The 58,741-nt window shown below is 47.0% G+C and overlaps 2 protein-coding genes across 2 annotated transcripts; one reads left to right on the forward strand and one right to left on the reverse strand.

Moving 5' to 3' along the window:
- Positions 1-853: 853 nt before the first annotated feature.
- LOC146009514 (uncharacterized) lies at positions 854-58,214 on the reverse strand. The gene is made up of 10 exons (XM_083149957.1): positions 58,041-58,214; positions 56,037-56,105; positions 55,871-55,964; positions 50,829-53,252; positions 40,554-40,730; positions 33,716-34,602; positions 23,557-23,826; positions 5,953-6,135; positions 5,460-5,529; positions 854-3,295 (listed from the first exon to the last, which is right to left on the reverse strand). Exons 3-10 carry the CDS (start codon positions 55,926-55,928, stop codon positions 1,452-1,454), a joined length of 5,913 nt encoding a protein of 1,970 aa, XP_083006083.1. The 5' UTR covers positions 55,929-55,964; positions 56,037-56,105; positions 58,041-58,214; the 3' UTR covers positions 854-1,451.
- Positions 9,405-25,087, forward strand: LOC146009952 (uncharacterized). The gene is made up of 5 exons (XM_083150628.1): positions 9,405-9,537; positions 18,195-18,283; positions 21,679-21,834; positions 21,921-22,044; positions 22,844-25,087. The coding sequence occupies exons 2-5, from the start codon at positions 18,206-18,208 to the stop codon at positions 24,103-24,105; spliced, it is 1,620 nt and encodes a 539-aa protein (XP_083006754.1). The 5' UTR covers positions 9,405-9,537; positions 18,195-18,205; the 3' UTR covers positions 24,106-25,087.
- Positions 58,215-58,741: the final 527 nt, after the last annotated feature.

Genomic DNA, 58,741 nt, shown 5'->3' on the forward strand with positions numbered 1-58,741 from the left:
TCCTGGTATACCAATTGCCTTTGTGCAGATGACAATGGGTAGTTAGCTAGTTCATCTACAGCAGGCATGTCCAAACTGCGGCCCGCCAGCTGTTGTGAAACTACACATCCCAGCATGCCTTGCCATAGTTTCAGCATTCCCGAATAGCAAAACTGTGGCAAGGCATGATGGGACTTGTAGTCTCATTAAAGCTGGAGGGCCATCGTTTGTACATGCCTGATGTACGGTGAATGGGATCATGGAGAGATGCTATTTCTCTGTGTGGTGAAGTTCAGTTATCCTACAACACAGATTCTCAAACTCTCTGCTCCTAAATAGTTAATATTTCCCAGGGCTCCTCACAGAACCACAAGGAATAATTAGCTCCATCTGTGGATCCTTTCTACCGGTGTCGGTGAGTAATGAGCGCACCAGTGCGCCAGCTGGGTCACCTGGAAAGTGTCAACGTAATTAACGAGCTCTCCTTTGCATCTGGCCGGGTGACTTGGGAAATGTGTCAGTGAGTAATGAGCAGACGTTTGCAGTTGCTAGGTGACCTGGAAACCGTCACAGTGACTAATGAGGGCACCTGTGCTCCTGCTGGGCGACCTAGAAAATGTAAACTACAGCTATACTCAGCCTCATCGTACGTTCAAACAGGACCCGTCTGCGTGATCAGTGCGATTCTGAGGGAGCAGAGTAGCACCAGTGGTCAATATAAGATCAAAAAGCCAGTAGGGTAAACTCTCCTGAGCAGGACACAGCCATGGTACAAAAGTTACTACTTGGTTAAGGCAATATATAAAATTGTTAAAAAAAATAACAAAAAAAGACATACAGTAACGGTAGATTTTAAAAGCATTAAAACGCAAGCATTTATAAAAACTTACTGTATTGAAATAATGACAATAATAATACAGATTAACATAAGATAAAGCAATAATCATTTTTGTGATGTCATCAAACGCCTAGAAGATGCGGCTCCCCCCACCCCACGTCTACATTTTCCACTAAGCAAAGACTATTCTACTAAACAACCAGAGTAGATTAAAAGGTGAACTTGGACGTCACAGAATTATACCTTCTAGAAGTCTCTAGGAAAACCATTATATTTATTTATGTGCAGAGCAAATACAGTCTGCTTTTGCATGTAGCCCAAAAGCCCTATTTTTACATTGCAACTTAAATTGGACACCCCCCCCCAATTCTACAATAAAGGCATGTTAACAAGGCTCGTTTTTTTTTTTTTTTTTTTAAGAAAAAAAAAGGCAAAAAAATTAAATTAAAAGAGTTCTTTTTTCAGTCAGCCATTTTGTTCAGGCTCCCGCCTGTAGGATCCAAATACTCGGTGGTCCTAACTCTACGCATTTCTGGCCAACAAGAAGATTATTATGGTATGAAGGTGAACAGGAAAATGCTATTTGAGAACCCTTCTGTGGAGATTAGCCTGACAAGAGGGCACCAACCCAAGATCATCTGTGAATTTTCTGATGCTTACGAACATCTCCCTTGAAGACAAAACACTTTCCGCACTCGGGGCACGGGTATGGTTTATCCCCCGAGTGTCTCCTTTCATGGATCACCAGCTTTGACTTGAAACTGAAACCTTTCCCGCACTGTAGACAAGAAAATGGCTTATCCCCGCTGTGAGTCTTCTCATGGATGACCAGATCCCATTTGACCGCAAAGCTTTTCCCGCAACTGGAGCACACGTGTGGCTTCTCTCCCGTGTGCCTCATCTGGTGCTCCAACATTTTCGTCCGGTCAACGAAGCCCTTCCCGCAATCGGGGCAGCAATGTTGCTTCTTGACGTTGTGACTCTTCTCGTGCCTCAGAAGGTACTGCCTGCTGTGGAAACACTTACCGCATTCCGAGCAACAAAATGGCTTCACTCCCGTGTGACTCATCTCGTGCGCGGCAAGGGAGGATTTCCGTTTGAAATCCTTCCCGCATTCAGAGCAGGTAAACGGCTTATCCATCACATGGACCTTCATGTGTAAATTAAGGTTGGACTTTGTGCTGAAACACTTGGCGCACTCAATGCAGGTATAAGGCTTCTCTCCCGTGTGCGTACGGTGGTGAATACGAAGCTCAGACTTACTGATAAAGGTCTTCCCACACTCGCCGCACACATTTGGGAATTCCTTCAGGTGGTACCTTTGGTGCTTGGTGAGCTTTGCTTTCATATTAAAACATTTGCCGCATTCGGAACAACAGAATGGCTTCTCGCCTGTGTGGAAAGTCATGTGCAGGTCCAGGCTGGTTTTGTGGGTGAAGCATTTCCCGCATTTGCCGCACACGTGAGGTTTCTCCCCCGTGTGGATTTTCTCATGTCGGGCTAAGTTGGATTTAATTGCGAAGCGCTGGCCGCATTGATTGCAGCAATATGGCCTCTCTCCCGTGTGCGTCCTCTGGTGTTCCGTGAGATACGTCTTGAAGGTGAAGGACTTCCCGCACTCGGTACAAGAAAACGGTTTCACCACTGCGTGAATTTTGCTATGTTGGCTAAGTGTGTATTGACTTTTGAAACATTTTCCACATTCTGGACATATATTGGAGCTCTCTCCCGCAGGACGGTCTTGAGGCGAGGCAAGATTTGTGGTGGCAGATAAATCATTCCTACTTTCAGAGCTCGTCGATTTAATTATTGTATTGTCACATGAGGCTGGGTCCTCCATAATATCAGTAGATGTAGACCATGAATGACCTGTAAGTGTATAATTGTCAGTGTGTGTGAGGTCTCCTCCATCATAGGAGACTGGTTCCTCCTTACTATGAGTAGATGTATACTGTGTAGGACCTCTGGGTGCATATGTGTCAGTGTCTTCTTCGTCACTCGAGACTGATACCTCCTTAATTTGAATAGATGAATACAGGTCAGTGTCTGTGAGGTCTTCTTCATCATATGAGACCGGTTCCTCCTTAATTTGAGTAGCTGTATACGGTGTATGACCTGTGGGTTTATACATGTCAGTGTCTGTGAGGTCTTCTTCATCACATGAGGCCTGTTCCTCCTTTGTATAAGTAGATGTATACGGTGTATGACCTGTGGTTGGATAGTTATCAGTGTGTGTGAGGTCTCCTCCATCACAAAATGCAGATTCCTCCTTAATATGAGTAGATGTATACTGTGTATGACCTGTGGGTGGATAATTATCAGTGTCTGTGAAGTCTCCCTCATCACATAAGGCTGATTCCTCTTTAATACGAGTAGATGTATACTTTGAATGATATGTGGGTACATATAGGTCAGTGTCTGTGAGGTCTCCTTTTGTACTGGATGCCTCCTTTATGCTTTTACTGGTGTTGGAGAAACCTGTTGAGGAGAAAAGGACAATTATATTTTTAGAGAGAAAAAAAATCCTTAAGTTATTTGACATTCTACACTACACCTCTCTGGCACTACCCAGCCATAACATCAAAACTGCCTACTTAATATTGTGTAGGTCCCCTCGTGTCGCTGAAACAGCTCTGACCTATGGACTCCACAAGACCTCCAATGGTGTCCTGTGGTACCTGGCATCAAAACTTTAGCAGCAGATCCTAAGTCCTAAGCTATGAAGTGGGGCCTCCAAGATCTGGACTTGGTTTCCAGCTCATACCACCACAGGTGCTTGATTAATATCTGGAGATCTTGGAGGCCAAGTCAAAACCTTGAACTCTAGCTCATGTTCCTCAAACCATTCCTGTTCAGTTTAAGCAGTGCAACAGGGTACGTTATCCTTCTGAGATAGGCTACTGCTATAAGAAAATACCAAAACCATGAAGGCCTGCAACAATGCTTAGGTAGGTGGTACATGTCAAACTAACCTGCCATAGTGCTTCCTGGTGCCACCTCTTCCCCGGGTAAATAACGTTACATAAACCCAACCGTCAACATTATCTTCACTCTCCCTACACATCATTGTGCCTTGGGTGTCCATGATCTGGTTTCTGGGTCACTGGTTGCCTATCTATGGACCAGTTTAGGTAGGTACTAACCACTATATACCGGGCACATCCCACAAGATCTGCCATTATGGAGATGCCCAATATATCCTGGCCCTTGACAAGCGGCATTGTAAAAAGATCACGGTCATTCATTTCACCTGTCCATAGTCTTAATGTTATAGCTGATCAATCTTCCATAAAAGTTTGGAACTCTCGAAACTCCCAACCGATATTGCAAATTTTGCATACTGTTCAAAAGCATCAATTTCCTTTTTTTTTTTTTTAAATAGGGTAACTTGCTATAACTTATGTCCAACTGAAATAAAAAGTAAGGGCTCATCCACATTTTTTCCCACAGCAGCACGGCAGTCATCCCACAGCAACTATCCCAAAGCAACACGGCAGTTGTCCCGCAGCAACTATCCCACAGCAAAGCGGCAGTCATCCCACAGCAAAGCGGCAGTCATCCCACAGCAACTATCCCCCAGCAATACTGCAGTTATCCCGCAGCAACATGGCAGTCATCCCACAGCAACTATCCCACAGCAACATGGCAGTCATCCCACAGCAAAGTGGCAGTTGTCCCACAGCAAAACGGCAGTCGTTCCACAGCAACTATCCCACAGCAATACTGCAGTTATCCCACAGCAACATGGCAGTCATCCCGCAGCAACTATCCCACAGCAACATGGCAGTTGTCCCACCGCAGCTATCCCACAGCAACACAGCAGTCTACCTGTAGCAACACGGCAGTCGTCCCGCGGCAACTATCCCGCAGCAACACGGCAGTCATCACACAGCAGCAATAATCATACAGCAACACACAGGTAGATTTATTAAAGGTTGATTTTAATACATTTCAAATTGATGGTAAACAATCTAAATTGATGTTGTGTTTCCAGGGCTAAATCTAATATTCTGCCACTTAAACCCAACATCGATTGAAATAATAAAACACACACACAAAAAAAAAATCATTTTTAGTAAGCAAACCGCTAGCATACAACGGGGCCGGTGTATTAAGCCTGGTGAAGAGATAAACTGGAAGGAGATACAAGGTGCGGGCTGCTGCATTATCCCCTTCCACCTTACCAGGCTAAATACATCGGCCCCAACACCCCATACACAAAAGTGACAATTGTCAGCAAGCTGGGTAGGGAAAGACCTGCTGATTCCAATGAAGAGGTTGGGGCAGGTGTGTCAGCAGTACGAGCGAGTCCCCTGATCATCTCACCCAACGCTGAATACTGCACTACAACTACAGAGACTTCTCCACAGAGGAGAGGACCTTTGGCCAAAATGTCTACCAAACATCACTGGCGCGTCGACATTACACTGCACTTCTGGGAGGAATGAAAGACTTCACCTGGTCTTGATCTCTGGTATTGTCACCGACTGCACTAATGTCTCATCCCTTATATGTTACAGTTTGTTATTTATCAAACTAGTGAACAAAAAAGCAAGGATGACACACCAGGTAGGTAATAACACGTAATAACAGCTAGAACCATATACAGCTAGATAGTTACAGTGGTTATCCTGCCTCTTACCTGATGTCTGGTGATCTTCAGTCATCACGTCCTTATACAGACCCTTGTGCTCATCTATATACTTCCTCTCCTGCATGGAGACATAGACAGTAACATCGGACACACACAATGATACAGTCATCACCCAGACACATCCCCGGTGTTACTGTATAACGTCCCATTCCCAGCAGTCACCCCTCCTGTCACATCCCCCGGTGTTACTGTACAACGTCCCATTCCCAGCAGTCACCTCTCCGCTCACATCCCCCGGTGTTACTGTATAACGTCCCATTCCCAGCAGTCACCTCCCCCCGGTGTTACTGTATAATGTCCCATTCCCAGCAGTCACCTCTCCGGTCACATCCCCCGGTGTTACTGTATAACGTCCCATTCCCAGCAGTCACCTCTCCGGTCACATCCCCCCGTGTTACTGTATAATGTCCCATTCCCAGCAGTCACCTCTCCGGTCACATCCCCCCGTGTTACTGTATAACCTCCCATTCCCAGCAGTCACCTCTGCAGTCAGCAGCTGCATGATCTTAAGGGTGAGTTCCCGGATCTTCTGCTCATTGTCTCTCTCGTGTCTCAGGGAGTGAGGTGAAGGCTCCATGATCTGGCTCTGGGCACTGCCCACTGTTCTTGAAACACAGTTGCTGGACATCACCCGCTCACCAGATTTCTTGAAAACAACACATTCCTACACAATGAGAGAAACCAATATGAGTGTACAGAATAACAGATCTCTTCCTGGACATAAAACCACACTGTCCCTCTATGATGCTCCCAGACCCCCTCCCCTCCCCAGTCAGGTCCCTGTGTCAGTAATAGAGATAAGAGTGACGTCACTGTGACGCTCCCAGACCCCCTCACCTCTCCAGTCAGGTCCCTGTGTCAGTAATAGAGATAAGAGTGATGTCACTGTGACGTTCCCAGACCCCCTCACCTCCCCGGTCAGGTCCCTGTGTCAGTAATAGCGATAAGAGTGATGTCACTGTGACGCTCCCAGACCCCCTCACCTCCCCAGTCAGGTCCCTGTGTTAGTAATAGCGATAAGAGTGATGTCACTGTGACGTTCCCAGACCCCCTCACCTCCCCGGTCAGGTCCCTGTGTCAGTAATAGCGATAAGAGTGATGTCACTGTGACGCTCCCAGACCCCCTCACCTCCCCGGTCAGGTCCCTGTGTCAGTAATAGCGATAAGAGTGATGTCACTGTGACGCTCCCAGACCCCCTCACCTCCCCAGTCAGGTCCCTGTGTCAGTAATAGACGTAAGAGTGATGTCACTGTGACGCTCCCAGACCCCCTCACCTCCCCGGTCAGGTCCCTGTGTCAGTAATAGCGATAAGAGTGATGTCACTGTGACGCTCCCAGACCCCCTCACCTCCCCAGTCAGGTCCCTGTGTTAGTAATAGAGATAAGAGTGATGTCACTGTGACGCTCCCAGACCCCCTCACCTCCACAGTCAGGTCCCTGTGTCAGTAATAGAGATAAGAGTGATGTCACTGACGCTCCCAGACCCCCTCACCTCCCCGGTCAGGTCCCTGTGTCAGTAATAGAGATAAGAGTGATGTCACTGTGACGCTCCCAGACCCCCTCACCTCCCCCGTCAGGTCCCTGTGTCAGTAATAGAGATAAGAGTGATGTCCCTGTGACGCTCCCAGATCCCCTCACCTCCCCAGTCAGGTCCCTGTGTAAGTAATAGAGATAAGAGTGATGTCACTGTGACGCTCACAGACCCCCTCACCTCCCCAGTCAGGTCCCTGTGTCAGTAATAGAGATAAGAGTGATGTCACTGTGACGCCCCCAGACCCCCTCACCTCCCCGGTCAGGTCCCTGTGTCAGTAATAGAGATAAGAGTGATGTCACTGTGACGCCCCCAGACCCCCTCACCTCCCCGGTCAGGTCCCTGTGTCAGTAATAGACGTAAGAGTAGACTGTGTACAATGCATGCCGGAGACCTCTTCTGATTTGTATTTTATTATTATTTGTTTTGTTTTCTCTATTTTCAAAAAAAACTACAATAAAACGTTTATAATAGACGTAAGAGTGATGTCACTGTGACGCTCCCAGACCCCCTCACCTCCCCGGTCAGGTCCCTGTGTCAGTAATAGCGATAAGAGTGATGTCACTGTGATGCTCCCAGACCCCCTCACCTCCCCAGTCAGGTCCCTGTGTTAGTAACAGAGATAAGAGAGATGTCACTGTGATGCTTCCAGACCCCCTCACCTCCCGGTCAGGTCCCTGTGTTAGTAATAGAGATAAGAGTGATGTCACTGTGACGCTCCCAGACCCCCTCACCTCCCCGGTCAGGTTCCTGTGTCAGTAATAGAGATAAGAGTGATGTCACTGGGGCGCTCCCAGACCCCCTCACCTCCCCAGTCAGGACGGTGATGATCTCCAGGGTGAGATTAAAAATATTCTCAAACATCCTGTCTTTTTCCATAATTATGATCAGTGTTAGTCCACAAAATATCCAGCTTCACCCACTGCAGATCTGTCAAAAAATAAATAAAAAAAATCAAGAACAGTTACTATATAGTACATAAGTAAATACCTAGTGCAAAACGCAAACACATACAGGCCATAGCGGTGCACTGCAGAGGCAACAATAATACAAGGCAATGGAGATCTGCAGACCAATCAAATCAGTGCATTAATACGCTGGAGCATGGAAGAGTCGTCTACATTAAATTGAACATCACGATTATAATCTCCCACCAGTGGATGGTAGGGCATGAAATACCGCCTGTCGGCTAAAAAAACAAAAACAAATGGAAAATGTCATGTATTGAGCTAAATAGGGACCACTTGGGGTATTTGGCTCTAACCAAGCTGCCCACACAGCAAGCCAATGGTTGGTGCGGTGGTAAGCGTGGAGCTACATTTCCATGGCTGAACACCAGAGTCTGTGCCTAGCTGCACCAGGTCCTATAGCAGCAGGGTACAACTAGGTTCTGCCTAGGACTCAATGTCCCCAGTGTGGAAGTACAGTATAATCTCAGCATGAGAGGGGGGAAGGGAGACCTCACTGATCTCAGTATGACCGTACCAACCATTATTTTCCAAGTCAGTCTAAATAATATCATCTATGGGTGGTTATGCGAGGTGCAAGGGTTGCTGACCAGCAAATTATATTTTTCACAATGATGATGATGATGATTTAGTGACGACCACTGGTACCAAGGAGAAGCCGCTTCTCCTACACGGTAATCCCTGGATGGGTCAGACTGGGAGGGTGGAGCTTGCCCGTGATGTCACAGTCCCAGAATTCCACTTCCATAAAGTAAGAATGCAGCCAGAGAGGAACATTTACTAAGGTTTCTTAATAAAAAAATTAAGAGTAGACGTTGCCCATGGCAACCAATCAGATTGTGATGTCTATTATTTCTCTATGGCATACTAGACAGTGTCTGATTGGTTGCTGTGGGCAACATCACCTCTATTTTCAGCCACTCACCCCAAATACACACACACATAATGAATCTAACCCATAAAGAAGGAATATTGTGCCTGGGACTCCCACTATAAAGGCCAGCATATATGCAGCTGCTACCCCTGCACCGAATGGGACAGAAGCAGTGCTAGAGCCCCCCCTTCCCCTTTAAAGACCACCATGAAGCCCTGATAGGGCACCCCAGCCTCATACACAGGCTGGGCACAAAGGCACCCCAGGGGATAATGGAGATCTCCATACATAGAGATCTGCCCGGCGTGGGGACCATGCGGATCACTCACCTCCAGCCCGGCTCGCCAGTAACTCACACAGCAGCCAGCAGCAGCAGCAGCATACGGTAACGGTGGGGGCGGAGTTGGGGGTTGTTGGTACCACACAGCAGGACATCCAGGATACAATTACACTTCCGGGTGGGGCGGGTGGAACGCAGGTGGGACGCAAAACCCGGAAGTTCAGGAGGAAACTGCTGCGCATTGGAAGATACGGCGGGACCCGGAAGTCAGGTGGAACGCATGTTGCGCAACCAGGAAGGCTGGTGGACCGCACAACCCGGAAGTGTTAGTAAATTTATGTTCAGCCTGTTTTTAGGTGATGATCATCAGTTTGCGTTGTTTACCTCTACTGGAAGCAAAGTGTGAAGCATAGGTGAGTGTTTAGTTATGTACTGATTTTTTAATGTGGTAGTAATCAGCCATAGAACCTCATGTGGTGGTAATCAGTCATGGAACCTGTGTACTTGGTGAGTGTACCTGATTATATATATTATATTGCATTAACGCGGCAGCACTTTAACTGCAATTAAGATTTTTAACGCTGTTAACGTGGGAAGGCGCGCAGGGGGAGGTGTGTGACATCTCGGAGGTGTATAGTCTCTTACAGCATTACAGAGACCTTGCGCCCAGGGTAGCAGGGCGTCATGCCACACAATCGCTGCCCGCCTGCCACCTGTCCCCTCTCCTACCTCATACGCTGCACCAGGAAACGAGAAATGGGGCTAGCAAGGGAAAATGCACCACAGTGGTGCAGAGTCTCCCTTCACATGCAGACGGAGACCCTGCGTCCCTCCAAAAATGGCCGCCGTAAAGGTGTTACTTTACCTCTAACGTCTTTCATAGACAAAGCCACCATGGTTGGACAAAGAAGTAAGGTCAGCTATCAACAATAAAACAAGAGCATTTAAATTCTATAAAAATAAGTTAAATGAAGAGGCGTTCGTCAAATATAAAGAATCAAACAAAACTTGTAAAAGGGCAACCAAAGCAGCTAAAAGAATATATGAAGAGCGCATAGCCACGGAAAGCAAATCCAACCCCAAAAAGTTCTTTAAATATATAAATAGTAAGTGTATAATTAAGGAAAAACATAGGCCCATTAACTGACATCAGTGGAAAAAGTGTTACAGAGGACAAGGGAAAAGGAAAACTGTTAAACGAGTTCTTCTCATCAGTATTTACTAAGGGAGAGCAGACTGTGGAACGAACACCTTCCACAAATGGAACAATTAATGCAGATCTCATTGTTGATTTCACGCCCAATGAAATAATGCTGAGACTCAGCAAACTAAAAACAAATAAATCACCGGGGCCAGATGGAATTCATCCCAGGGTACTAATGGAATTAAGGGAGGAATTAGCTATCCCACTACACTACATCTTTAACAACTCATTAACGTCAGGCAAAGTACCAAAAGACTGGAGAATAGCAGAGGTAGTGCCAATATTCAAAAAAGGAAAAAAGGAGGATCCTGCTAATTACAGACCTGTAAGTTTAACATCAATAGTGGGTAAACTATTTGAAGGATTAAGGGACGGTATCCAGGAATATTTAGATCATCACCATTTACTCAGTATGAGCCAGCACGGGTTTGTGAAAAATTGTTTATGCCAAACTAATCTACTAGGGTTCTATGAAGAGGTTAGCAAAAATCTTGACAACGGAAACGCTGTAGATGTGATTTTCCTGGATTTCGCTAAAGCCTTTGATACGGTGCCACACAATAGGTTGATAAATAAAATGGAGAACCTAGGATTGGGTGAAAATATCTGCAGATGGGTAGGGAATTGGCTATGTAATAGAGAACAAAGAGTGGTTGTGAATGGTGCCGTATCAGATATGATACCGGTACTAAGTGGAGTGCCTCAGGGTTCGATTTTGGGACCAATTTTGTTTAATATTTTTATCAACGATATTGGGATAGGGTTACTCAGCAATGTATCCATCTTTGCTGACGACACAAAACTAAGCAAAGTTATTAAATCATCAGAAGATGTCACCATGCTTCAAAAGGATCTTGCAAATCTAGAGGAATGGGCTAAAAAGTGGAAAATGAGGTTCAATGTGGATAAATGTAAGGTTATGCACCTTGGGAGACACAACCAGTGTGCAAGCTACAATCTGAGCGGGGAGGAAATGGGTAAGTCAGTACTCGAAAAGGATCTAGGAGTCCTAATAGACAGCAAACTGGGATGTAGTGCCCAATGTAATGTAGCTACAAAAAAGGCCAACAAAATTCTAGCATGCATAAAAAGGGGCATGGAAACTAGGGACTCAAGGGTAATTCTGCCCCTCTATAAATCACTGGTAAGACCTCACCTCGAATATGGGGTACAATTCTGGGCCACACACTTTAACAAGGACATCAAAGAATTAGAAAAAATACAAAGAAGACCAACAAAACTTATAAGGGGAATGGAAAATTTAACCTATGAGGAGAGATTATCCAATTTGGGACTATTTACATTAGAAAAGAGACGTTTAAGGGGAGACATGCTCAACATGTACAAATATATCAGTGGCCAATATAAGGAACTGTCAAACACCCTATTTTCTACTAGAAAGGAGTCTAGGACGCGGGCGCTGAGTACAGATTAGAAGAAACAAGATTTCAAACAGTTAGAAGAAAAAATTTCTTTACAGTCAGAACAGTCAAACTCTGGAACTCTCTTCCTGGAGAAGTGGTGTCGGCTTACACAATAAATACGTTCAAAACAAGGTTGGACAAACACTTATTGGCTAAAAACATCCAGGGGTATAAATAAGAAACATAATATGTAATACAAAAACATAATATACGCAAAAATAGGTTGAACTCGATGGACGCAAGTCTTTATTCAGCCTCACCTACTATGTAACTATGTAATTCAACCTGGTAACGAGCATGGAACCTCGGCAACAAGATTTTAGATTTTATGCACTATCGGTTCAATTAATTGCATTTAATCCAGGGTTGCCGACTTTGTCTGTCTCCTCTCAGGGTGGCAGAGGTTTATATATTCTAAGAAAGGCACATGAGGAGAGAGGGCCCTGCTCGTGAGAGCTTACATTCTAAAGATATATATATATATTACACACATACGATATCGGTAACCCTGCCATGCCTGCAGCCTGTCTCTGATGTGGGGACAGGTATGGGGAGGTGTTATGATGTGGGACAGGTATGGGGAGGTGTAATGATGAGGGGACAGGTACGGGGAGGTGTAATGATGTGGGACAGGTATGGGGAGGTGTAATGATGTGGGACAGGTATGGGGAGGTGTAATGATGTGGGGACAGGTATGGGGAGGTGTAATGATGTGGGTACAGGTGTGGGGAGGTGTAATGATGTGGGGACAGGTATGGGGAGGTGTAATGATGCGGGACAGGTATGGGGAGGTGTAATGATGTGGGGACAGGTATGGGGAGGTGTAATGATGTGGGGACAGGTATGGGGAGGTGTTATGATGTGGGGACAGGTACGGGGAGGTGTAATGATGTGGGGACAGGTACGGGGAGGTGTTATGATGTGGGGACAGGTATGTGGAGGTGTAATGATGTGGGGACAGGTATGGGGAGGTGTAATGATGTGGGGACAGGTATGTGGAGGTGTAATGATGTGGGGACAGGTATGGGGAGGTGTAATGATGTGGGGACAGGTATGGGGAGGTGTAATGATGTGGGGACAGGTATGGGGAGGTGTAATGATGTGGGGACAGGTATGGGGAGGTGTAATGATGTGGGGACAGGTATGGGGAGGTGTAATGATGCGGGACAGGTATGGGGAGGTGTAATGATGCGGGACAGGTATGGGGAGGTGTAATGATGCGGGACAGGTATGGGGAGGTGTAATGATGCGGGACAGGTATGGGGAGGTGTAATGATGCGGGACAGGTATGGGGAGGTGTAATGATGTGGGACAGGTATGGGGAGGTGTAATGATGTGGGGACAGGTATGGGAAGGTGTAATGATGTGGGGACAGGTATGGGGAAGTGTAATGATGCGGGACAGGTATGGGGAGGTGTAATGATGTGGGGACAGGTATGGGGAGGTGTAATGATGTGGGGACAGGTATGGGGAGGTGTAATGATGTGGGGACAGGTATGGGGAGGTGTAATGATGTGGGGACAGGTAGGTGGAGGTGTAATGATGTGGGGACAGGTACGGGGATGTGTAATGATGTGGGGACAGGTATGGGGATGTGTAATGATGTGGGACAGGTACGGGGATGTGTAATGATGTGGGGACAGGTATGGGGAGGTGTAATGATGTGGGGACAGGTATGGGGAGGTGTAATGATGTGGGACAGGTATGGGGAGGTGTTATGATGTGGAGACAGGTATGGGAAGGTGTAATGATGTGGGGACAGGTATGGGGAGGTGTAATGATGTGGGGACAGGTATGGGGAGGTGTAAATGATGTGGGGACAGGTATGGGGAGGTGTAAATGATGTGGGGACAGGTATGGGGAGGTGTAATGATGCGGGACAGGTATGGGGAGGTGTAATGATGTGGGACAGGTATGGGGAGGTGTAATGATGTGGGGACAGGTATGGGAAGGTGTAATGATGTGGGGACAGGTATGGGGAAGTGTAATGATGCGGGACAGGTATGGGGAGGTGTAATGATGTGGGGACAGGTATGGGGAGGTGTAATGATGTGGGGACAGGTATGGGGAGGTGTAATGATGTGGGGACAGGTATGGGGAGGTGTAATGATGTGGGGACAGGTAGGTGGAGGTGTAATGATGTGGGGACAGGTACGGGGATGTGTAATGATGTGGGGACAGGTATGGGGATGTGTAATGATGTGGGACAGGTACGGGGATGTGTAATGATGTGGGGACAGGTATGGGGAGGTGTAATGATGTGGGGACAGGTATGGGGAGGTGTAATGATGTGGGACAGGTATGGGGAGGTGTTATGATGTGGAGACAGGTATGGGAAGGTGTAATGATGTGGGGACAGGTATGGGGAGGTGTAATGATGTGGGGACAGGTATGGGGAGGTGTAAATGATGTGGGGACAGGTATGGGGAGGTGTAAATGATGTGGGGACAGGTATGGGGAGGTGTAATGATGTGGGACAGGTATGGGGAGGTGTAATGATGTGGGACAGGTATGGGGAGGTGTTATGATGTGGGGACAGGTATGGGGAGGTGTAAATTATAGAAGGTAGGTGGAGACACTTATAGAGTGGGGGTCATTTTGGGGTGTGGTATATTTCACCGACAGTCAGGACTCCGGCAGTCATTTCTCAGATGTCAGAATCCCGACTGCACAGGGGGGGGGGGGGGGGGGGGAGCGCAATGAAGCCCCTTGCGGGCTCGCTGCGCTTGCCACGCTGTGGGCACGGTGACGAGCTGCGCTCGCCACCTATTTTATTCTCCCTCTATGGGGGTCGTGGACCTCCATGAGGGAGAAGTCGGAATCCCGACTGTCGGGCACCCGTCATTTTGGGGCTGTTTTATATGAAATGTAATTTGCTGCCCATCCTTGCATGCACTCGGGTGTTACGGATAACGCCTGGACCACCTAACAAAAATTGGGCCGCCCCAAGCCTGCTGACAGCGGTCATTGTGAGATATAACCTTATATTGGGACTCATAGGTGTGAGATATAACCTTATGCTGGGACTCATAGGTGTGAGATATAACCTTATGCTGGGACTATAGGTGTGAGATATAACCTTATGCTGGGACTATAGGTGTGAGATATAACCTTATGCTGGGACTCATAGGTTTGCGATATAACCTTTTGCTGGGACTCATAGGTGTGCGATATAACCCTATGCTGGGACTCATAGGTGTGAGACATAACCTTATGCTGGGACTATAGGTGTGAGATATAACCTTATGCTGGGACTCATAGGTATGAGATATAACCCTATGCTGGGACTATAGGTGTGCGATATAACCCTATGCTGGGACTCATAAGTGTGCGATATAACCTTATGCTGGGACTCATAGGTGTTGCGATATAACCCTATGCTGGGACTCATAGGTGTGACATATAACCCTATGCTGGGACTCATAGGTGTGAGATATAACCTTATGCTGGGACTCATAGGTGTGAGATATAACCTTATGCTGGGACTATAGGTATGAGATATAAACCTATGCTGGGGCTCATAGGTGTGAGATATAACCTTATACTGGGACTATAGGTGTGAGATATAACCCTATGCTGGGACTCATAGGTGTGAGATATAACCCTATGCTGGGACTCATAGGTGTGAGATGTAACCCTATGCTGGGAATCATAGGTGTGCGATATAACCTTATGCTGGGACTCATAGGTGTGCGATATAACCCTATACTGGGACTCATAGGTGTGAGATATAATCCTATGCTGGGACTCATAGGTGTGAGATATAACCTTATGCTGGGACTCATAGGTGTGAGATATAACCTTATGCTGGGACTCATAGGTGTGAGATATAACCTTATGCTGGGACTCATAGGTGTGAGATATTGTATAACCCTATGCTGGGACTCATATGTGTGAGATATAACTTTATTCTGGGACTCATAGGTGTGCGATATAACCTTATTCTGGGACTCATAGGTTTGAGATATAACCTTATTCTGGGACTCATAGGTGTGAGATATAACCCTATGCTGGGACTCATAGGTGTGCGATATAACCCTATGCTGGGACTCATAGGTGTGAGATATAACCTTATAGTGGGACTCATGGGTGTGACATATAACCTTATGCTGGGACTCATAGGTGTGAGATATAACCTTATGCCTGGACTCATGGGTGTGACATATAACCTTATATTGGGACTCATAGGTGTGAGATATAACCTTATGCTGGGACTCATAGGTGTGCGATATAACCTTATTCTGGGACTCATAGGTGTGAGATATAACCTTATGCTGGAACTCATAGGTGAGTATGGGTAAAGAATGTGTTTTATGTGTTAAAGGTGATGGGTTAGGGTGAGGGTGATGGGGATGAGTGATAGGTATGAATGATGGGAGAGTGAGTGATTGGGAAGAGTGTAAGGATAAGTGAGAATGATGGTTGGTATAGTGTGGTGTGGCAGGTGGAATGAATAGGGGAGTAAGGGTATGGATGGATTTGGATGGAGTAAGGATACAGTTCTCATTTCCCGGATCGGGAGGTAGTAGATATTAGGTGTAAACCATAGTTAAAGGAATGTTATTGAAGAGGGATGGTGAAGGTTGGTGGGGAGGGGGGTGGGGGTGGGTTTTCTGGTTTGATTCTATATATGTAAAAAGGATGTATATATGTATATATTTTTGTATAAAATTGATGCAATTTTCAATAAAATAAGCATTACCAGAGGAATAGAGGGGGATCTGGCGTTCTGCTGCTGCAGTGTAATGATCAGGCTGAGATCTGGGGGAAGCACCTGGGGGGTGATAGATGCCAGACGCCTGACAGGAGCTAATGTGATCCATATGTCCTAATTATATTCCACGCTGCTTGTCTCTCAGTCCTTTTGTCTGCCCCCCCCCCCCCCCCACACACACACACACACACTCCCCCTCTATTAACCCTTTCTTACCCTCAATTTACCCTCTCTCCCCCCCTCTATCTTACCTCCCCTCTCTCCCCCTCTCTTACCTCTCTCTCCCCCTCTCTTACCTCTCTCTCCCCCTCTCTTACCTCTCTCTCCCCCTCTCTTACCTCTCTCTCCCCCTCTCTTACCTCTCTCTCCCCTTCTCTTACCTCTCTCTCCCCCCTCTCTCTCCCTCTCTCTCCCCCTCTCTTACCTCTCTCTCCCCCCCTCTCTTACCTCTCTCCCCCCTCTCTTACCTCTCTCCCCCCTCTCTTACCTCTCTCTCCCCCCTCTCTCTCCCCCTCTATCTTACCTTTCCCCCTCTATCTTACTTCCCCCCTCTCTCCCCCCTATATCATACCTCCCCCATTCTCCCCCCTCTATCTTACCTCCCCCTCTCTACCCCCTCTATCTTACCTCTCTCTCCCCCATCTATCTTACCTCTCTCCCCCGCTCTATATTACCTCCCCCCTCTAACTTACCTCTCTCTCTCTCTATCTGTCTCCTCTCTCCCTTCTATCTAACCTCTCTCCCTCCTCTATCTTACTCTCTCCCCCTCTATCTTATCTCCCCCCCTCTATCTTACCTCTCCCCCTCTCTTACCTCTCTCCCTCCTCTATCTTACCTCTCTCCCTCCTCTTTCTTACCTCTCTCCCTCTCTCTTACCTCTCTCCCCCTCTTACCTCTCTCCCTCTCTATCTTACCTCCCTCCCCCTCTATCTTACCTCTCTCCCCCCTCTATCTTACATCTCTCCCCCACCTATCTTACCTCTCTCCCCCTCTATCTTACCTCTCTCCCCTTCTATCTTACCTCTCTCCCCCTCTATCTTACCTCTCCCCCCTCTCTTACCTCTCTCTTTCTCTCCCTCTATCTTACCTTTCTCTCCCTCTCTATCTTTCCCCTCTCTCCCTTCTATCTTACCTCTCTCTCCCTTTCTCCTCTCTCCCTTCTACCCCACCTCTATCTTATCTCTCTCCCCCTCTCCTCTGCTGAGATGCAATGTAATAAGCTGGCACACAGAAATACATGTTTTGAGCATTAACTAGTAGGTCCATATGTTGGTACGGTAAGAGGAGGTCGGTGAGTGGGAGGGCATCATGCCATGTACTGGTCTCTGTAAGTATCGGAGCTGTATGGCAGCCATTGTTAGGGAGTGCACGCTATATCCACTTGGACCCAACTCCTTCTGTGTGTCTCGACCCTCCAGGAAAAGCTTGAATAATTATTGCATACGCTTTAGTTTTCTCCTTTGGTACATTTCTTCTTACATTCTGTGGGCTTACTGCTAGTTATATCACTGCTCAGCAAACCCTTATGGTGGAAGTCCGCATTTCTAACGTTCCTGTTGTTGATTCTGTACCTGCACCCCAGCATAGACACTGCCTACAACTGCCTCTACAGTAGTGGAGAGGACAGTGGATGAAGCCAGTCCAGTCATCTGGATTCAGGGGGCAATGTACAAGGAGATGCTGACGGTGATTAGTTTTACTTACGGAACTGTAACACTGTCTATGCAGGTCACCTGAAGATGGACAAGAACAGGAATGAGATGTCTGAGAGGATATTAAATCTCACCCTGGAGATCATCTACCTGCTGACCGGGGAGGTGAGGTCACAGTGACATCACTCTTATCTTTATTACTGACACAGGGACCTGACCGGGGAGGTGAGGGGGTCTGGGAGCATCACAGTGACATCACTCTTATCTCTATTACTGACACAGGGACCTGACTGGGGAGGTGAGGGGGGGGGGGGGGTCTGGGAGCATCATAGTGACATCACTCTTATCTCTATTACTGACACAGGGACCTGACCGGGGAGGTGAGGGGGTCTGGGAGCGTCACAGTGACATCACTCTTATCGCTATTACTGACACAGGGACCTGACCGGGGAGGTGAGGGGGTCTGGGAGTGTCACAGTGACATCACTCTTATCTCTATTACTGACACAGGGAGCTGACTGGGGAGGTGTGGTCACAGTGACATCACTCTTATCTCTATTACTGACACATGGACCTGACCGGGGAGGTGAGGGGGTCTGGGAGCATCACAGTGACATCACTATTATCTCTATTACTGACACAGGGACCTGACTGGGGAGGTGAGGGGGTCTGGGAGCGTCACAGTGACATCACTCTTATCTCTATTAATAGCACAGGGACCTGACTGGGGAGGTGAAGGGGTCTGGGAGCGTCACAGTGACATCACTCTTATCTCTATTAATAGCACAGGGACCTGACTGGGGAGGTGAGGGGGTCTGGGAGCGTCACAGTGACATCACTCTTATCTCTATTACTGACACAGGGACCTGACTGGGGAGGTGAGGTCACAGTGACATCACTCTTTTCTCTATTACTGACACAGGGACCTGACCGGGGAGGTGATGGGTTCTGGGAGCGTCACAGTGACATCACTCTTGTCTCTATTACTGACACAGGGACCTGACTGGGGAGGTGAGGGGGTCTGGGAGCGTCACAGTGACATCACTCTTATCTCTATTACTGACACAGGGACCTGACTGGGGAAGTGAGGGGGTCTGGGAGTGTCACAGTGACATCACTCTTATCACTAACACAGGGACCTGACCGGGGAGGTGAGGGGGTCTGGGAGCGTCACAGTGACATCACTCTTATCTCTATTACTGACACAGGGACCTGACTGGGGAGGTGAGGGAGTCTGGGAGCGTCACAGTGACATCACTCTTATCTCTATTACTGACACAGGGACCTGACTGGGGAAGTGAGGGGGTCTGGGAGCGTCACAGTGACATCACTCTTATCTCTAATAATGACACAGGGACCTGACCGGGGAGGTGAGGGGGTCTGGGAGCGTCACAGTGACATCACTTATATCTATTACTGACACAGGGACCTGACCGGGGAAGTGAGGGGGTCTGGGAGCGTCACAGTGACATCACTCTTATCTCTATAACTGACACAGGGACCTGACTGGGGAGGTAAGGGGGTCTGGGAGCGTCACAGTGACATCACTCTTATCTCTATTACTGACACAGGGACCTGACCGGGGAGGTGAGGGGGTCTGGGAGCATCACAGTGACATCACTATTATCTCTATTACTGACACAGGGACCTGACCGGGGAGGTGAGGGGGTCTGGGAGCGTCACAGTGACATCACTCTTATCTCTATTACTGACACAGGGACCTGACTGGGGAAGTGAGGGGGTCTGGGAGTGTCACAGTGACATCACTCTTATCTCTATTACTGACACAGGGACCTGACTGGGGAGGTGAGGGGGTCTGAAAGTGTCACAGTGACATCACTCTTATCTCTATTACTGACACAGGGACCTGACTGGGGAAGTGAGGGGGTCTGGGAGCGTCACAGTGACGTCACTCTTATCTCTATTACTGACACAGGGACCTGACCGGGGAGGTGAGGGGGTCTGGGAGCGTCACAGTGACATCACTCTTATCTCTATCACTGACACAGGGACCTGACCGGGGAGGTGAGGGGGTCTGGGAGCGTCACAGTGACATCACTCTTATCTCTATTACTGACACAGGGACCTGACTGGGGAGGTGAGGGGGTCTGGGAGCGTCACATTTTAACACATTTCTCACATTAATAGTTTATTAGTCTGACTCAGACATCATTGTCCATTAGAAAATAAGGTCAGTGTAGCCTCTACCACTTTGTATTTTCTGTAAGCAGTTTTTGATCAATAATAAGCGGAAAGAGTGCTCACAATAAATAAGAATCTATCACCAGTATATATTTTATTAAACTAAGACAATATAAAGAACAATGTTTGAGCTCATTTTGGAGTAGATTGTCTGGGTCGTTCCACTTGAGAGAGGACAGAGAACTTCCTTACAAATGCGGCAGTCGTGCTGCGGGCTGATCTGATGCGGTGTGAAAGGTGAAGCACTTCTGTCCACCGGATTGTGATGTAGAGATCCTGTATCGGCTGTTTGTCTGCCACCGGTTGTGAGCGCCCGGTCTGCGGCTGTGGATGGAGGTGGTATCCGGCACGCAGCAGGCAGGAATGGAAGTCTTCTAATTGGCTGTTGCAATAAGCACCCTGAGGTGACCGGTGAGCGCGGACCCCGGCCTAATACAACCGGTGACAGGAGAATAGCTGGGCCGGGATCTCTACCCTACACTCCCGCTGAGAACACGGCTCCAACTTACAAGACGGGGGAGTTTGGACCTGACCACAGTGTTTCAGTGCACTCAGCAGGTAGTGTAGTCAGCAGGATGGAGTAAGCTGGGTGCATTAGGATGTGGACAAGTGTATCTGTCCATGCTCACCAGCAGGGAGCGCTCTTGTACTAGGAGGAAGCTGCAGACTGAAGCTTGCTGAGGTGGCCGGTGAAGATCCCACAAGTACACACTGGAGAACAGCAGAAGTGCTGTCTCTGGTATAATTAAAGTCTATGCTGAGACCAGCATAACAGGCTGGCTGTAGTTTTGGTACTTGTGTATTATTAACGTGTATTCCGCGTCCCCTCGCCACGCTTCGGGGTGACGTGGATAGTGGGGGGGGTTGCTAAATTGCATGCGATTTGCGTGCGATGCGATCCGCGGGAAGGAGTTCCGTGAAACTGCACCAGCACATTGCACAATCGCATGCAATGCGATCCCAGCGCCATCGTACGTCAACTATATGGGCGCCGTGATAATACACAAGTACCGTAGTTTTCATCAGGATCCCACAGAGGACTGTGGGTAGTGCACAGCAGTACTGGCTAGCACTGGAGAAGTGCACAGAAGTCCTGAATGTAGTACAGCAGGAGTGTTTGGAGCATGAAGCATATAGTAATGCACGGGAATGTCAGGATAGGTGAGCTCCGTCAACGTGGGGTAAAAATCCTCCTTGCTGGTGTAATTCTCAGCATTCACAGAAATTCTTGTCTTCCACTATTTAGTGCAATAAAAATCTTCAACAATTCCGATTTTTAGGTTAGTAAGCCACCATTGCATATGGGAAGTATCTTTATTAGCATCATGGTAGCCATCAGTTGTTGTCTCAATCCTTAGGATTGTAAAGTTCTGAAGAAGTCAGGTGAGGTAATCACACACACCGGCAATGCGCCCATGTCCGGAAGTCCTACACAAGGCCAGAACCACATCACGGGGAGACTCAGTGACCAGGCTGCTGGAGAACTGGCCAAGACTGTCCACCCGCTGTACCCGGTAAGCACTGCCGGTAATGGGACATTACATTAGTGAATGTATAGGGCTGAGCTTGGTTTTTGGACAATAATTGTGTTGTTTGTCAGGTTCCTACAGCACATGACGATATTGTTGTCTCATTATCTGTGGAAAAACCGAACTGTGAGAAGCCATCTACGGAACCACAAAATAACCGGATGGTGGAGAATCACCAGCCTCGCAGATTGCTGGGTAAGATGGCGAATAAAGTGTTAAGTAGATCTGTAGGGTGAGATTTAATAGGATGAGAGATTCAGGAAGTGAGAGATTTGGTGAGAAATCTGCAGGTTTTTTTAAAGCGGCAATCTACACTGCAAAACAAAACTGGTTTTGCAGTGTAAATGATTGCTGCTTTAAAAAACTAGAGATTTCTCACCAAATCCCTCACTTTCTAGATCTCTCATCCTATTACATTTCACCTTATAATGTCTATTATAATATTGTTAATTAAAAATGGGAGTTTAACAAATTATTTGCTGACTAGTGTCGACAAGTACAGGCTGAGCTCACAATACAATGTGTTAAGGAAAGGATGGACATAGAACATACAAATAAACATACATACAATGTAAATGGTTCTTTTGTTGTACCTCAGCTGTTGTACCGGGGTACTGCCGGAATTTAAGATCCTCGGCTGTCCTCAACCTTTCTGTGAGGATGTGCTTGCCACAACGCTAGAGGAGGCATCTCATGTTACTTCCAGATACGGACATCATGTGACTTAAGTGAGGACGGGGGCTGTGTGGTGTCATAATATCTCCATTGCGTTTCATCCCATGATGCCAAGGAATAGGTCCAATGGGGTGAATCGCATTGGTGAAACATTCTGAGACCACCCAATCCACAGTCTCTTATGAAGGCTTGTGATTCCCATTTCCTACTTATTGTCGATAAAGTTAAGTGAAGCTACTTTATAAGGTCATTGACTAAACAACCTCGGTCAGTTGCAATAATGGTGACTGAAATGTAATCCTACCGTTCTGTTCAACAGATATATCCGAGTCTAGACGAACAGATGGAGGGTTTCAAACCCCGATGTTGTCCTCACAAGATTGTGTCACTAAAGATGAAACTATTAAAGAAGAGTCCGTCTGTTGTACTGGAAGAACTACCGTGAGCGCTGATTTTTATACAACCGGCGACCACACGCAATATCCGCCTGTTAAGGAGGAACCGCTCTCATGTGAAGGAGGAGACCTCGCAGACACTGTCCTGTATACTCCCACTTATCATACACAGTATACATCTCTTGTTAAGGCGGAACCGGTTTCCTGTGACACCGTCCATTACACTCCTAGAGGTCATACACAGAACAATACGTCTGCTTACAGCGAAGATGAATCCGTATCGGAAAATGTAATTGATAGATCACTTTATACATCCACAAGTCATGTAGAGGCAGAGTATACATCTTCTCACATTATGGAGAAAGTTGGTTTGGGCAAAGAAGGAATCCTCACGGACTTTTATACCCCGACGGATCATACACAACATCCCTCTAGTCACGTTGAAAATCCGTCCGTCTTATGTGAAGAGGGAACCCTGTTTTCATACACAGAACAAGCCCAGCCCCCTTACACGCCACCTATCCTTGACATAAGTCCCGCTAATACGCCGGAGACAAACCCACACTCGTTTTTACCATCCACCGACTACGCAAATCGCCTGAATAACCACTCAGACACAACCGATCGCCCGCCGCACCTCGTGCATCTTAACATGCCCCGTAAAATTCACGAAGGAAACAAGTCCACCTGTTCGGAATGCGGGAAATGTTTTAAACGGAAAGCGCAGCTGAAAGTTCACCAGGTCATCCACACGGGCGAGAAGCCGTTTTCCTGCGCCGAGTGCGGGAAATGTTTTACCCGGAGGACGCAGCTGGCCGTGCACCAGAGAATTCACAGAGGAGAGAAGCCGTTCGCGTGTTCCCACTGCGACAAATTCTTCACCAGCAACTCCAATCTGGTCATACACCTGAGGACGCACACGGGGGAGAAACCGTATTCCTGCTCGTATTGCGGGAAAGGTTTTACCCGGAAGACGCAGCTCAATATTCATCAGCGCATTCACACGGGGGAGAAGCCGTACACCTGCCAGGTGTGCGGAAAATGCTTTACCCAGTACGCCCAGCTGGCCACCCACCAAATAATCCACACCGGAGAAAAATCATTCGCTTGTTCCCAGTGCGGAAAACGGTTCACCACCAACTCCAACCGCCTTCGGCATCAGCTGACCCACGCGCGGGGAAAGTAGTTTTCTTGTTCAGACTGCGGGAAGTGCTTCGCTGATAAAGACAGTCTGGATGTCCATTCGAAACTTCACATGATGGGAAAACCAGACAGTGTTTTTTTAGTTTAGCAGGAAAAACAAAAAGTTTTTGCCGGAGCTGTGCAGAAGATGTGGTCCATGGAAAGTGACCTCGTCAGGAGATGTTAATATGATTTCAATGTTCTACAAGATCCCGGTGGTAGGAGTGGGTTGGCATCCTGGATAGAGCGCACGCAAACTACATTCTGTGCCGCCGACTTGACCCAACCCCAAGAGGAACGTTTAAGTTGTCATTTGAGCATTCAAAAAGTAGGAGGAGCTGTTGGTGGCCGGTGTTACCCACTGAGATGATGTGTACCGGGGTGATATGGTGGCCAACCATGGTTATGAAGGACTGTTCGACCACGGTTTTGTCCGTCATTAGCATACAATATGTAACTAGCGTTATCGTCCGGTTGCCCTTGTAGATATTAACAGACATTTCCGCCATACACACACTGTACGATACCCCAATATGTTGCCCCAATTCTGGCCAAATTGTCATACAGGCCCGAAATCATCTCAGCGTGTACCTAGCTTCACTGATAAAGGGCGAGATGTACTAAGCCTTGAAAAGTGAAAAAATGGAGAGTGATAAACCCCCCAACCAATCATCTCCTTCCTGTCATTTTTCAAACCCAGCCTGTAACCTGGCAGTTAGGAGCTGATTGGTTGGTTGTTTAACGCTCTCCATTTTATCACTTTTCAAGCTCAGTGCATCTGGCCCATAGGGAGAAAATGTTAACGTAGACAGAAAGGCAGGGAGGTGGATCACAATGTATAAGCAAAGTATCTACTGTATTATATATTAAACATGGGCCACAATACCATAGAGAGGGGCAAATTTCCAGACCGTACCATACAGTACACAAGTAACACAGAACACTACAGCTCTGGGCGGGAAGCGGTCATCTATTAGAATGAACTTAGGTCTACAGTCATTAGGTCGACCCCACTAGGTCGACTGGCAGGAAGGTCGACCTGACTTAAGGTCGACATGGGCCAAGGTCGACATGACTTAAGGTCGAATTTGCATAAAGGTCGACATGAGGAAGGTCGACTGGTCATAAGGTCGACATGGGGTTTTTCACTGTTTTTTGAGCCGACATGTGCCGACAGGCGGTATTTCATGCCCTACCATCCACTAGGGCGTGGAGGAGGTTATTAAAGCTGTGGCGAGCGAAGTGAGCCACCGTGCCCGAAGCATTCCGAGCGAAGCGAGCGATGCGAGGGTCCGATTCTCATTGCCAACTGTGTCCATGTCGACTGTGTCGACATTCGGATAAAAAAAACCAGTGAAAAACCCATGTCGACCTTATGACCAGTCGACCTTCCTCATGTGGCCTTTATGCAAATTCGACCTTAAGTCATGTCGACATTGGTCCATGTCAACCTTAAATCAGGTCGACCTTCCTGCCAGCCGACCTAATGGGGTCAACCTAATGACTGTAGACCTAAGTTCATTCTGACAGATGTACCGATTCCCTCTGGGCACAGCTAATGATGCGGGGGGGGGGGGCAGAATGGGCATTGTTGGGGTAAGCTGAAGCATAGGCTTGGGTACAACTACAAGGTGTAGAATCAAAAGGATACGGTCATTTGGTCTACAACAAGATGGTCGACATGGGTCTAGGTCGACATGGGCAAGGTGGACAGTCAAAAGGTCGACATGGGGTTTTTCACTGTTTTTTGAGCCGACATGTGCTGACAGGCGGTATTTCATGCCCTACCATCCACTGGGGCGTGGAGGGAGAATATAATAGTGCCCTACTATGTCCATGTCGACTATGTAGACATCTGGGACAAAAAATGTTGTCCTTTTGGCTGTCAACGTTCCCATTGTCGACCTTTTTGCTTGCGTCAACCTTCCAACCATGTCAATCTTAGCCATGTCGACATATTTCAGGTGTCCACTTTCTGTGTCGACCTTCATCGAGTCAACGCTCTATGACCCATACCCGATTTCAGCACCCGTTGGAAGCTATGCACTATATATATATATATATATATATATATATATATATATATAATGTTGGCCTTTGTTTCCACCGATTTAACACTTAAAAAAATAAATTAAAAAAAGGTTTGGTACTTGTTTCCTAGAACGGCCACAACGATTTAGATCGTTGTGGTCGTAAGATAAAAAATCGGATCGATCGCATCGCATGCGATTTGGTCGCATACGATGCGAACGATCCGATCGACCGATTTTTCACCCGATTTTTTTTTTTTTTCACCAGATTTGTTTCAATTGCCCCCCCAAATGTTAATAAGTGTGCTAGACCCCACGATAGACGTGAACCCGAAGCGTGGCGAGCGCAGCGAGCCCGCGAGGGGCGGCGGTGCGCGTCCTCCGACCTTTTCATTCCCCTACTATCCACTAGGGCGTGGAGTGAGAATATAATAGTGTGGCGAGCGCAGCGAGCCACCGAGCCCGAAGCGTGGCGAGCGCATCGAGCCCCGCGAGGGGACGCGTCTAACTTCACAGGTATACGCGTCCCCTCGCGGGGCTCGCTGCGCTCGCCACGCTTCGGGCTCGGTGGCTCGCTGCGCTCGCCACACTATTATATTCTCACTCCACGCCCTAGTGGATAGTAGGGGAATGAAAAGGTCGGAGGACGCGCACCGCCGCCCCTCGCGGGCTCGCTGCGCTCGCCACGCTTCGGGTTCACGTCTATCGTGGGGTCATGGCGGGCACATAAAAAATGTGAAATGGGTCATATTGGCCCATTTCACCTTTTTTATCATTTTTCCCTATGTGAGATGGACTTAATCAAGTCCATCTCATCTTGTGCCATTATAATGGCACAAGACCGACCGATTTCAATGTTAAAAGATTTTTTAACATTGAAGTCTATGGAAAAATCGGGTCAATCGGTCGGTCGCATCGCGGCCGATTTTAATTGGTCGCGACCGACCGATTGACCCGATTTCTGTCAATCAAAGTGAAAAAATTGTAAAAAATCGGCCACATCGTGAGGATCGTGTCCCTTAATTAAGACCCACGATCACTCACGATTGTGGCCGTTCTAGGAAACAAGTACCAAAGGTTTTGACTTTTTATATTTGTTTTTATCGTGGTGTAATTGCAGTCCTTCATACTGAGAGTCCAGGGTGGCCATACATCAGAAAGACATTGCACACAATCATACAATGCCGGCTCAGGGAGATTGGTGGATTGGTCCTCTGATCTGACGTCCTGCCCGTCAGATCAGTTGGGATTGGGAGCAGATTGCTATTAACACATGCAATCTGTCATTAGATGTCTCATACAACCAGAGTCATGTGACCCACCCTCCCTGACTAGCAGAGAAGAGAGGTGCAGCTTCCGGGCGGCCGGTGGCAGTGAAGATGCCGGGAGCCGCAGAAGTATCCAATCGGCAGCGGGCGGCTGAAGAGAGCGGTGGTCGTCCTTTTGCACAATTCTGTCACTTCTCTGAAAACAGTTGTCAGAGGATTGCTGCATTAGGGCTGTGCAATAATGGCATAACACAGCAGTTGTGAACAGATACAGTAGGTAGTTGCTGGCAGCAACCTGTAAATTAAAAAAAATATTTTTAAAAAGGATTTTTGGTACTCGTATCCTTTTGATCCTAGTAGGCCAGCCCCCTATTTAAATGAAGCTTCAATCATACAATCATGCAGCAGATGTATTGTATGACAGATTGTGAGTACATCGGGGATTTATTCTAGTTCACTCTTTCTGACAAAATCCTTCTTAGATGGACAAAACCATGTGCACTGCAGGTGGGGCAGATGTAACATGTGCAGAGAGAATTAGATTTGGGTGGGGTTTTACTTCAAAGTGGGATCTATATTGCAGTGTAAAATCATGCAGTCAGTATTTACCCTGCACAGAAACAAAATAACTCACCCGAATCTAATTCTCTCTGCACATTTTACATCTACCCCACCTGCAGTGCACATGGGTTTTGTCCATCTAAGAAGGAATTTGTCAGAAAGAGTGAACCAAAATGTACGGCCAGCTGATCCCTCTTCAAAAAGGCCTGGACCTTCCCGGGTGGCAGGATCACATGCGGTCCTTTTGACATGTGATTATCATATGTGACCCTGGGAAATCGGATGACATTTGACAAATCACATGTTTTTCAGCTCCAATTCCGATCCGATGCACAGTCCCGTGCGCATCGCATTGGAGCAAGAGATTGCAAGACCTGCATTATAGGGGGCATAAAGTCAGGGGAGTTACAGGAAGCCATATAAAGGGAGGGACCTGGGAAGACCTTCTTGCACTGTTATATGGCCACCCTAATTCCTGCCCCCCAACATTTGTCTGCACCTCAGTGGTTCGCACTCATGTGCCAAAGTTAGGGGTCAATAAAATGTTGAGGGGAGATTAAGAGAGAGCGCACAAATGACCTAATTGAAAACTGTGGGACCCTGTCTGTCTATCAAGGAGTCTTGGGACCAGATGTATCAAGCTTTTAAAAGTGATAAAATGGAGAGTGATAAACAGCCAATCAGCTCCTGCCTGCCATGTCACAGACTGGGTTTGAAAAAGGACAGGTAGGAGCTGATTGTTTATTACTCTCCACTTTATCACTTTATGAAGCTTGGCCCTAACAGTGAAAAGTGAATAATACCCCTTTTACACCGCCGCAAAAACCTGGGTCAGCAGCGATGTAAATGGGTCACCCCATGTTCCTTTACACAGGACTTCTACCCAGGTCCTGACCTGGGTTGAACTCGGCTAGGACGTGGTTAGTGGGCGGTGTAAATAGGTACGCGGATCATCAATGGGGGGAGCCCAACCTGCGGACTGCAGCGTCATCAATGGGGGAAGCCCAACCTGCGGACAACCAGCGTCATCAATGGGGGAAGCCCAACCTGCGGACAACCAGCGTCCGCAGGTTGGACACTGCTGCGGGACGCACACACAGCCTCCACACTGCTGCGGGACGCGTGCACAGCCTCCACACTGCTGCGGGACGCGCGCACAGCCTCCACACTGCTGCGGGACGCGCGCACAGCCTCCACACCGCTGCGGGATGCGCGCACAGCCTCCACACCGCTGCGGGACGCGCGCACAGCCTCCACACCGCTGCGGGACGCGCGCACAGCCTCCACACCGCTGCGGGACGCGCGCACAGCCTCCACACCGCTGCCGGACGCGCGCACAGCCTCCACACCGCTGCGGGACGCGCGCACAGCCTCCACACCGCTGCGGGACGCACGCACAGCCTCCACACCGCTGTGGGATGCACACACAGCCTCCACACTGCTGTCTGCTGTACTCTGCAGACAGCAGCGGAGGTAGGGAGGAGGTGAATGGATGCCTGTGTGCAGCATCCATTCACCTTGTGGACTGGGGGGGAAGGGTGTGCATGGGGACTGGGGGCAACCCAGCAGCTTACCTTTGTGCTGGGCTCACCCCCAGCACGATGATCGGCGTTCCCCGCGGGGGTGTTCGTGGTCCTGGCATTTCGAGATGATGTCATCTTCAAGCGCCGCCTCCATCTACACTGCGGGTAGGCACCGTAGTGTATACGGTGAGAATCCCAGATCCGACCTGGCTTGGATCCATGTTCCAAATGCCGGGTCGGATCCGGGATATTTGGTGTAAAAGGGGTGTGAGAGACAGCCATAAGAGAATGCCAGACAGTATCAGCAAAGCAACCAAAAGGCAACAGAGTATCAGTGCGATTTAGTAACAGACAAAAAAAAATATTTATCAAGCTGCAGTTGTGAAACTGGCCACCTGATGGAAGCAGAGGGCTGAAAGGACTACCAGGAAGTATAATGCTGCTTTCACACCACAAAACCTGCTTAGACCAGGTATTCATACCTCCCAGCATGCCCCTCTCCAGGAGGGACACTTTGCTCTGCTCCCGGACTTCCCTCTTAATGTGTGATTGCCATCACATGTAGTGAATCACCTTTCTTATTAGTAAACCTGTTCAACGCAGGTGATGGCAATCTCTTATATATTTGGCTACATCTGTCACTCAAAGTGTGTCTGGAGCTATAACCCTGGGTGGAGCCTCTGACTCACATGACAGAGAACCAGCCCAGTGAGCCCACAGACAGTGCCAGACACCCTCTGCCTCTCCATGTTACACAGCAAAGACACAGCTACTCACCAGACACACCAGGTGAGCGCCCCACACCTCCATACCTCTGTGGACTGGGAATCTTATATTATATTAATACCTGGGGTGCCAATTATTGAAAAGGGGACTCTTCAATAATAATAAATTATGTATACTCTATAATACACATTTATCCTATATATCTGCAAATATATTGCGTCAGACTTACAACCTAGGCTGCTGGTACATACATGCAATTCTCATATATAGGAATTATGAAATTATGATTCCAAAGTGAGTTCAAACTTGGTTTTGCCGCTCTGATTAAAGATATTTTATTTACAGGAAAAACACAAATCATACAGAATAAGTTGTGCACAGTAGTGATATATATGCTAATTTTAATTATATTTATACTTCCTTATAAAACATTGAACATAAAACAAATTAACAAACTTAGACAATTACTAACACTAATTGAATACTTGCAAGTTCATTGTTCCATTCCTTAGGTGTGAACATCTCCACCAAGCTTTATTCATCTTCCCCTTCTTACTCTCATCCTTCTCCTCTCCTCCTGATGTCTCACTTCCTGATGTCCCTCTGCTGACTGACTTCTACCCATAAGATCATTCCTTTTATCCCATATTTTGCCCATTCAAACTGGCCTATTCCCATTGTGCCCAGTGTGTGAGATAATTATAGGGTTTGCCAGATTCCACAGTGTCATAAAACATGCCCTGCTCATTCTGCCCCAAGGTAGTGAGCATGTAGGGTATTTATGATCCCAAGATCATAAAACATAGTATTTCTTTAATCTTCAGAGGCTTCCCCTTGGTTGTGTTGATGTGTCAATGATCTGTTTTGCCTAGGGTATTTACATGGACAATTATAACCTGTTGGGAGTAGTTTGGTTTTGTGTTGTCATTGCCTCTGGCCTGCACCATAACTGGACAGTACAGTAGGTCAGCTGGCTTCTACACTTCTTAAGGTATGCAGATCTTTGATTGTGATCTGTAACTTTGCATCTAAACATCCCCCTGCACATACCAGGATCTGTTTACATATTATGTGGCCTAACAACCAGATGACCTGTTGACTTTATTCTACCAGGTTCTAATTATTTATTTGCTGTGAATCAGGCATACAGTAGGCATATACCTACATAAAAATCCATAACCTTGCGGTAAGACACAATTGTAGATCTATATACAGACATATACAAACACTATCCTAAATCATATAAGCATTCACCTAATACATTTATATCTATTCCTCACTATACCCTATATCTATCTATCTAGACTATTCACTAAGGTTAAAATCACCTTTCATCAATAATATGTTTAATGAAAACAACACCTCTGATTCTAAGTTATAATTTATGCAAACAATTACCTATCTGGCAACAGTCCCCCGCTTGTGACCATGAGAAGTTATTTTGATTGGTCACACAGTACACTAACGTAATTGTTTGTAATACCTTTTAAAACATTTCATCAATTCATTAACTTCAACCACAATTTTAACCATAAGTATAACCATGATCACCAATGTAATTGTACATTTAAAAGAAAACCTCTAAAGTATCTTTAGCTAACCAAACCTTATTTTACTTTATTCTAGCTTAATGGGACCATCACTGAGGTGGTTATTCAGCATTACTGAGGAAAACTACAGTATTTCACTACAGACATTTAGATACCATGCCATAAAGTAACTCGGTTGTAGATCTGTTTGACTACTGTTGTCTTCAGCGATTTTGCTGTAAGAGGACTGTCATCTGCGTGGTTTGCTTGCCATTGGAGACGCCTTACTTTTGCAGTATGGAGGCAGTAGAAGTAGAATTCTTCATTGAAGCTGCCACTTTGCTTGTCATTTTGATGTTTGGTGCAGAGGGCTGTGTACTTTGAGTGCTGTGGTTTTGATTTGCTTCTTCACCACAGTTTGCGACACTCAGTTCCTGTGATGACCCTCAGTAATAGTCTTTATACAGTCTCATATTTGTGCATCTTTTACGTTTATCTAATGTCGCAGTCATAACAAGTGTCCATGTCTTTATGCCATCTTTGTTGCTTTGCCCAAACAGGCTATGATGTTGAATACAGCAGGTATATAAACCAAAGTCTTTTTTTTTTCTTTAATTCCTTCCTTGTTGATAATAGGTCTTAATTGTCTTCGGGCAGTGGTATACAAATGTCTGGGGTAGATAAGATCTACTCCTACATTATTTCCTCACTGAATAACTTACCATACAGGGTCAGGTCTCCGCCCTATCCTAACATGTTCCTATATGCTTTAATAATTATTTGATATAACTTAAAACTAAAATAACCTTGCACCATCTAAACCCATCTAAAGGCTTTCACTATTTAACCTTATATTGTAACAAACAATGCTATTAAAATTATTTGTTGTGTTTATGGCAACATCCTAACAATACAATGAATGAATATAATTTTGCTTCAAACTGATATTAAATATCATTTAGGAATGGCTTTGAACATATCTAATTCATCCAGTATCATGTAATATGCAGACATGTGCATATATTGCAAATGCAAATGATCCCTTTTCTTTTTTTTTTGCTATAAGTTTCTCTTAGACTTGATGTCTGTATTAAGAGAGTTAATTCATCCCAATTTATAATATTGGCCCAATTAGTTATAAGGGGTATACCATCCTTATTAGATATTTAATTTGTTTGAAGTTTCGAAGGAAGTATAAATATTAATTAAAACATTTAAAAAAATTAAAATATTTACAAGGTATATTGTGACATTATATTATATACACCAGATATGTGAACTGATCTTGTGATGAAAGGTAAATGTTGGAATAAAATAGTTCTGCATAATTGCAGCGATGAGATGCACACTGCAACAGGTGTGTACACTGATTATGAAAGACAAACAATAGTCGCTGTGGTGAATGGGTTAATGGAATTTTTCCTCCTGTACTGGTGAAACTGGAAAACATTTAGATCTGTCCTTTTGTCAGTCTTTAGGGTTTCTATAGACTCTGTTGGTTTGCGATTACTGGCACCATTGGCTGTGCAGGAAGGCTGAGCTTGTAGTGACATATATCTGCAGGATTGCAGCGATGGGAGGGTTAATGGAAAGTTTTCCTTTTCATGTGAATTGGAACCTTCTTTGGATTCTCACATCATTCAGGATTCAGACCGCCATTGTGAACTGAGATTCAAACAAAAGAGAAATACAATTAATATCATGACTATGTCTACTGGATTAGCATTGCTTGCTTTGCATCATATGCTTTCTCCTGCATGCTGTCAGATGCAGGCTTCCCATAACTATGGCTGTAAGGATTTAATAACTAGCAACGTCTTTACTTTCTGTAGTTTTGTGTGTCATTGACAGCACCAACTCTGCTGCATATATGATGCTGGGCAAATTTAACTTGGAAAACTGGGCTGGTTTACCATGTGAGATCCTCTGAAAGCAAACAATGGCTACATTGGGTTTTACAAGTAAAAAAAGTGATACCACCGTCTGACTTGTGTTTGCACTCCCTGAAGCGGACTGAATCCAGCCTTTCTCCATCTGCAGTGCTTGCTGTTCAGTGTGACTCTTCAACCTTGGAGAATTTTGCCAGCCCTGAAAAATATTCTTGTGGGGAGAGAAACTTGTTAATCCATGCCGGATACCTTTTGCGGGTTTCAGGAGGGTTTTCTGTTTGTCCGGGTCTATAACAAAATTGTTAGGTTTCCAGGGTACAAAAACATATTCATCCTGGTGACACTTTGTATCATTGCTGAACCTTGGTGTGGTGTTTTCAGATTGATCTGCATTTGGTCTCTCTGAGAGACTGCAAACATTTGCTCCACTACTAGTTGGTCTTAACTGCTGTGTGGAGGTTACAAAGGTGTGAGAGCTATGTATGTAAACATGCATGCTCAAATTCATTTCATAGATCTTCCCTTTAAACACATTTTTGGGTGGACACATGATTTTAGGGGTTGCATGTGTAACAACTTTGGTTACCATGGGAGTTTGCATCATGGAGAACTGCTCCGGCCCTGTGTGTACTTCTCTGCTGCTGTCTGGGCCTAAGGCTATTGACCGTTCTCCTTTAGTAACAAGTTCTTCCATCATAATGGGAACTCTGAGAGTGTGCTCAGTAGAAGAACTCTCCACATAAGTTACACTGACGTTACACTGATCTTCCCACTGGCTAAAATCATTATAGAGAACGTCTCCTTTTGCTATTCCCTTCTTTGTGTTAATGTGCCTTTTGAGGATGGATACATCCTGTGCAGTGTTGCCTCCTTCCTCTATCAGAGAGGCTTGTTTGTTTATGGTGTGTGTGACCATAACAGCCTCTGTAGGCTGCACATTGATGCAATCCTGCAGCATGTATTTTTCTGTAGACCCTGTGTACAGAGTCTCACATACAGCAACACTATTTATATGTGTAGTGTTGGGTGTTTCTATTATCTCCTCATGAGAGATCTTGCCAGTTTGATTACAAACTGCCAGGCTTTTTGCTTTTATTTCTACTTTTTCCTGTTTGGTTTTCTTCCCTTTAAGGGACTTTAACAATGATTGCATTTTTGCATTCATTTTCAGGCATGCGCTCTTGAGGCTTGATCCTGATTTCTCTTTACATTCCTGCTCAACTTCTAAAGTCGCTGCTCTGTGCATTTTCCTAAATACCACAGCAACTTTTTGCATTTTCAGCATTGCACTCATTTTAAAATGCTGTATTTATTAATATACCTGTACTTCTTATTTTAGTACCCGAGATATCCTCTCCCTAAGAGTGACCGGTTTCTTAAGGTTCCTCTAATATCTGGTACATACATTCATTTATTTGGAAATACTATTTCCACTGTGCACATTTTCTCTTTCCTAGGCCTTTAAATTCGTAACCTATTCCACTGTGATCTTGTAATTTGCCGGCAGGCTGATAGCCCTTGTGCCGCTACCAATAAATATTGTATTCAGTTGCAGTACATACTGAACAACTCCAGGTCACCATTATTGTGAAACATGGAATATCAGATCTAATCACTAATACTCTATTCTAGGTAACAAATTACAGGATACAAAAACACAATGATAATAAGTTTTCATAGATATATGATATATCCCCACTGTGATTCTGCAGATTTGGTAGCCAGCTTACAGCATCTGCTACTCCTTATAAATATTATAATCATAAAATCAGATACAGCAAAAACAAGTCCCATCTGGGGTGCCAAATGTGGACTGGGAATCTTATATTATATTAATACCTGGGGTGCCAATTATTGAAAAGGGGACTCTTCAATAATAATAAATTATGTATACTCTATAATACACATTTATCCTATATATCTGCAAATATATTGCGTCAGACTTACAACCTAGGCTGCTGGTACATACATGCAATTCTCATATATAGGAATTATGAAATTATGATTCCAAAGTGAGTTCAAACTTGGTTTTGCCGCTCTGATTAAAGATATTTTATTTACAGGAAAAACACAAATCATACAGAATAAGTTGTGCACAGTAGTGATATATATGCTAATTATAATTATATTTATACTTCCTTATAAAACATTGAACATAAAACAAATTAACAAACTTAGACAATTACTAACACTAATTGAATACTTGCAAGTTCATTGTTCCATTCCTTAGGTGTGAACATCTCCACCAAGCTTTATTCATCTTCCCCTTCTTACTCTCATCCTTCTCCTCTCCTCCTGATGTCTCACTTCCTGATGTCCCTCTGCTGACTGACTTCTACCCATAAGATCATTCCTTTTATCCCATATTTTGCCCATTCAAACTGGCCTATTCCCATTGTGCCCAGTGTGTGAGATAATTATAGGGTTTGCCAGATTCCACAGTGTCATAAAACATGCCCTGCTCATTCTGCCCCAAGGTAGTGAGCATGTAGGGTATTTATGATCCCAAGATCATAAAACATAGTATTTCTTTAATCTTCAGAGGCTTCCCCTTGGTTGTGTTGATGTGTCAATGATCTGTTTTGCCTAGGGTATTTACATGGACAATTATAACCTGTTGGGAGTAGTTTGGTTTTGTGTTGTCATTGCCTCTGGCCTGCACCATAACTGGACAGTACAGTAGGTCAGCTGGCTTCTACACTTCTTAAGGTATGCAGATCTTTGATTGTGATCTGTAACTTTGCATCTAAACATCCCCCTGCACATACCAGGATCTGTTTACATATTATGTGGCCTAACAAACAGATGACCTGTTGACTTTATTCTACCAGGTTCTAATTATTTATTTGCTGTGAATCAGGCATACAGTAGGCATATACCTACATAAAAATCCATAACCTTGCGGTAAGACACAATTGTAGATCTATATACAGACATATACAAACACTATCCTAAATCATATAAGCATTCACCTAATACATTTATATCTATTCCTCACTATACCCTATATCTATCTATCTAGACTATTCACTAAGGTTAAAATCACCTTTCATCAATAATATGTTTAATGAAAACAACACCTCTGATTCTAAGTTATAATTTATGCAAACAATTACCTATCTGGCAACACCTCCCAACATGACCCTCTCCAGGAGGGACAGAATGCTCTGTTTGTGGACTTCCATCTTAATTTATGATTGTCATCACCTGTCATTTTAAACAGGGTAATTGATAAGAAAGGTGTTTAAGCACAGGTGATGGTAATCCATAAATTAAGAAGAAAGTCCAGAAACAGAGCAATGTGTCCCTCCTGGAGAGGGTCATGTTGGGTATGCACCTCCCTCCCTCCCCCCCCCCCCCCCCCCCATTCACGGCATCCCCACGATTAAATGGCACATGCAAAACACTGACATGGCTATGGTCGACAATGAAAAAGGTTGACAAGATTTATTTTTCACTTTTTCAATGTTTTCATATTCATTCTCATGTGTCGACATGGACACCAATGAAGTGCCACACTTATGTCAACATTTACATGTGTTGACCTTTCTGTGTTGATTTTTTCTTGTGGCAATTCGCGGCACCCCCCGCGATTTGCAGCACACCCCCCGCAATTCGCGGCACCCCCGGTGACTCCCGCGATTCGCTGTGACACCCCCCCTCCTGCAATTCGCGGCACCCCGCGACCCCCCCTCCCACGATTCGCGCCAACCCCCCGGGCCCCCCCTCCCGCGGTTCACAGTGCCCCCCACGACCTCCCCTACCACGATTCCCCACCCCTGAGCCCCCTCCTGTCATTGCGGCAACCCCCCGCCCCCGCGACCCACCCTCCCCTGATTCACTGCACCCCCCCCATCCCACGATTCGCGGCACCCACACCCCCCCCCGCGACCCATCCTCCCGCAATTCACGGCATCCACCCACGACCCCTCCTCCTGTGATTCGCGGACACCCCTCACCTCCTCCGTCCCCACCCCCGCGCGTGATTCACGGCAACCCCAGGATTAAATGGCACATACAAAACACTGGCACGGCTATGGTCGACAATGAAAAAGGTTGACATGAGTTTTTGAAGATTTATTTTTCTTTTTTTGAATGTTTTCATATTCATTATCATGTGTCGATATGGACACCGATGAAGTGCCACACTTATGTCAACATTTACATGTGTTGAACTTTCTGTGTTGATTTTTTTCTTGTAGCAATTTTTTTCCAGTGACCACTATGAACTATGTGCACGTCAACCTACACATCATCAACCAATTCTTTGTATAATATATAACACCTGTTCTGTTTTACCGTAGGTGTTTTAAGTCAGACCTTTTACTGCTACTATTACTGTTTATGTAAATGCATTCTGAATGACAGCAACATCCTACCATCCTTCTACAAGAATATATAACCAACTAGGTGATTCATCGCGCCCCGTGCCCCCCCCCCCTCGCGCAATTCACGCCCCCTCCCATGCTTTGCGGACACCCGCCCTCTCCCGTGATTCGCTGACACCTGCGCCCCCTCCCTCTCTTGATTCACGGCACCCCACGCGCCCCTCCCGCAATTCACGGCACCCCTAAGCCCCTCTTTAGTCCCCCGTATACTCACACACCCCTATCACTACCCAGCTTCCTGCTCTCCTGAACCGTAACTTCCACCACTGGGGAGTCGCTGACGCTGTTTGGCCCACATGCCCCTATCATGCCTCATAGCCCAGCCTCCTGCTCTCATGCACCCGAACTCCCACCCAGTAGGAGGAGACACTGACTAAGGGCTGGACCCTCACCCACTGGCAGAAGCAGCACAGTATCTCCCACCCTCCTCTTTAGTCCCCCTTATGCCCACACACCCCTATCACTACCCAGCCTCCTGTTTTCCTGTGTCGTGACCACCGCCAGTGGGGAGCCGCTGACTCAGAAACACCCTACTATACTATTGCACACACACACCTAAACAACATGCACACACAGCCCCCCCCCCCCACATCCACACTATCAATGTACATCTTACTCTGTAACCGCTTTTTAATGAAATGAAACAAAACAATACACACCCCTTCCACATCATATGCTCTCTATTTAACACATTTCACCTATAACTCAAGTTGCAATACAGGCCATCTTTCATACAATTCTAACCATCTTTCTCATATACAAATGTTCACAAATTAAGGGGGCGCAGCCCCTTACGACGGTGTGAAGAGCGCGCATAGGGCGCGATGAATCACCTAGTTATACATTAAGAGGAAAGAAGCAGTTTGTCCCTTCTGGCATGGGCCATGTTGGGAGGTATGGGTATTTAAAAAAAAATTTCTTTTTTTTTTTAAATGGGTCAGAGCAAGTTTAACCCCTTTCACATCACATGTACATGCCTGGTCTAAAGCAGGTTTGCAGTGTGAAAGCAATCCAGTGAAAGCGGTACCCCGGGCAAAATTCACCCCGCCCCCCAGACAGCCTCCCCCCCGCATTCTTCAAAACACTTAGATGTCTGCTATGGTTGAAATTGCTTTGCATGGTCTCACAGTTAAAGGATTTTAGGGATCATTTGTAGAAGAGATAGATATAAAAAAATGTAAAGTTTCATGATAGAAGATAAGGTGTGCACTGAGGGAGGGCCGGTGGGGAGGCAGCGGGACATCCCGGGAAGAGCTCCGTACACACGACGTCCACATTGGGCTCACGCTGCGCGCACTCCGTTATCAGTGTAGCGCCGGCAGCAACGCTACTTCTGTAATTAATTTGAAGCTACGTTATCTACGTAGCTGCATTACATTTGTAGTTTTACGGCGACTCCGCGGCAGCCCAGGGCTGACAGGTCATTGTGGCACTTCCACAGAAAAATAGACAGCCCGGCACACCACTAACAAAGAGGGCGTCTGAAGGGTGCGTCTAGTACTTAGACGCTTAAGCGTCTAAATTAAGATGCTCTGCAAACCGCTAACAAGGGTTCATCTAAAGTTAGATGCTAGAGCCTCTAAATTTTAGTGGGGTATAGGGGTGCAGCATTATCACAAAAAAAGACACAGACCAAAAAAATGTGAAAAACACTAGCAGACCTTTTCATACCCCCACTATCCACGTCGTCGTGGAGTTGATTATATAAAGTGTGGCGAGCGCAGTGAGTCCCGAAGCGTGGGGAGCGCAGCGAGCCCCGCGAGGGGATGCGGGTCATTTCACATGTATTCCGCAATCTCTCACCATGCTTCGGGCTCGGTGCGACATGGATAGTGGGGGTATGAAAAGGTCGGTAGGATGCGTAATGCGCTCGCGACGCTTCGGGCTGCCGTGGATAGTGGGGTGTTTCAGGAACACATTCACACCTGCAAAATCATACACCTGAGACAGTAATGACGACATGTGTTAACTGGTAACTTGATTTTAGTTAAGATTAAGAAAAATAATCAATAAAAAAGGATTAAATGACAATACAATGAATAACAAGAAGAAAAAAAGACACAAAAAAATTAGAAAAAGTAATTCCTCAGAAACTGCACTGGCAGAAACAGCAGCCGAAGTCGACGCAGTTGCCTCTGCGATGTCACCTTTCTCTGCCTGGGGTAGCAGGGTCAGCACGTGCAGGATGCGCTGGAAGGGGTCTTCTGCGCCACGTGTCTTCCTCCAGATGAACTCCTGCAAGTTGGAGTCCAGATGATGGCGCGCAGTCCCTCTTTGGCGCAATATCCCCACAGTCTTTCTATATTCTGGGTGTGAACCCCGCTCTCTGGATCCACGAAGTGGTACCAGTGGTTCACCCTGGCGTGGTGGTACCCAGCCTGCTCCGTCTTGTAGGCCCTCCAGCAGTCGGAATAAATCGTGGTCCCCGGTTGCACGTGCCTCTCGATGGCAGCCATGAGGGTATTGGCATCACGCCTCTCAACTGCCTTCAAAAAGCACTCTCCGGTCTCCCTGGAGATGCCCCAACATTGCTCTTACGTTTGACGAACAGGCTTTCGTTGACTTCAACAATGGTGCCTGGGCCGCCAATTTGCCGGTGAGGCTGCAACAGGAGGTCGACGGTGCAGGCCTCCCACATTAAGTTGCTGTACTGGATAGTGGTTGCCTGGGAGACGGAGAGAAGTCGCTGACAATAGCGGATGCTGGTCAGATCCTCTGCCCAACAGAAGACAAAGCGGATGAGGTTGACAGAGGTCAGAAAGCTCCGATCCACTCCACAGCTGCGGATATGGCAGGAATTTGTGGCCCTGCAGAAATGCCACCGCCTCCAGCCTAGGGCAGGTTGAAGAGTGTCAGCTTCTCAGCAGCCATGACTGAAATACATCTGCTTGTCACAGAATCTAACAGCTGACTGACTACGCAAATTATGTACCGCTCAATCTACCAGCTGAATGACTACGCAACAGCTGACTGACTATGCTAACTGCGTACCGCTTAATCTACCGCTGACTGACTTAGCCGCGAGAACAAGATGCTGTTTCTGACAGGGACGCTACTTCTGACTACGATGACTACGCTAGAACTAGACGCTGTTTCTGACAGGGACATTAGTTCTGACTAACTACGATGACTACGCTAGTCACGGGAACGCTACGCCGATTTTGACAGGGATGCTTACGCTGACTACGTACTGCCTACGGTGACTACACTACGCTACTTCAAATCATAGCAAACGTCATAAAAAGAGAAGGAATAAAGACAGGGAGGACAAAGGAAAGGTCAACTTGAGACCAAAGGTGGAGAGGGACATTGCTTATAGAATAGGATCTAGTGCAGGCCTGTCCACTCTGCAGCCCTCCAACTTTTGTGAAACTACACATCCCAGCATGCCCTGTGTGACGAAACCAGGCCACGCCCCTTTCCGTCATATGTTGTTCTCCCGCCTCTTTCTGCGCTTCAGCAAAGAGAATTGCGAAATGCCGGCGATAACCGGATATTATCACTGACTGTATTCATATCTGAGCTGTGTTCCCCAGACTGCTGTATACAGGGGACATCACAGGGCGGTATGGCGGACAATAATAGGATATTATACTGAATAATCCAAATAGGTTATTCCATTAGGCTGAGTATGGGTGCTACTGGAGGGAAATATTCCCTCATGTTATGTAAATGACTGTAATATGTTCCCAAAGCTTTGTATACTGTATCCCATACTGTTACATATGCATATGAAGGCAAGAAGATAGTTTTCTGGGCACAGGAGAAACTGGTAGGGAGGATCAGCGTTGCCCGTGGTTACGTCACTGCCTCCAGGTCCTGTTCTTAGTAAACTGCGATGGTATCATGAATAAGGGATTTGTGACTATGAAGTTAATTATGGCAGTCTTCCCAAATGTATATTACTCAAATAATGCAACTGTATATGTGGAGACAAATGGTCTGGCTAGAATGGACCAAATGATTAGATTGGAATGTGTTTATTTTGTGTAGTCTTAGGTTCAGGGATCAAAGGACCTCTTTATAGGCTGTTTAGTAACAGAGACAACAGGTAGGGGCAGAGACATACACTCCCCCCCCCAAATAACAAGAGGCTAAAGGATGGATAACACCAGGGTCACTCTCCAGAGAAGAGATCTGTTTACATGAAGGTGTGAAATCCCTCACATACACAAGCTTCAAAGCCAGATGAAGGGAGTGAGTTAATCAGCCCCTGGACAGGTAATAGGAGACCCTGTTACATTCATGCAACTGCACCCAGCATAGGAAGGGTTAAGAATTCCTGAGGGAGGGGGAGAGGGGTGCCTTTGGGAGTTGAGTTGGTGTTTGCAGGGAGAGAGGGGAGAGATGTGAATGAGAGCCAGCGCTGGGAGTCATGGACTAGCGTGTCCTGCCCATCTGAGCTTAATCTGAAGGTAACGTGGTAAGGTTCTGATAACGTGACTAATACTGATGGCCTTTCTGTATATAATGTATATAGACTGTAATTGCTGATTTTACATGTATAACCCGTGTGTAAAATAAATGTAAGACTTTTGTACCTTTGCTATTGTGTATTCCTGTGCGATCTTTGGAACTCGGAGTGACCCCGGGGCTCTGCGTGAGGCATAAGTCGCGCTGCGCTGCTGCATGATCCCTGGATCATCACAATTGGTGGCAGGCGGTGGGGATCGCACACCCAAAGGAGGGAGAGCTAGGGGCTCGTATCTTGATGCGACCAGGCTCTGGAAACACAATAGCCAGTAATTGGCCAGTATTAGCTCATGTTTGAGGGACCTGGTAACCATTGTTCCTAACAAGGATGCCGGGGAGAAGAAAGTATACTTTGCGAGGGCATTAAGCGAGGGAAGAATTCCGCTTAAGTGCCGGCTTGTCCAGGGGACAATCCCTGCAAGCGAGGGAACGGCGGAGTGTGCCGTGGCCCAGAAGCGGAAGCTGACGTAAGGGGGTCCAGCAAGTGACGCTGACCAAGCTCTACGAGTGCAGCCCGTGTGGAGAATGGCTCCAGGAAAAGGACAGAGACGTCCAAAGAGAGGCAAGAGGTGCCCACAGTCACCCAGAGCAGTGAGGCTCATAGATGAGGAATCGTCATGGAGTCGTCTGGCTGAGGAATGGGACTGGAGAAGCCCATCCACGCTGATGCAGCCCCTCTGGGAGGATTGGGAAGCAGCATATCGGTGGATTAATGTATGGACAGGAGCTACTACAGAGGAGAAAGCAGCTTACCTGACTGATGAATTTGAGCAGTATGTATCTGAGGCTGCTGCAGGAAACCTGCTGCATACGGTGGCGTGGAAGGCTTTTGTCACAGAAGTAAGTAACGCCACGCATCAGCTAATTCACAGAAGCCAGATCGCTGAGGCCAGCGTGCCAGCACCGGGTAAAGTGGTTCCTGGGAAGGAGCCCGCGAAGAGAACTCAAAGGGAGGAGGAGTTGATGGTGCCACCGGGGTGGATGACCGAGGGGTCCACTACCGAGATCCCAGGTGGGGAGGCAGAGGAACTGTGGCCTGCAGAATCTGGAGCTCCATTAGCAAGAATGAGTCTGGAGGACCTAATTGCAGAATGGAGGCTACGATGCAGCACACCCCCTGAAGGCCGCTCACACTGCACTCTTATTCGATGGGTGTACGAGCAGCAAGAGGACCCGCTACATGCATTCAGCGTGTATAGGAACTGGGTCCTGTGTCCAGGAGAACTGAGAAGTGTCCAGGAGCAGTTGCATTGTCTCCTGCACTGTTATGATAATGCAGAGAGGGTCGCCCTGGCACAGGGGCAGCTGAATTCCCCAGAGTGGCTGGACCAGTGTCAGCGGGGGGAGGCAGAGGAACAGCGGCTGCTGCGGCTCATGCATCCTCAGAGAGCCACAGAACTAGATCCCCCACTGACACAGGGAGAAATCACAGAACTGTTCCCATTCAGTGAGTTGGGAAATGAGGAACTAGCTGTGGAGTGTCCCTGTGATATCGCACCAGGGACCCCGGACTCTAAAGGAGCCCTAACATCATGGACTGTGATTGTAGCAGATGGATATCGGGAAGAGGATATTTATTCCCCCTGCATTGTGCCAAGTAGTGTGGCGGAGCTGGGCACTGTGGCCCCACATGGTGATGATGGACTGGTGCACACGGAGCCCGTGATAGATGGAGCAGTGCCAGTATACAGTGCAGGGGCTGCCCCAGAGAATAGCCCCAGAGCAGAGCAGATCTTGGAGGCTGGGACTGGGATGGCTGAGTCCTCGCCACAGGAGGTACAAACCAATGGTCAGCCACTGCTCCAAGCAGCTAGCCAAAGGATGGGGGTGCACCCAAAAATGGCACCCCAGGAAGAATGGCAGTACATCTTCCCTTTTGCAGATGTGGGAGATGGAGACTTTGAAACTAGCGGCCCGGGGTTCTGCAATGATTGTGCCCCAGCAGAGGGGGCAGTACTTCTCCCCTACATGACCACCAGTGGCCCAGCGAATGAGGGCATCTTGCCCCAGGAGCCCCAGCATATTCAGCAGGGGGAGATGGAAGGAAATGTATCTGGTGTGTGCTCTGCCACTCTACCACCCCAGGAGGATTATCCAGGACTGTTCCCACTTAGCCATCAGAGCCAGGAGGAGCTGAAGTCAAAAGGCAGGTATGTGACCGGGGTGCCAGAGCAGGGAGTAGAGGCTGGGGTGCAGCGCTTCTGTGAATCCCCTGCAAGAGTGACTGACTGTAATTATGTGCCCAGGGAGCCGCTGCAGCAAACAGGCAGCCAAGCAAGCAAACATGGAGGGGATGGTCAGAGGCATAGCTCATCACCCCTCTGCGCCTCAGAGGAAGACACCTCACCACCCAGCATGGCACGAGCAAGAGAATGTGAGTTTGCACCTGGGGCTGTAAGGGAGATGCCAGCAGTGCTGCCGTACAATGCCACCCCACCAGTCCCTCTCATAGCCAGGATGGGGAAGCAGTGCACCCTAGGGAAGATGGAAGTTTGCCCAGGGGAGGCCCAGCAGTTATTGTTCAAAGGGCTGGGGGAGGTGTTCGACCCAAGGGGGGGGATTGTGGGTAAATCAGGGGGAGACTTGCGGATACCCCCTGCTTCTCTGCAGCCATTGTGTGAAGAAGAATCCCCAGGACCGCTGCCTGCTGCTGAGGGCAGGTGGAGGCTGGGTGTGCTCAGGCCCTGGGAGGTGGGGGAGAAGGATCCCACCAGCAAGGCCCTTCAAGTATCACGTAAGGGTCCAGAGGACCATCTAGAACTGGGGGAGGTGTTTGTGGGGGCTTTTGAGGGAAGAGCCAGTGAAGGATTGTGGATACCCCTTGCTCTTCTGCAGCCATGGTGTGAAGGAGAATTCCCTGGGCCACTGCCTACTGCTGAGGGCAGGTGGGGGCAGAGTGTGCTGAGGCCCTGCAAGGTGGATGAACAGACAGGGATGGAAGTTTGCCCAGGGGAGGCCCAGCAGCTTCAGGGGCTGGGGGAGGTTTCAGACCCAAGTGGGGTGGATGTGAAGGCGTTTGAGGGAGGGACATTGTCGGTACCCGCCGCTCCTCTGCAGCCAACATCAGCACTATTGTTAAGAGCGGCCAGGTTCCCTGATGCTGGTCTGCGTGCGCAGATCGGGCCCCTCCCAGTTGCGCCAGAGGCGGAGGGAGGAGGAACAACCAAAAGGGAAGGCGAGGAGGAAACATTTCCACCTGACAGTGGAAAACCCTGTACCAGGAGTACTGGAGGTTGTGCGCCAAACTGTGAATGGCTGAGCCCAGGAGGGCCAGGGATAAGCAATACGCAGGGACATTGTGTAGCCGTGAATCGCAGCGGCGGTAAACAACAGGGGTGCTGTGTGACGAAACCAGGCCACGCCCCTTTCCGTCATATGTTGTTCTCCCGCCTCTTTCTGCGCTTCAGCAAAGAGAATTGCGAAATGCCGGCGATAACCGGATATTATCACTGACTGTATTCATATCTGAGCTGTGTTCCCCAGACTGCTGTATACAGGGGACATCACAGGGCGGTATGGCGGACAATAATAGGATATTATACTGAATAATCCAAATAGGTTATTCCATTAGGCTGAGTATGTGTGCTACTGGAGGGAAATATTCCCTCATGTTATGTAAATGACTGTAATATGTTCCCAAAGCTTTGTATACTGTATCCCATACTGTTACATATGCATATGAAGGCAAGAAGATAGTTTTCTGGGCACAGGAGAAACTGGTAGGGAGGATCAGCGTTGCCCGTGGTTACGTCACTGCCTCCAGGTCCTGTTCTTAGTAAACTGCGATGGTATCATGAATAAGGGATTTGTGACTATGAAGTTAATTATGGCAGTCTTCCCAAATGTATATTACTCAAATAATGCAACTGTATATGTGGAGACAAATGGTCTGGCTAGAATGGACCAAATGATTAGATTGGAATGTGTTTATTTTGTGTAGTCTTAGGTTCAGGGATCAAAGGACCTCTTTATAGGCTGTTTAGTAACAGAGACAACAGGTAGGGGCAGAGACATACACTTCCCCCCCAAATAACAAGAAGCTAAAGGATGGATAACACCAGGGTCACTCTCCAGAGAAGAGATCTGTTTACATGAAGGTGTGAAATCCCTCACATACACAAGCTTCAAAGCCAGATGAAGGGAGTGAGTTAATCAGCCCCTGGACAGGTAATAGGAGACCCTGTTACATTCATGCAACTGCACCCAGCATAGGAAGGGTTAAGAATTCCTGAGGGAGGGGGAGAGGGGTGCCTTTGGGAGTTGAGTTGGTGTTTGCAGGGAGAGAGGGGAGAGATGTGAATGAGAGCCAGCGCTGGGAGTCATGGACTAGCGTGTCCTGCCCATCTGAGCTTAATCTGAAGGTAACGTGGTAAGGTTCTGATAACGTGACTAATACTGATGGCCTTTCTGTATATAATGTATATAGACTGTAATTGCTGATTTTACATGTATAACCCGTGTGTAAAATAAAGGTAAGACTTTTGTACCTTTGCTATTGTGTATTCCTGTGCGATCTTTGGAACTCGGAGTGACCCCGGGGCTCTGCGTGAGGCATAAGTCGCGCTGCGCTGCTGCATGATCCCTGGATCATCACACCCTGCCACACTATTTATTTATTTATTTACAGGTTCTTATATAGCGCAGCAGATTCCGTTGCGCTTTACAACACTACCAATCTACCTTCTCCATCCGGATCCATCTGCAGCATCTCCTTGGGCTTTTGCCCGACCAGCAACCCATTGGGAGCTAACTACACTGCCCCAGCGATCATCTGCCCCATTCAGACACGGGTGGAGGAAGCAGCGGCATTAATCCTACAGGCATTAGTGAGAACCCCGGAGACAGTACACAGCCAGCGGCCACACACAGAGGGACCCGATTCCTGACAGTACACTACTCCTCCACTACCGGAGACAGTACACAGCCAGCGGCCACACACAGAGGGACCCGATTCCTGACCGCACACTACTCCTCCACTACCGTATACAGTACACAGCCAGTGGCCAGACACAGAGGGACCCGATTCCTGACCGCACACTACTCCTCCACTACCGGAGACAGTACACAGCCAGCGGCCACACACAGAGGGACCTGATTCCTGACCGCACACTACTCCCAAAGATTGGGTTCCAGCAGTGGCCTAAGAATTCCACTGCATATCAAACGCTAGAGGGGAGGGGGAACACAGGCGCGGAGTCTCAATTGGCAGATTTCATGTGGTGTGGGCCTATAGGAATCTGCTAAAAAAAGGCTGCCGACCTCTAACGTCTGTCAAGGGAGCACAGCACTACCTGGAAGAACCAGATTCTAGGAACACTGGTGCGCACTGAATACCAACCCCTTGGCAACAAGCAAGAAACCCCTGACAACGAGTATGTAACCCAGACATTCCCAACCACGGTCCTCAAGGCACACCAACAGGGCAGGTTTTAGTGATATCCAGGCTTCAGCACAGGTGATTAAATCAAAATAACTCCGGTACTAATTAAGTCACCTGTGCTCAAGCCTGGATATTACTAGCACCTGCACCGTTGGTGTGCCTTGAGGACCGAGGTTGGGAATGTCTGATGCAACCCCTGGTAATGAGCATGCATCCCGGGATTGACATCTCTAAGCAGTTTAGGCAGGTAGCCCTCCCCCACACACACACACATTAATTTACTTACATGGGAGGGTGGGAGTGCGGCCGGGAGCAGGGCAGACATCAGCGAGAGCAGGGCAGACAGGCGGGCGGCCGCAGCTGCAACAAGAGTCAGGACTGGTGGAGAGGGCTGAGGGATCACTCTACAGCGGATATGGGCGGTGCGGCCTGTGCAGCATGACGGTCAGAGGTCACGCTGCGCAGGTCGGACTGCCTATACCAGCACTCACTCAGACGCTGCCTGGCATCACATATGCGCATGCGGAATCCCGGGATTGCCCATATTAAATTTTTTTAAAAAAAATAATAATCTTTAAAATCTTACTCTGGAGTGGAGCCAAGATCGTGCTCTGCTTTCCTTTAGTATGGGAGGGGCTTGTCTGGCTCTGCACTGACATCAGACTACATAGGAGGAGCTGCTGCTGAGGGCATGTTCAGCAGCCCCCCTCCGACATATTGTTTAGCGGTAGTCAAGTCTCTCTGCACCCTTTCTCCCACAATCCCTGCCGAATGCCGATGTAGCATTAGCTCGGTCAGCTCAGCCGCACTTCTGGCGTCCACCCTGCTCTGAGCGACATATTTATTACTGGCAACGAGCGGAGCCTCTGCAGTAGCTCCGCCAGATACTAGCGCAGAGGCTCCACTCGCTGCCACTAATATTCATGTCGCTCAGAGCAGGGTGGACGCCGGAAGTGTGGCTGAGCTGATTTAGCTACATCGGCATTCAGCAGGGATCGTGGGACGAAGGGTGCAGAGATTTGACTACCGCTGTGTGCGCTGCATGTGTTGCACTGCCGGCTGCCCCCTGAATTCTGCCCAAGCAGGCAGCGCCAGCGGGTGCCCACAAACCACCAATGTAAACATGAGCCGCCCCCTAGGCATTTCAGATGCCCTAGGCAATTGCCTAGTCCGCCTCTGCCTAGGGCTGGCTCTGAATTTGAGACAGACTCATATCATCCCTTCCAGGACTCCTTGTTCTTCTTTACGCTGATGATAGTTCTTAGTGACATTGACTGTATGTTTGAGGTCGTAATCCTGCTGCAGAATAAATCTGGAGCCAATCAGACTCCTCCCTGATGGTATTGCATGATGGATAAGTACCTTCTGGTATTCTTCAGCATTTGCTACATTTCAGTCCCCAACTTGCAACTAATCTCCACCATGCTTCACTGTTGCCTGCGGACACTCATTATTGTGTCGAAGGTATGACTTTCTGGTCGCAGTTTTTCCATAAAGACCACTTCCGACCCGACTTCTCCGAACAGTAGATGGGTGAACCTGGGTTCCTCTGGTTTCTGTCTTTTCAGAGGTCATAACAGTGCTGGACATCTTCCACTTTAGAACGTAACTAAGCATGATGTGTCTTTCATCTGACACACTAAGTTTATTTTGCCGACCACTGAATCTACGGTCCTCATCTTGAAACCACAGTCTTCTTTGAAATCTCTGCCTGGGAGAGACCTTGTTGATGCAGTATAAACGACTTTGTGTCTCAAACTTACCATGGTGTATGACCTGTGACATGAACCTACCTTTCACCACCTCACTTTTGAAGCAGTATTTTAGCTGTTACCCAGTTATAAGCCTCTGGCACCGCTGTTTTAATTCAGGTAATGACTGTGTTTCAACCTACCTATGAAATTGTTAATCATTATCGCCTGTTTCGTATAATTTGGTTAATCATACACCTGTCTATAATCTTACAAACTCCCTGACTTTGTGCAAGCGTACCTGGAGGGATTGATGCTGTTTTGAATGCAAAAGGTTGGTCACACCAAATATTGATTTGATTGAGATTTCTATTCCGTTCATTACCTTTGCATTTTGTGAATTGCTAAATGTAAACTATTAACACTTCAATTCTTGAAAGCAATTTTACTTTTCAGTAGTACTGTAGATATGCACACGTGCTAATAAGGATTTTTTTTAAAATAATATTTTAAAAGACTTAACCTTCTTCAATCTTTTTTTTTATTTAGCAAGACTACAGTAGCTGAGGTTCTGAACGAAGACTCGGAAGGAACAATTAGTGAAACAAATATGTTAAAACTAGTAACCCCGCTCAAAGCAAATTCTTCGAAAGCTAGTCTGCTACCTTGTGATTGCCTCTGTGTTTTTGCATGTGTGAGAGAAAAAGAGATGCAGTTTCACTCGCTGCCAAAAGATGGCAGTGTTTCGGAGACACAAAAACGGACACTAGACATATATATATAGATGATATGGATTGTCTGAATTGTTTATAATATAAAAATGTTGACAACACAAATATTTATAATAATGTGCGCATTGAAATGTAATGACAATACAATACAGCTTATAACATGATTGCATAAAAACATCTACGGTTGATCAGTAAAAATTATTATATATCAGATACTGTTCCTTTCCTTATTTGGTCTTTTCTCTATCTTGTGCCTGAAAGTCACTGTTAAAGACACTTAGGGGTGGATTCGAGAACATGCAAATTGCAGTTGTAGTGCTCCGGAACACGAATTCCATGTGAATTATGGCTATGTCTGTTCGCGGCCGTAGTGTTGCGCACAAATATTTACCTTATATATGTAAAAAACGTGCACTTTACTGTGGAACGTCTCACTCACAATTCATCCGTAACTACACTTGACCAAAGTACGGAAATGTAACAATATTTTTGAATGCAATAAAAAAATAACATGAATGACCGTATTTAACGATTTATTTAGAAGAACTGGTTTTACTGCGTTTGTGAACTCTCAGATGACGGGTCAGGGTGCACTTCTGTCCAAAACTTTTCCCACATTCAGAGCAAAAATAGGGTTTCTCTCCGGTGTGTATCCTCTGGTGCAGGATGAGGTTCTGGTGTATGCTAAAGCTTTTCCCGCATTCCGAACACGTAAAGGGTTTCTCCCCGGTGTGGACTCTCTGGTGGACCACGAAATCGGCTTTGCGGGTAAAACATTTCCCACATTCGGAGCAAAAGTACAGTTTCTCACCAGTGTGTATCCTTTGGTGCAAGATAAGGTTTTGGTGAATGCTAAACCGTTTCTCGCACTCTGAACAGGGGTAGGGCTTCTCCCCGGTATGGACTCTCTGATGGACCATGAAATCGGCCTTACGGGCGAAGCACTTTCCGCACTCGGAGCATGGGAACGGCTTCTCTCCGGTGTGTATCTTCTGGTGCTTGACCAACTGTGACTTATTGGTGTAGCTTTTCAAACAGACAGAACACAGGTAAGGTTTCTCACCGGTATGAAGTCGTTGGTGGAAAACTAGACTTGAGTGAGTGTTAAAACTAGTCTCACATTCAGAGCAGGAAAATGGCTTCTCCCCGGTGTGAATCCTCTGGTGAGTGATGAGGTGGCCCTTCTGGGAGAACCTCTTCTCGCAATCGGAACAAGAATAAGGTTTCTCTCCCGTGTGCGTCCTCTGGTGGGTCACCAGAGGCGACTTCTGGGAGAAACACTTTCCGCAGACAGAACAGGAAAATGGTTTTTCCCCCGTGTGGACTCTCTGGTGCTTAATGTAGACCGACTTGTGAGTGAAACGCTTTCCGCACTCGCCGCATGCGTACGGTTTCTCTCCCGTATGGCCTCTCCGGTGCAAAATGAGGCTCGTCTGGGTGTTGAAAGATTTCTCGCACTGAGAACAGGAGAAGGGTTTCTCGCCGGTGTGGATCCTCTGATGTGTGATGAGATTTGACCGTTGTGAGAAACGTTTGCCGCAGTCAGGGCAGGCGACCGGCTTTTCCCCGGTGTGAACTCTCTCGTGAATCACAAGCTGCGCTCGCTGGCTAAAGCCTTTGTCGCAGAAAGAGCACGGGTAGGGTTTCTCTCCTGTGTGAGTTCTCTGGTGCGCCTCACACTGCCCTTCCCTTAAGAAGCATTTCCCGCAGAAAGAGCAAGAGAACCTTTTGTCGTCTGTGTGGTATTTCTCATGTATTAGCAGACGTGCTTTTTGGGAAAACCGCTTCCCGCAATAGGAGCAGGCAAACGGTTTGTCTCCTGTGTGAGTTCTTTCGTGCACAGTTGCATGTGACTTCTGGGAAAAGGTCTTGTCACAGTACGTGCAAGAGTAGGGTTTCTCTCCCGTGTGGGTTTTCTGGTGCGCCGCACATTGTTCGAGTCGGGTGAAGCACTTGCCGCAGTAGCAGCATGAAAACGGTTTCAGCCCGGTGTGGATTTTCTCGTGTCTGATAAGATGTGATTTACGGCGAAACTCCTTTTTGCACTGAGAGCAAGGAAAGGATATATCTTCTGCTTCGCTGGTGTCTTCTTCTTCTTCATCTGAATTCCATTCTTCCTTAAAATGTGAAGATGAATTTTCAGTGGAGGCATACATGTCAGTGTCAGTGAGGTCTTCTTCTTCGCCTGAGACAGATTCCTCCTTAATACGAACTAGTGTATAGTTATCTACGAGATTACCTTCTCCAGATGAGACTGGTTCCTCCTTAATATGATTAGATGTGTGTGTGAGGTCTCCTATATCACGTGAGGCTGGTTCCTCCTTAATATGAGTAGATGTATCCTGTGTATGATATGTACGAGTATAATTATCAGTGTCTGTGAGGTCTCCTCCATCACACGAGACCAGTTCCTCCTTAATATGAGTAGATGTATTCTCTGTAAGACATGTGGTTGTATAATTGTCAGAGATTGTGATGTCTCCTCCATCACACGAGGTCGATTCCTCCTTAATAGGAGATGTAGGTGTATAAATGTCAGATTTTGTGAGGTTTCCTCCTGGAGATGAGCTAAATTCCTCTTTTATATGAGTAGACGTAAAAGTTTCAAGACCTATCGGTGTATACATGTCAGCGTCTTTGTGGTCTTCTCCATCACATGAGACCGGTTCCTCCTTAATGTGAGTAGATGTATCCTGTGTATGACCTGTGGGTGTATACATGTCAGTGTCTGTGAGGTTTCTTCCTTCATCCAAGATTGATTCTTCTTTAATTGGTGAAGTTGGATGTTGTTCCTCCTCATATGAGGTAGATTCTTGAGGGCCGCTTCTCACATAGCTTGTGTTTTGGAGACTTTTGTCTGGTTCCTGGTCAGTTTCCATAATACAGTTGTCTTCAGTTTTATAATTTATAGGCAGAATCAAGGTGTGAAATCCTCCCGTTGCATTTGCCGCACTTGATACACCTAAAAGAAAAAATATACATCTCAATGTTGTGTCATTTTTCTTTTTCCAAAAACATTTGTGAAAGAACGATGCTGAATTGTGGAAAGCGATGAAGATTAAGGATTTACATTAGACACCTATTTTTTACCCGTAGGATGCCCAAAACATGTTTGTGCGATACAGGATATTATGTGCTAGTGAAGCATTTGGTCTGAGCCCAAGTAATTAGTAGGCATCACCTTGACCAACACACTCCCGCTGAATTCCAGCGATCAATGCTACCCTGGGTGTCCTGTGTTGAAACTCAGGTTCCAAGGTTTAGAAGTCAGGAGGAGGATCCAGAGTCACCAACCAATGGTTACTGTCGTTGGTACAGGTATGTACTGGTGATAAAAATTAATGTTTGCATTTAAAGGGCAGCTTTTGTCTTTTTTGGGACTTCCTCTTCCACTGAGCCTTGACCTTGGCATTTAAACTTTACCTATTTGATGGGTTTCCTTAGCGTCTTTTCTACCATTCTCGCTATCCTTCAGATTAATTTTGGTCCAATTTCCTCTTATAGTTGCGTACAAGGAAGACCCATGGACTTTAAACTTCTTAAAAATATTTGTGACTGTAGTCATGGGAACATCAAGCTACTTGAAGATGTTCCTATAGACTTTACCTTTGACATGCTGGTCTAGACTTTTATTTCTAATCTGATCTCCTCATACATCTCTCTCTTTTTCTTTCTCTGGCCAACGTCAGTGCGGTGCACATGATGATACCAAACATCAGAGTGACTACTTTTCTGCATTTAAATAGGTTGAATGACTTAACATAATATTGAAAATGTTGTAATGCACCAACAAATCTGTCCAGGCCATTTTAGAATATCTTTAGGCATGGAAAATGTACAGCTTATATGGTTTAGAGAAGCTGCATTAACTCTAGAAGCTAAATTCTAATCCTAGCCCTATATATTTTATATACATATCTTATACCCCTTTCACACCGCACTTGTAAGACAGTATATCAAATCGTTTAAGGCTGCAGTGGGAAAGCGCCAGAGTTGATTTACCGGTTAAAGATAACCGGTATTTCAAAACGTTTAAAAAGCAGAGTCCTACACGTTTCAGAGCCGTTTTTTATGCAGTGAGAATGGCTCTGAAACGGTATTTAGTAAAATCAACGGAACTCTTTACCTAGAAGGGCGCCCACGATTTTGATCTTGGGCATCGCAAGGTATTTTACATAGAAATACATGTTAAAATGTAAATCGCATCGGTCGCATCGCATGCGACCAAAAAAGCGCATGCGATGCGACCGACGCGATTACCGGGATTTCCCATAGGGAACAATGTTAAATGTCCCAATTGACCCGATTTTCCATAGGGAACAATGTTAAATGGCCCACAGAGGCCAAATAGGCACCCTGAAGTGTGAAATGGCCCCCCCAATTGTTAACGCCACCCCACGATCAACGTGAACCCGAAGCGTGGCGAGCGGCGGCGGTACGCGTCCTACGACCTTTTCATACCCCCACTATCCACGTCGCGTGGAGTTGAGAATAGAAAGTGTGGCGAGCGGACGCGGACACCTGTGAAGCCCGTGAGGGGACGCGTATACCTGTGAAGGTATCCGCGTCCGCTCGCCACGCTTCGGGCTCGGTGGCTCGCTGCGCTCGCCACACTTTCTATTCTCAACTCCACGCCGATGTGGATAGTGGGGGTATGAAAAGGTCGGAGGACGCGTACCGCCGCCCCTCGCGGGCTCGCTGCGCTCGCCACGCTTTCGGGTTAACGTTGTTGGTGGGGTGGCGTTAACAATTGGGGGGGCCATTTCACACTTCAGGGTGCCTATTTGGCCTCTGTGGGCCATTTAATATTGTTTCATATGGAAAATCGGGTCAATTGGGACATTTAACATTGTTCCCTATGGGAAATCGCGGTAATCGCGTCGGTCGCATTGCATGCAATTTTTTGGTCGCATGCGATGCGACCGACGCGATTTACATTTTAACATGTATTTCTATGTAAAATCGCGGGCATCGCATCATGTACATGCGATGCCCGCGATGGGCGCCCTTCTAGGTAAAGAGTACCAAATCAACAGACTACAGACCTGTGATAGGCTGCCCCTGCATTCTGCCTTGAAACGTGTTCAGGGGATTAAACGGGTTGACTGATGTGAATGGTACTTAAACGTATTTAAAACGGTAATCTACTGCAATGTGAAGGCTCTGACCCCTTTTAAATACCGTATAAAACGTTTTGGCAGTATGAAAGCGGTATTAATGTTTTGTTTTTTATTATTACATGAGAATGTTTATAAACATATATTTTGGCCATTTTGCTCGTAGATTAAGTTGAGCCTTTTTTATCTATAGGCACAGCACCGCCCCGCCTTGCCTCCCCTGTGATTGTCCCACCAGTTAGCTGAATCCTGTTCAGTCGCGCCTCCTTCCCTGATTGGTTAGCTACCCACAGAAGAATGCCTAATGATGGTTGAAAACACCCATGGTTTTTCTGTTGACGGTTTTATATAACAAATAAAAAGCACCGATGGTGACCCCTTACATAACCCACTGCTAGCCAGAACCTCGCCTCATCAGATATGACATCACAACAGTAGCATCACAGGTGCGGTGAATCTTTACCTCTATGAGCAGCGGCCGGATGACCATCATGTGAATTGTATGATGTCACTAACTTCATGAATGACACATAGGATGGGCTCAAACTTTCTGAAAACTGATTAGTATGTTCTGATTAGGAAAAGGTAATAACAGTGAAAATAACACACAGAGAAAACAGTGATCCCACCTTACTGCACAGACGAGTGGCCAGATCCCAGTTTCAAGTGACACAAAGGTCGATGGTGACACTTCTGACCTTCGGGAATAAATAACCGTTACCAGTATGACAGTAAATAAACTAACAGCAGACAACTTCATCTATATTAAAGAGCAATTCTACAAATTATAAATAAACCATAGTGGCCCAATCTCCAGATTTAGGGTAAAAACCTGCTGGGCTCCATGGAGATTAGACAATACCCCACAGCAATGGTGCCTACCTGACCACATTGCAGTGGCGTAGATAGTGTAAGGCAGCCCCCGCTGCTGCTTGGGGAAGCGGGGGCTGCATGGGCGCCTGCACCCGCCCAGCAGCCGGCGCATTGAGTGAGTGTGACAGACAATTATCTCTGTGTCTGTCACACTACACAAGGGGTGGGCAAACTCTGGCCCGCGCGTCGGATGCGGCCCACAACGCCATCCGGACCGGCCCACTGCCCTCCACTGCCTCTCCTTACTGTGCGCTGTGTTAGGAGCGGAGTGTTCGGCATCCGTCTCCTAGCAACAGCCATCCCCCGGCAGCAGCCCCTGGACTGCACTCGCCATCGGCAGACTGACAGCGTGCTCAGCAGCACGCCTTTCCCACTGCCCGTGTCAGCTTCCTCCCGCCCGCAGTTAGACTAGTCCGCAGTGGCATAACAATAGCGGATATTGTTACCGTACTTATCCCACTGTATTCGGCTGGGAGTCGGGGCCGCATATCTACTAATCTTCATCCCGGCGCTCCTCCAGGCTCCTTATGAGTCAAATGTCCATCACAAAATGGCCGCCTCCTTACAGCAGACAGTTTTTTAAGATGCTAGAGGAGGCAGCGGCGGCCTCCTCTACCATCCTTACAAATGGTCTGCTGTAAGGAGGCGGCCATTTTGTGATGGACATTTGACTCATAAGGAGCCAGGCGCCGGGACGCAGATTAGTAGATATGCGGTCCCGACTCCCGGCCGAATACAGACGCGGCGGGGGAGGCAGCATTAAATTTAGGGAGGGGGGGGGGGGATATTATCCGGTGGGGGGCTGCAAAAATTGGCGCTACGCCACTGCCACATCTGTAGTCCTATCCGCATAGGGGCTGGGGCACAATGACAAAATCATCACAAATACTGAACAACCCATCTGGTGACGTCATGGTCACCTCTTCTTTTTTCTACCTACTTCCCTTTGCATTGTATTAACAAAAATATGGCAGCATTCCTAAAGCAACCTTGGAATTATTTTGATATAGTGAAAAGATACTGGAAAATAGATTAGTATTATGTAATATATATAACATACCTCCCAACTTTTGCCGTCCAGGAGGCGGGACGCTGCTGCTGCGCGCCGGAGGTGCGATGAAATTTTCTGGGGGGGGGGGGCCCTATGCTCGCTTGGGGGCGTGGCCTATGTTTGCGGCTCTTCCGCGAGGCCACGCCCCCATTTTGCCGCTATGGGGGCATGACCCAGAGGCTCTGTGAGCCTCTAGCCATGCCCCCAGTCCCCTGGCTGCGGGAATAGACGCTGTGCGCATGCGCACAGCGTTTATTCCCCGCTGCTTAGCAGCTGACAGGGGGGACTCCCAACAGCCCCCCCACACCGCGGGACACTGCCGCCCGCGGGTGGGACAGCGGGACAGGCCCTGACAATCGGGACTGTCCCGATAAAATCGGGACTGTTGGGAGGTATGATATAATATATCAATATTTCTTGATGTTTAGTCATCTGTTGGAGCACCCCCCTCTCGCTTTGATACAGTTTGAGTACAGATTCTTTAGATATATAATATATATATATATATATATATATATATATATATATATATACATAGGGCCATTGTAAATATTAGAGAAGCAATTGGAGCTCACAGCCAACCATTGTCTTTGTTGGATCTGGAACCGGTATTATAAAAATAATAAATATAGAATTTAATATAATGGGAAGTAACATAATGTAAATGTCCCCAGTCAGTACCCTTAGCAAAATAACAAATGGTACTGACCTGCATCTCGTCCCGTCTTTATAGGAAGAGCCCCTGCGGCTGCCGGAACCCACAACCTTTCCTCGAAGTCACTTCCGTGTTATGCGTCCCATGGGCGTTCCACCATACTTCCGCGTTTTGCGTTCCACCTTACTTCCGCGTTTTGCGGTCCACCTTACTTCCGCGTTTCTGGATCGCCGATTACATATTACTTATTATGCCATTGCACTGCATGATTGCTGTTTAACAATTCTCATCAACTTTTATTAGCTGAGAATGGATTCATTGATAATAATGGAGATTTTTATTCACATCTATTACTTAATTCAGATGACTGCAACAGGTACAGGAGTGGGATAATCAGGAGCGGAGAACTGGATACTGGAAGACGTGAGCGATGTTGGATGGGTCTCTGTAGTTATTGGGGCTGTGTAATGAATTAGTGACCTCTAATGGGGACACTGTCAGATTTAAAGCATGGATGTCAAATGAAATATGCTGTTCAGCGTTACCCTGAAATTTTATAAAGCAAAGTAATACTTCCCAATCCATTACACAAAGCTGTCATTTCTCATCTTTTGGACCTTGCTCTGATGGGATCTGATGTATACAGAAACTGGTGGCTTTTCAGGGAAGTCCCCAATAGGCAGTGTCTCCAAACAAATCATTGGTTTCTGCCTAATTTTAATAGGAGGGTGCATGGTGCCCCCACTCAGCAAACC

This window comes from Crinia signifera, chromosome 6 (genome assembly GCF_055691185.1).
Source record: "Crinia signifera chromosome 6, ASM5569118v1, whole genome shotgun sequence".
Taxonomy (NCBI): Eukaryota; Metazoa; Chordata; class Amphibia; order Anura; family Myobatrachidae; genus Crinia; species Crinia signifera.

Coding starts and splice junctions, on each gene's coding strand:
- LOC146009514 (XM_083149957.1), bottom strand. CDS start 55,928: ATGAAGTTAGTGACATCATACAATTCACATGATGGTCATCCGGCCGCT. Junction 34,603..40,553: donor CGAAAGCCTGTTCGTCAAAC/GTAAGAGCAATG, acceptor CTCTGTACACAG/GGTCTACAGAAAAATACATG. Junction 23,827..33,715: donor CAAACACAAGTCAGACGGTG/GTATCACTTTTT, acceptor GTGCGTCCTCAG/GTGTATGACCAGATTGGAGT.
- LOC146009952 (XM_083150628.1), top strand. CDS start 18,206: ATGGACAAGAACAGGAATGAGATGTCTGAGAGGATATTAAATCTCACC. Junction 21,835..21,920: donor CTGTCCACCCGCTGTACCCG/GTAAGCACTGCC, acceptor GTTGTTTGTCAG/GTTCCTACAGCACATGACGA. Junction 22,045..22,843: donor CCAGCCTCGCAGATTGCTGG/GTAAGATGGCGA, acceptor TCTGTTCAACAG/ATATATCCGAGTCTAGACGA.